The sequence below is a fragment of the Sturnira hondurensis genome, unplaced genomic scaffold, assembly GCF_014824575.4.
Source record: "Sturnira hondurensis isolate 20B ecotype Veracruz unplaced genomic scaffold, ASM1482457v3 Scaffold0023417, whole genome shotgun sequence".
Classification (NCBI taxonomy): domain Eukaryota; kingdom Metazoa; phylum Chordata; class Mammalia; order Chiroptera; family Phyllostomidae; genus Sturnira; species Sturnira hondurensis.
This window is the reverse complement of record NW_028096048.1, coordinates 67313-134651: the sequence shown is the minus strand read 5'-3', so window position 1 is coordinate 134651 and position 67339 is coordinate 67313. Positions and strand designations below refer to the sequence as shown.

General features: G+C 39.6%; 3 protein-coding genes and 1 pseudogene across 3 annotated transcripts; 1 reads left to right on the top strand and 3 right to left on the bottom strand.

The window, feature by feature from the left end:
* Positions 1-11524: 11524 nt before the first annotated feature.
* On the bottom strand, positions 11525-16145 carry LOC118981017 (olfactory receptor 52H1-like; annotated as a pseudogene).
* Positions 16146-17698: 1553 nt separating this feature from the next.
* Positions 17699-19012, bottom strand: LOC118981029 (olfactory receptor 52H1-like). Its single transcript, XM_037037757.1, is given in 4 exon segments — positions 17699-17850; positions 17853-17906; positions 17909-18004; positions 18355-19012. Coding segments are annotated over 4 exon segments (927 nt in total). The 5' UTR covers positions 18980-19012.
* A 5488-nt stretch (positions 19013-24500) lies between these two features.
* Positions 24501-27824, bottom strand: LOC118981016 (tripartite motif-containing protein 5-like). The gene is made up of 3 exons (XM_037037745.1): positions 27347-27824; positions 25480-25575; positions 24501-24779 (listed from the first exon to the last, which is right to left on the bottom strand). Exons 1-3 carry the CDS (start codon positions 27785-27787, stop codon positions 24501-24503), a joined length of 816 nt encoding a protein of 271 aa, XP_036893640.1. The 5' UTR covers positions 27788-27824.
* A 23525-nt stretch (positions 27825-51349) lies between these two features.
* On the top strand, positions 51350-53094 carry LOC118981031 (olfactory receptor 52B2-like). Its single transcript, XM_037037760.1, has 2 exons — positions 51350-51436; positions 52141-53094. The coding sequence occupies exons 1-2, from the start codon at positions 51350-51352 to the stop codon at positions 53092-53094; spliced, it is 1041 nt and encodes a 346-aa protein (XP_036893655.1).
* The last annotated feature ends 14245 nt before the right edge of the window (positions 53095-67339 follow it).

Below are 67339 nucleotides of genomic sequence, written 5' to 3'. Positions count from 1 at the left end.
AAAAATTTATATGGAACCATAAATGACCCCGAATAGCAGCCGCAATGTTGAGAATGAAGAACAAAGTAGGAGAGATCACAATACCTGATATCAAACTGTATTACAAGGCCACCGTAATCAAAAGAGCCAGGTACTGACATAAAAAGAGGCACATAGACCAATGGAACAGAACAGAGAGCCCAGAAATAAACCCAATTCTCCACAGTCAATTGATATTTGACAAAGGGGGCAGTAACATATAATGGAGTAAAGATAGCCTCTTCAACAAATGGTGTTGGGAGAACTGGACAGCTACGTGCAAAAAAAATGAAACTTGAGCACCAACTTACACCATACACCAAAATAAATTCAAGGTGGATAAAAGACTTAAATATAAGCCGTGACATCATTAAAGTCCTAGAGGAGAACATTGGCAGGAAAATCTCAGATATTTCATGCAGCAATATTTTTACTGATATGTCCCCTAGAGCAAGGGACATAAATAAAAGAATAAACAAATGGGATCTCATCAAAATGAAAAGCTTCTGCAAGGCTAAAGAAAACAGTATTAAGATAAAAAGAAAACCAACTGTATGGGGAAACATATTTGCCAATGATACCTCAGACAAAGGTTTAATCTCCAAAATACACAAAGAACTTACACAACTCCACTCTAAGAAGACAAGCAACCCAATCAAAAAATGGGCAAAGGACTTGAACAGACACTTCTCCAAGGAGGACATACAGAGGACCCAGAGACACATGAAAAGATGCTCGATATTGCTAGCTATCAGAGAGATGCAAATTAAAACCACAATGAGATACCACTTTGCACCAGTCAGACTGGCCATCATAAACAAAGCAACAAACAACAAATGTTGCAATCCCACCCTAGTTCACTGTTGGTGGGACTGTAGACTGGTACAACCACTATGGAAAACAGTATGGAATTTTCTAAGAAAACTAAAAATGAACATGCCTTTTGACCCAGCAATTCCACTGTTAGGAGTATATCCTAATAACCCTGAAACACCAATCCAAAAGAACCTATTCACACCAATGTACATAGCAGCACAATTTACCATAGCCAAGAGTTGGAAGCAACCTAGATGCCCAGCAGTAAATGAATGGATCAAAAAACTATGGTACATTTACACAATGGAATTTTATGCAGCAGAAAAAAAGAAGGGGCTCCTACCCTTTGCAACATCATGGATGGAACTGGAAAGCATTATGCTGAATGACATAAGCCACGCGGTGAAAGACAAATATCATATGATCTCACCTTTAACAGGAAACTAAACAACAAAATAAACAAGCAAACAAAATATGACCAAAGACACTGAAATACGGAACAGGCTGACAGGGACAAGAGGGGAGAGAATCACAGGAAAAAAGGGGAAGGATTTGCAGGAACAAGTATAAGGGACACATGGACAATAACTAAGGTGGGGAGGGGACTGGGAGGGAGGTGAGGAGCACCTGGGGGGTGGGAAGGGCTGGGAATATAAGACAGAAAACTGTACTTGAACAATAATTAAATAAATTTTTTAAAAAGATTTCTGTCCAAAAGAAAAGTCGTTTCCCTGTCAACACATTTTATTAGACAGACAATAGACCCCCAGTGTACACACACATATTTAATACTTACAACCTCAAACACATTTTGTTGGATATCTACATAATTGAGTACATTTTACCATCATATGTTTACCCTCACATTATCTTACACAAACATAAACTCCCCACCTCCCCCCCCGGCACACACACACACCAGACACACACATGCACTGCACACATACCAATGAGAATGTAAACAAAATATTCTATGATTGGATTTTGAATGTTTGCACTTCCATTTGGTTTGTGATGTCCCAAAACCTTTACTCAGAGAATTTCTCTTTTAAAGACTAGGTTATGCAATACCTTCTTCCTTCTCCAGCAATGTGTTCACATGGAATGCTACATATAATCTACAGATAACCAAACCCACAGCAAGGCCAGGGACTCCCAAGATCAGAACTAAGAGGAAGCTTGTAATGGCCATACACCACAGATTCCAAACCTAACAGGGATAAAACTCACTTTCAACCTTATTGCTACCCAAACTTTTTGTCTTACTCTTAGCCCCATCTCACCTTCTATCTCCCTGACCAATACATGTTTTCTCCATTCTTCTGCTTTTTTCAAATGAGGAACAAGATGTTCTTTTCTTTCTGATCTTCACTTATTGATAAAGAGTAACACATTTCTTATAGTTTTTCTACTTATAGAAATTATTGTGTCTTCACAATTCATATGGTCTAGGTTCTAGGAGCACAGCCCAGGGTTCAGGAGGGGCCAGGTAGTCCAGCCCCCATCTGCTGAGTGTTCTCCAATTTAGGAAGCTTCATCTTGTCTCCCTTGTTCACTGGGGGCCTAGAGCTCATCTCCTACCAACAGAGAGATCTGACTGGGCTGTTCCGCCATTACACTGAAACCTCTCTTCTGTGCTATTCATGGAATCAGCCCCTGAAACCATAGACTTTGAGTCACAGCTCTTCTAGCTTGTCCCAGGTCATCCATTGTATGTATAAACATGTGAGGAGAGGTCTTTTTTATCTTTCATATTTTCATTCATTCAGATATAACAGATGGTTATACAGTCATTCAAAAGCATCTACAAAACATACATGGGCACACACAAAGAAAGTTAACTCTGAGGCTTGTCATTCTACAAGAGATTTACAGTATGGGGCAGTCTACAAGACAGTCTTTGGTCTCTGAAAAAAACAATGACACAGCCCTGGCTGGCGTAGCTCAGTGGATTGAGCGCGGGCCTGCGAACCAGACGATCGAGGTTCGATTCCCAGTCAGGGCACATGCCTGGGTTGCAGGCCGGTTCCTTACAGGCTAACTCCCAGCAGGGGACTCACAAAAGGCAACCATACATTGATGTTTCTCTCCCTCTCTCCTTCCCCTCTAAAAATAAATAAATAAAACAATGACACAAAAAAGGGAGGGGGGCTTAAACAAGGAAAATGCCTTACATACATCAAAATAATTATAAAAGAAAGAACAGCCAAATGCAATTCTTGAGTGGATTCTGAGTAAACACACCCAAGTATAAAAATAAATAATGTAATTGGAGAAATTCAAAATGAAGTATTAGTAATTAGATGATACGATTAGTATTATTTTCATTATTTTGGTTTAGTATTATATTAGTTAGACCCACACACACATAGGTGCCCACAGTGTCTTAATAAAATATTGGCAGAAAATATCTTAGCTGGAGCAAAAAAAGTAGGCACTTTAATCCCAGTTTCATAGTTTACTAGTTGTGTGAACTTGGGCAAACTTACATGAACTATATGGTCCTTCAGCTCCTCAGTTTTGAAAAGGGCCTAATATCTCTATTTTTGTAGTTATTATTAAGATAAAATAAGGCACTCCCCAAACCACTCTTTAGAGTACTACCTGACCCCAAATAAGCATGTAAAAAGTTTTACTTCTTTTTATGAGCTTAAATCTTATATCCTCAGTATTATTACTAGTACTCAGACCACAGAGTAAAGAAGAGAACCAAGAGAAACAGATGTGTATAAAAACTAATAAGAGCACCCCTGGGCACACACAAAGCCACACATTTAATTCCATTTTTTAGGTGAGAGCTACAGGTACTTGTCAGTACAGGTACTTATCAGTATAGGTACTGGTACAGAAATTGCCTGAACACTTATAATGGCTTAAAATTTAACGCAATTTTATGATTGTCCATTCATTCTAATCTTTAGAAGTCCATTTGATAGAGCAGATGTGCAAATATTAGAGACTATGACCTTGATTTATAGTTAGGAGTTGCTCAGGAAAAAAATGTTATAGTGCTTAGTTCAAGTCTCCTAGGAAATGGAGCCCGGAGCTTGTCATTCCATTCTCCTTGTTGTCCAAATCTCAGTCCCAGAGCCACAACCCTTCAAACAAGCAGGACATACCTAAACTTGGGATAGAGCCAAATAGAGAAAGATTGTGCTAATGAGCACACAGAGAATCTGCAAGAGGGGCAGACACACCAAACAAAGAAATAAGTGGAGAAGACAGAAAGGGACTGATGAGCAGGTCGATTCCCTCCTCATTTATTTTTTTCTGGTCATTGCCCAATGTGGGGAGGAGGTAGGCAGTGAGGGCCTGAGGGACCCTGATACCCTCTCTTCTTTTCCTCAAGGGAAGAGTATAAAGAAATTTATACTGACCCTGCCCATGCCCACGAGTTACCAATGCCTCAGGATGCACTTTTGGATTTGCTTTTGCATGTGAGCTGATGTGCCTGTGGGTGTGTGGTCCTGTGTATGTGTGCCCATCACCTCATTTAGGTTTCCAGCTGATGCTCCCACTTACCAGATAAAAGACTTTGGATACGATTTCTATAAAAGGTGATCATATAGTTCCCACCTCTCAAGGCTTTATAAGGATTGACAAATTAAGTAAGATAGTGGGTATAAAAGTGGTTAAGTCAGTGGTGGACTCCTAGTGCGACCATTAAAATTATTAAATGGTTCACTTCAAGAAATTCTAATACTGGTTTTCAGAGTGGGGCCCCAGGATCTGCATTCATAAACTCTACAATGAAATTTTTATGAGGTATATGTGGATATGAGTATAAAAACTGGAAAGCAAGAAAGTGGGTTGGGCCTGTCTCTGTGTAGGCAGGAGTAGAACAGATCCTGCACACTAGTTCCTTTGAAGGTCGTCATGAGAATGTTCTTGTCGGAGAGTGGAGGGAGGCCTAAATATTCACTTTAACTTCAAGAGTATTATGTCCTACACAACGTTCACTACCCCATCAAAGAAGCTCTCTCAGTGTTCCTAGGCTCAGCAACTGTCACCTCACTGTGTATATGAATGTTTTTTTGTTGTTTTTGTGAAATTGTGCTGCTGCTTTCCCTGAAATGTCTAATGAATCCATTCTCCTCTCTGTCTTTATTGCCCAGCTACCATCGTCTCTTACCTAAGTTACTGTAATTGCCTTAAAAGTGTCCTCTTATTTCCACTTTTGTCTCCCTCAGTGCATTTTCCACACTGCAGACAGAATGCTTTTTCTAGAGTAATCCTACTTCTGGTGATGTTGTTTCCTAGCTACAATCTCATTTGGTTCTCATCTCATCTTGGTTCTCATCTTGGCACTGGCCCTGCCCCCTGCTTGTATTTATCTTCATCCAGATCTGTGTGTGGTTGTCACATTTTTAGTATTTGGGACTGTACACAAATTGAAACTTTATTATAATTCTTCTTGGTTAAAAATATACATAAATTAATAAAATTTATTTCTGTGGGAAGGCTGCTAGATCTGCCTGTGGTTACGTACCATCAGGTGTTCTGGACGCTGAGCCTAAGAGGCTCTTTTACCACTATTCTGACAAGTAGGTCAATACCTTGAGTTTGGCAAATCGTCTCACTGTCTACATGTCTGCAAAGATGTTCAACAATGACCCTAAATAGTGAACTCCAGAATGGCCAATTTGTTTTCCTTTATGTAATCTGCAGGTATATTTCCTTCTAGCTGGACCCAGAGAACAAATAATTCCATTTTCAAGGGCTATGTTTTTACATCTCACATTGCAAGACTATTGAAAATGATAGCCAAATGCACACCAGTGGTTGTTTGAGGTATTACAAGTTGAGGGGTTTTTTTACCAGTATTTATTTTATTTTATATTATTTTAATTGTTGTTCAAGTACAGTTTTCTGCCTTTTACCCACATCTCAGTTTCCAGCTCCCCTTGTTTTTGTCCATGTGTCCTTTACACTTGTTTCTGCAAAACCTTCCACCTTTCCCCTGAAATTCCCTCCCCTCTCCCATCTAGTCACTCAGCCTTGACCAGTATTTTTAAAGAAAGGCTAGATATGTTTGAGTTATGAAAATTTCCTAATCTTACCTTTGATATACTCGGTCCTTTTAGGAAGACATCCATCTTTCTGTGAAAATTAATTGTGTGGAAAATAACCCACTATGGGTAACTTGCATGACTTTTACATAAACACATGGGCCATTCATAGAATTATAGAACTTAGAGTTTAATGTTGCCTTAACCTGGGCTAATAAGAGCAGTCCTCTGGTGAAGCAGCTAATGATTTTTGCTAGACTAAAACAGTGACATACTCTGGTGCCCTACCCTTTATAGTTACTATTCACATCCTACAAATCTGAACTACACTTCCCCACCCTGTGCTACCTCCCCAACTTAAATAATAGTAGCAAACTAATTATCATTTTATACACAAATGTTATCTTTCTATTAGCATGATCCTAAAGTGATACCTTAACAGATAGCTGTCCCTGCTATCCAGCAGTGTCATAAAGTCATTCAACTATTTAAAACATAAAAGTCCACAATTCAACCACTACCATGTATATAACAATTTCTTCAAATGGAAATCATGTAACCCTTTTGAAATGACTAAGTGAAGATTACTTTATGCCTATTTTAATATTTTGTGCATTTTTATTTTGGCCACTATCAATTACTTGAATTCCCATTTAACTATTAATATTTTGCACAGTGTGGAATCAGAGTTATTTCACAAGGGATGGACTTCTTTGCCCATGGAAATGTATTATTTGGTTTGTTTCTTTTTTTATTGTTCATGTGCAGTTCTCTCCATTTTCCCACCACCACTTTCCCCTCCTCATCTCTCACCTCCCACCCTCAATCTTTCTCCCCTTTGGCTTTGCCCACAATTTGTTTCTAATTGGAGTTGACTTTGCCTTTCCTTCAGACAGCTAATGGGGTCATATTGTTTTTGGTTAAGGAGGTTGATCGCCTACTGCGGGTTAAAGTGCCCATAAATGGGTGATATAGAGTGGCTGCTGAATCCAGTGACACTCCCCCCCAACAACCACCGTTCAAAACTATTGCAAACTCCATAACAAAAATAATAAATTTATGAATATTGTTGTAAATAAAATTTAGACTTTGTTGCCCCCTTTTTTAAAACTCCTATGGCTCCCCCTTGTTCTTAGAATATTAAACTTCTTAAAATGATTTGGATTTTTTTATCTTCTGTAATTTCACCTTTTGCCATTTCCTCCACCTAAAGTCCATGCCTCTCTGTTAGTTTGCAGTGAGCGTTTTCTAAGCTCTGTTTATTTGCATGTGCTAATTCCTCTTTTTTCTTTTCTTTTCTTCAGCTTTATTGAGGCATAAGAGAAAATATAAAATCTATATATTTAATGTGTACAACATGATGATTTGCTGTAGATACACATATGACAATCAAGGTAATTATTATCTCACATAGTTACTTTTTGGTGGTAAGAACACTTAAGAACTATTCTCTCAACCACTTTCAAGTATACAACACAGTGTTATTAACTGTAGCCATCATGCTGTATACTAGATCTCCAGACATAATCATTGTATAACTAAAGGTTGGTACCCTTGAACTAAGATGTCCTCATGACCCCACCCCCAACCCAGCCCCTGAAAACAACCATTCTATTCTCTACTTCTGTGTTATTCTTGTTTTTCCCCAGATTCCACCTATAAGTGATACCACACAGTATTTGTGCTTCTCTGTCTGGCTTATTTCACTTATCCTGAAGCCCTTCATCCATGCTATCACGAATGGCAGTATTTCATTTTTTCTCATGGATGAATAATATTCCATTGTGTATATATACCCAGATCTGATTTCCTCAAGTCCATTCATTACTCTAAATGCTCTAGAATATTGACTACACCAGACTTAAGGAGATTAGCACTATATTGACTCCCCACAGAATGCTGAGCTTTTATTGAAAGAAAATTTAGGGTGTTCTACTGTTCTATACTGGAATAATGGACTGAAGATTCCCATGGAACTATATATTTTATAAGAATGTGATTAATTACATTACTTGGAGCCCTTTCTCTAAAAGTTCTCAGAACATATCTCTGTTTTTCATATTAGGAGTAACATTGCTTCTCTGAAGAATTGACTGGCTTCTAATTTGTAGACATTGTGAGTTGTATAAACAAAACATGCTTACCTCTCATATAGGGTAAAGCTGTATTCTTGACTTATGTGTAATAAAAGAATATGAATTCATGGTTAAGTGGAAAGTATATTAGCCTTTTTCTTATTTTTGTAATATTTTTATGTGTGCTTCTACTTGCCTTTACTTTCTCTTTTACTTTTGCTTCACAGCATTTTTATTTACGGTATTTAAAACATATCAAATAATTGTGAGGAAAAATATCTGGCTGCTGCCACACAATAAAAGAGTACATTCTCAAACCATAGCTTCTGAATCTAAAGAACGTAAATTTCCTATACTGAGAATTATTGTGAAAATGTTAATCACATGATATGTGAATGGGGTGGCAGTAGGAAGTGAGAAAGCAGTCTAGAAGTAGACCACACAGGAGTCTGCTGTGTGGTTACATTTAAAATGTGATGATTGTGTGAACCATTGAGTTAAGGGAGGGGTGAGCTCACTCTGGACTGCTGAATCCAAGAGGGTGTTTAGAAAGAAGCAACAGGCTTTGAAAATATATTAAAAATGGGGGGAACTCAGATATCACCTATCATCAGCACCTGGCAATCAGCAAAAATACTTATTTCTTTGGCTAATTTAGTGACTAAATGACTCACTATGACCGACCAGTTGGACATACTGAATTTGAAAAGGTAACAAATATATAGGGATACATTTTTGGCATGAAACTACATCTCTGTTGAGATACAGGAATGAAGAGATTTGGGGCCACCAATGCTTCCAATTGGTCAAGTTTTAAACCTATATCTTAGTCTGTATATGCCTTTCATTTTATTGATCATAGGGATTTAAGTTTCTCTGTCTATTTCTTCTTAAGGGACTCTATCCACCCACATCCCATTTGGTTTTCTCAACATTGATTGACACATGAGTTCGGGGTTTCATCATTGTCTTCTTTTTCTGTCCAAAATACACACCTGGGAACTTCCGCCAAGATGGAGGCATAGGTGGAAACACTGTGCCTTCTCCCACAACCAAGTTTGAATACAACAAAGGTTTGGAGAAACAAAGACACAACCAAAGGACAGAAAATTGAATTATACGGAAGTCCGACAACAACTAACCGTTCAACAGGGACAGTAACAGGGGCGGAGCCAGCAGCGAGCAGGGTGGGGCAGGACAGGTCCCCCGACCCAGGCGCGCAGGCAGACGGGAACCAGTTGGGGTGCGGGGCAGACTGACCACGGTGGGCGCACATTCGCGCACAGTGAGATGGACCACGCAGGCCCCAGGGGGCGAGGGCTGACGGCAGTGGCACACTTGCCTGCAGTGGGATGAAACAAGTGGGCCCGGTGACGGCAGCAGCTGCGGCACCGGTGAGGGCCGCCGCGGCAGACGGCAGAAGGGACCCCATAGTCCCTCTTTGACCCACATGCAGCATTACAACCCAGCCACTGAGTTGCCCTGCTCTGGTGAACACCTTAGGGCTCCGATCCTGCTATGGAACAGGCACAAACAGCCCAAAAGATGGCGCAAGAAGAACTCAAAGTCCCAGAGCCAATAACTCTCAGCAACCGAGAAATTGCCAGCCTCTCAGAAGCACAGTTCAAGACACTGTTTATCAGGATGCTAACAGAACTGGTGGATTAGAGTCACAAATTAGAGGAACGTATGAAGGCTAAACTAATTGAAATGAAGGGAGATGTCCAGGAATCCAATAGGGATGGAAAGGAAACTGGGACTCAAATCAATGGAATGGACCATAAGGAAGAACGAAACATCCAACCAGAAAGGAATGAAGAAATGAGAATTCAAAAAAATGAGGAGAGGCTTAGGAACCTCCAAAACATCTTTAAACGTTCCAACATCCATATTATAGGGGTACCAGAAGGGGGAAAGAAACAGCCACGAGTGGAAAACTTATTTGAACAAATAATAAAGGAGAACTTCCCCAGTCTGGCAAAGGAAATAGACTTCCAGGAAATCCAGGAAGCTCAGAGAGTCCCAAAGAAGTTGGACCCAAGGAGGAACACACCAAGGCACATCATAATTACATTAGCCAAGACTAAAATGAAGGAGAGAATCCTAGAAGCAGCAAGAGATAAGGGGACAGTCACCTACAAAGGAGTACCCATCAGACTGTCTGTGGATTTCTCAAAAGAGACCTTACAGGCAAGAAGGGGCTGGAAAGAAGTATTCCAAGTCATGAAATCCAAAGACCTACAGCCAAGATTGCTTTATCCAGCAAAACTTTCATTTAGAATGGAAGGACAGATAAAGTGCTTCTCAGATAAGGTCAAGTTGAAGGAGTTCATCATCACCAAGCCCTTATTCTATGAAATGCTAAAGGGACTTATATAAGAAAAGGAAGATGAAAAATATGAACAGTGAAAGGACAGCAAACTCACAGTTATTAACCACACCTAAAACAAAAGCAAACCAAGAGGACAGCTAGATCAGGAGTGGAACCATAGAAATGAAGAACACATGGAGGGTTAGAAACAGGGGAGTGGGAGGAGGAGAAGTGGGGAGAAGGTACAGAAAATAGCATAGACAGTAGGTAGAAAATAGATAGGGGGAGGGCAAGAATAGTGGGGGAAATATAGAATCTAAAGAACTTGAGACACGTGGTTATAAACTAAGGGGGGGAGAATGGTGGGGGAGGGAGTGTGCGGGTGGAGGGGAATGAAGGGGGAATAGAACAACTGTAATGGTATAATAAATAAAATATATTTAAAAAATACACACCTGCACTCTTAATTTAATAATTCCATGGTTGTTTGTCATTCATTCACTTAATAAGCATTGCTTATGCACTTAATACATGCCAGGACCAATACTTAATGTTGTCTAGAAGTGGGTTGGAGCAATTAAACTAAAAATCCAAAACCTCACAGAGTCATCACAGCAGAAATTACTTGCTCTGCCATAATATATAAACTACTAGAACATATAAATCTGAAAAAAAATAATTCTTATTCCTTAGAAACACCTTTATTATAAAAAGGAGATGTTGATCATTTTATTCTTTTTATTAAACATTTTGTAATCATCTTAGTTATAAGAAACTGCAAAATTTTAGTTTCCAGATTTTTTTAAATTATTATTTTCTAGGCCCAGAATTACTGCTTATTTACTTAATTTATTTATTAACAGCTGTAATGACTGAGTACACTTTTGCCTAATTTTTTTTAAGATTTTATTTATTTATCTTTAGAGGGGAAGGAAAGGAGAGAGGGAGAGAAATATCAATGTATGGTTGACACACTATGCATCATGTGTCCCCTGCCAGGAACTGGCCTGCAACCCAAGCATGTGCCCTGACTGGGAACTGAACTGCGATTCTCTGGTTCACAGGCCCGTGCTCAATCCACTGAGCTACCCCAGCCAGGGCTTGCCTAAAATTTTAAAAGAAGGAAAACCATGGTATGAAGTAATAAGAAATTTTTTCATCTTTCTTTTCTCTGATGCCATTGGCTACAGGGTTGGTCTTTACCTTAATGTATGCTAGGAACTTGCCCCTGCCTCTCATTTTTCAGGCGTGGATCACTGAGAACCCTTAGGAAAGAGCAGAAGAAGGACATTGTGTTAGATCTGCTTGGTCTTTCTTCCATAGATAATAGGGTTGCATGCAGGTGAAATGATTACATAGAGGTTGGCAAACCTACTGTGAAAAGTATGAAAGACATTATGTCCAAAGCAACATGCAAGCAGGGAGAAAAATGCTGGTATATAGAGCATGTGGATGACACAGACCACAGGGCTAAAGGCCTTCTTTTGGGAAACTCGAGAAGGGAGTCCAAAGGCAGCACAGAGGATGAGGATCACATCTAAAATTACTATCATAATGGGAACACAAAATTACTGTCATGATGGGAACACCAAACCCATGTCACCTACTGATGGAAACATAGCACAGGCAAGCAGGGCAACAGCTCTGGGTTCACAGCATGTATGAGGGACAATATGTGTCCTGCAGAAGGGCAGACCATCTATAAAGAAAACAAAAAAGAACAGCACAGAAACTTCTGAGGGAAATTCCCATAACAATTTTGACAGTATTGTTGAGGGGTGTAGCTCAAGGGTAAGCAAACGGCCACACGGCAAAGGCTATGGCTGGCATCATAGCTGAGTCAAAGCCAAACCTGTCGTGCAGAAAGAATAGATGGATGAGACAGCCAGGAAAACTGATTTTCTGGAGAGCAAGCCAGAAGATGGTAGTGTTTTAGGGATACATGCTGTAGACAATATGAGGTCAGTAATGACCAGCATGGAAAGGAAAAAGAACACACATGGGAGTGCATGAAGACTACACTCCCATGGCAATGAGGTAGAGAAGGATAACACTGCCCACAATGGCCACAAGGTAGATGAAGCAGAAGGGGATGCTGCCTGTCCAAACGTGGTACTGCTCAAGTCCAGGGATTCCCAAAAGGGAAAAGTCATCTGTGTTATGGATACTCAGATAGTAAATGGCTATTAACGTCTGAGAAATAGCTTTCGTATCTTAAAAAGAAATTGCATGTGGGACTTCCACCAAGATGGAGGAGTGGTGGGGGAGGGGTGTGCAGGGTGGAGGGGAGTGAAGGGGGAAATGGGACAACTGTAAAGGCATAATCAATAAAACATATTAAATATATATATTTTTATTTATTTTGCTATTACAGTTGTCCCATTTTCCCCCTTCACTCCCCTCCACCCTGCACACCTCCTCCCACCACATTCCCCACCTTTAGTTCATGTTCATGTGTCATACTTATAAGCTCTTCCGCTTCTACATCCCCTATACTATTCTTACCTCCCCCTATTTTCTACCTACTGTCTATGCTACTCATTCTCTGTACCTTTTCCTTCTCTCTGCTCTTCCCACTCCCCAGTTGATAACCCTCCATGTGATCTCCATTTCTGTGGTTCTGTTCCTGTTTTATTGTTTGCTTAGTTTATTTTTGTTTTTGTTTTAGGTGTGGTTGTTAATAATTGTGAGTTTGCAGTCATTTTACTGTACACCTTTTTTATCTTCTTTTTCCTAGATAAATCTCTTTAACATTTCAAATAAGAAGGGCTTGGTGATGATGAACTCCTTTAGCTTAACCTTATCTGAGATGCACTTTATCTGCCCTTCCATTCTAAATGAAAGCTTTGCTAGATAGAGCAATCTTGGATGGAGGTTCTTGCCTTTCATGACTTGGAATACATCTTTCCAGCCCCTTCTTGCCTGTAAAGTCTCTTGTGATAAATCAGCCAACAGTCTTATGGACACTCCTTTGTACATAACTCTCTCCTTTTGTCTTGCTTCTTTTAAGATTCTCTCCTTATCTTTAATTTTGGGTAATGTAATTATTATGTGCCTTGGTGTATTCCTCCCTGAGTCAGTTCAACGTCTCTGGGACTCTCTGAGCTTCCTGGGCTTCCTGGAAGTTAATATCCTTTGCCAAATTGGGGAAGTTCTTCTTTATTATTCGTTCAAATAACTTTTGCACTTGTTGTTCTTCATCTTCTCTATCTGGTAGCCCTATAATTCAGATATTGGAATGTTTAAATATGTCCTGGAGGTTCAGATGGCCTCTCTTCATTTTTTTGAATTCTTGTTTTTTCTTTTCTGTTTGGTTGTTTCTTTCTTTCTTCTGGTCCACTTCATTGACCTGAGCCCCAGTACCCTGCCTATCACTATTGCATTTTCCCTTATTTCACTTAGCATGGCCTTCATTTTTTTTTTCATCTAATTTGCGACCAAATTCAACAATTCTGTGAGCATCCTGATCACCACTGCTTTGAACTGTGCATCTGATAGGTTGACTACCTCTTTGTTGCTTAACTGTATCTGTTCTGGAGCTTTGATCTATTCTTTTGTTTGGGTCATTTTTGTGTGTGTCTTGACTTGCCTGTTAGGTAGTGAGGGGCAGAGCCTTAGGTGTTCACCAGGGCAGGGCAACCCAGTGGATGGGTGTGACACTGTTTGAGGGGCAGGCGTCCAGGAAGGTACAATGGCACTTGCTTTGCTCTCTAATGGATTTCAGTCACTTCCCCCACTTCCTCCAAGCAAACTGGGACCTTGTGGTGCTGATTCCCATATAGGTGGGTTTGTATACATTCTAGGACCCTTTGAGTCTCTCCAATGATCTATTCTGTGAGACTGGGAGTTTCTCTCAGCACCTCAACCCCCACAGGTGTTTTCAATCAGTGTTTTGAGGCTTTATTTCTCTGCACTGGGATCCCGGGTTGCACAATCTGCCTTGCTCCCCAGTTTCATCTGGTTTATCTTTGCACAAATGTGGGACCACCTGGTCCACTAGCCATCTTTTGTGCTGCACCCCTTCACTATCTGCCACCTCTCTGGGTCTGCCCACTGCCACCTTGTGAGCCTAGGGTCTGCCAGCCACCACCCCTCTCAGCCCTGCCACCAGACTCTGCCCCTCCTACTGGTTTGGGTGAATGTGTCTACTTTAACTCCTTGGTTGTTGGAGTTTCATGCAGTTCAATTTCCTGTCAGTACTGGTTGTTTTTGTTTCTAAATTGTTGTCCATATTTTGGTCATGGGAGGAGGCACTGTGTGTCTACCTACACCTCCATCTTGGCCAGAAGTCTCAATTCTATTTGTTTTCTTCTGCCCCATTTATCTCTCCTCATTCCAACCCCTTTAGACACTAAAATCTTGTTCCCATGTCTACAGGCTCTATTTCACAAAGAAAGTTGATCTGAGTCCATCCTGTCTTGTCTTAGCCTCAATGTGTTTCTCCTTGTAGGGCCTCTATATGTCCTTTACTGGGCATCCTCCAGGATCTGGGTCTGAGATCTGCCCTTGACTTTCTACCTTGCCTGCCTTGCCAGTTATCTAATATTCACCAAACCCAAGCCCTTGATGAGGACCAGTCTGGGCACATATGAGAAAGCCACCCCTCTCTCTTTCACTCTCTCTCAGAGCAATGAAAAAAATGCCCTCAGGTGAGGATAAAGTAATAATTATATAAAAAATATCTGTGGCAGGATCGTTAATTGAAGCTTAAATAACAATTGCCAAGCAGAAAAAAAATAAAATAGAAAGACGGCAGTAGTGGAAAAGAAAAAATCGAATTTGATTAATTTAAGAAGTTGAAACTAAGCAAATAAGGTGTCATTATTAGCTGTATCAGCCAGCCACGTAAGGTCATTTTCTCCAATTCCCCCCAAATACAAAGATAACTTTATTAAGATTCCTGGAATATTTTTAAAATTAAGTATGTAGAATAGACAATTGAGTTTAGAACAAGCTTAGTTTAGGATAAATTAGATGATGACAGAGTAATATACCATGAAATCTAAGCTGCATAGAGAAGGAATAAATAAAAAGTTAGGATTGGCATGAAGTTGGAATATGTGTGGTATGTCAGATATTTACATAAGATAGACTGTAACAATAGGATAGGACTAAGTTTCTGCCTTCAGTGAGTTCATAATATAGGTATGGATACATAAATACACAAGTGAATATAGAATTATTACAGTAGTAGCATGGTAAAGCAGTACTTGCATGTGTATCTTCTGAGCTGCCTGAAGATCATTACAGACATCAAAGAGAACGTCACACACACACACACACAGAGCATCTTATCTTATTATGCCAATTTTACTCTTTATATCTTACTGTTGGTGCCTGAAGTCTTTTTATCTCTGACTCCATGACCCTATGAACAAGTGAATAGTTTCATCAGAGGGTTTTCAAGGTGGGAAAGAGACTGAGGAAATAAAACACAGCAGTGGTTGACCACTGCTTCCTGCTGCACAGTGTGCGGGTCCAACCCACAGGTGCTTGGGTTCCTGGTATTGCAAATCGCTAAACGCCTACAAAATATAAGTGCCTTGTGGGGATTTACTTTTTACTCCCAAGTAATTGAATGCATTTATCTTGATTAAATGTATGGCTTCTTTCCAGTGGAGACTTTAGGAAATAAATGTTTTATCCTGAGACAGTTTCTTGAGAAAAAAGCAGATGGTCCTACCCAACTCCACCCAATGTATACTCTACCCACACCAAGATTTATTTTTGTAAAATAACAGGACACTTAGTAGGACAAAACAGAAAAAGAGAATATTACTACTGCAATTACATGCTCAAAGAATCGGGGGAGCGCAAATAAAGTAAAAACAAACATAAATGAAGTATAAATAAGTGCAAATTAAAGGCAAGGCTCTGAGTCTCACAGAAGTTGTCCTTTTCACTAAAGTCTTTCATTCTCTGTATTGATCCTAAAAACAATCCTTACATATAATCTTGAGGACAATAAAATTATTGAAGAGTTTCAAAGCACAAAATGACAATTCTGTAAATTGCAAAATGATCACTCTGGCTTTTACAGAGTAAATGGATTGACTGGAGAAGGGTTGCAACTCCTTTAAAAAGGTAACTTTGAGCCCTGGCTGGTGTGGCTCAGTGGATTGAGTGCAGGCCTGCAAACCAAATGGTCACCAGTTCCATTCCCAGTCAGGGCACATACCTGAGTTGGGGGCCAGGTCCCTAGTAAGGGGCATGCTAGAGGCAACCACACATTGATGTTTTTCTCCCTCTATTCACCCCTAAATAAATAAATAAATAAATAAATAAATTTTAAAAGATGACTTTGAAATGCTCTTCTAGAGATGGATAATAGATAAGGGCCCAGACAAATTAAGTGGCCATGAGAAATGTGAGAATGGGATGCATTCGTCTACTAGAATGGCTTATACGCACCTCAAAATTAAAGATTCAACTCAAATATTGAGTTAATTTTGTCAGAGGGGGATGTAGGATGAATCAAGGAGAAGCCACAGGTTTCTCCCTTTGAAATTCATGTTTGTGATGATGCCATTTACCTTAAAGGAAGATGCAAAAGGAAGAGCACTTTTTAATGGAGAAAATTAGTGAGTTTCCAGGTCAGTGTTGGAGTAATTAAATTTCAAAATTTTATGAGCCATTCAAGTGAGTAAATATCTAGGAGGCAATTGGATAGATAATTCATAATCAGATAGACTTAGTTTTAGATTCTGACGAGATCGGGCGCGATCAGGATGGTATGGCCATAGACTAGTTTTAGATTCTGAATCTAGTTATTGTCTTTCTGTAACTTTCATAAGTCTCTATTTCCTCATCTGTGAAACGAATTAATTAGTATTACCCTCTCATGATTATTTTAATCAAACGTATTTACTAATATACTTGTGAACTATAGAACAAAGGTAGTGAACCTCCCTTGGTGTATGCAATTCAAAATAAATACAGAAGATAATGAATTCTGTGTAATCAGAGATGAGTAAGAGAGAAGAAAAGCAAGTAAAGGACACAGGAAGAGGAATTAACAATGTATAGCATCAGGACTGAACTGTGAAGCAGTACATTTGATAGTTATGGTACAGAGAACTGATAGCTACTTAAAGATAAAAGATAAGAAGATTTTCCTTTAATTCAAAAAGTGAGAAACACAGGAATGAGTTCCAGGTTACAAAATATCTAACCTTCAAACATCTCAAAATCAGCAGTAGAAAAAATGTGAAATTTAGTGCTCTTCAATAACCATCATCACCTTCTTCATACGAGTGGAAAGAAAACTAAACCAAGAACGCCCATGATTTTTTAGAAGTCTTGAAGATCTTCTTTCTCCCCTGTTACTACTGCCTATATTTTGCACATGAGTGGAACTCTAAAATATCAAGTTAACAGGAGTTGCAGCTTTATTTTCATATCTTCCTGTGTTATATAAAATTTGACAAAATGAATTTTACCTAAATTTCTCATTCAGTTGCCCTCCCCATTCATGTTTTCTTCAAAGAAAAAAGGAAAATAAATTTGCCCTGAATCTGCTTGCTCTTCACTCCGTAAACAGCAAGATTTAGAGGAGGAGGAATGGCCACATAGAGATTCACAAGTACAATGAGCATGTTTCGAGGGACACAGTGCCCAAGTGATGAGCAAGGATGGAAAAGGTAGATGTGTAAAACATAAAGATAACACAGAACGAAAGCCACAGGTACTGAAGGCCTTTTGGCAGGCAGCCTGGGATGTAAGGTGAGAGACTGTATGGAGGATGAAGGTATAGGTAACAGCAATAAATATCACATACAAGCCCTGATTGATGTGGCTCAGTGGGTGAAGTATTGTCCTACAAAATGAGAGGTTACTGGTTCGATTCCTCATCAGAGCACACGCCTAAGTTGTGGGAAAGGTCCCAGGTCAGGGGTGTGTGAGAGAAAACCAATTGATATTTCTCTCCCTCTTTCTTCCTTGCCTTCCCTCTCTCTAAAAATAAATACATAAAATCTTTTTTTAAAGGCATATTTGAGGGCAGGGTTGGGAATATAAGACAGAAACCTGTACTTGAACAAGAATTAAATAAAAATTATATTTAAAAAAAAAAAGAATAAAACATTCAATTATCAAAAAATAAAAAAATAAAAAAATAAAGGCATATTTGATATAACAGCCATGTGAAGCACAACAAATCCATAGAACTTGCTGATGGAAATGTCAACAAAGGAAAGCCGAGCAACTCCTATATGTTCGCAGTATGTGTGTGGGATGATACGAGTCCTGCAGAAGGGTAAGCGTTTCAGCAGAAAAACATCTGGCAGGATAACAGAGAAGCTCCTCACAACAATGCTCACCACAAGCTTGATGATCACCTGTGGCGTCAGGATGGCAGTGTATCTCAAGGGGAAGCAGATGGCCACATAGCGATCAAAGGCCATGACCAACAGAATGGCGGAGTCCACCACAAAGCTGAAGTGGAGGAAGAACATCTGGGTGAGACAACCAGAGAAGGTTATTTCCTGGGAGCCAAGCCAGAGGTTACTGAGCAGTTTGGGTACTGTGGCAGTGGACAAGACAAGGTCTGTGGTAGCCAGCATAGACAGGAAGAACATTGGTTCATGGAGGCTGTGCTCAACTGCAATGACGCAGAGCAGGATGCAATTGCCCACAATAGCCACAACATAGATGGCACAAAAGGGAATCCCAATCCAAACGTGGAATTTCTCCAGGCCTGGTATTCCCACAAGGATAAAGGAACTGGGGTTGTAACAGCTCAGGTTATACATGATCTCTTCAGTGTAAGATCCACTGGCTTTTGATCCCTGAGGACAAATCAGACGTCAGAACGGCCTATGAAAGACAACAATTCCACTCTGTACTGGACATGGTTGGAGACTGCAACTGCCACATTCAGGGGGTCTACATGCAGAGCACCCCCTGTCCCCTAGATGACCTGGCACCTATAGAATTGAGCCGTGATTGCCCCCTTTTATTTGCCATTAGCCCTTCATTTCTGTACGTATTATGTATTTCTTATTAAACCATAGGGGATGGTTATTTTTGTAGGTAAGCAATTTCATGTGATTAAACCTAAATAACTGTGTCCCTGTCTTACAGGGACAGGGACATTATATAAAGCAGATTATATGGAATAGGCCAAGGATCAAATAAAAAAATATGTATGAAGAGAAAAAAGAGATGTTTGTGAGGGGAGGGAGGAGGAAGAGAGATTAAAATGTTAAATGGGGAGTAACTGATCTTTATAGAGAAAGTATTATGTTTCAGAAAATGGATTTTATAAAATAAGCTGAGGAGTTTCAATAAAGCCATAGAAAAAAAATTAATAAAAAGGGAAGGAAAATGAAAGGACAAATTCCAGTGCTGTGGGTGGTATGGGAACTTTTTACACATGCTATTAAAATACAGTTAAGATTAAGATACATGCTTACTGGAAATGTGAACTTCTTTCACTTATTTATTCTTAGACAAAGAGGAAGGGAGGGAGACAAACATCAATGTGTGGTTGTGTCTTGCATACCCCCTACTGGGGACCTGGCCTGCAACCCAGGCATGTGGCCTGACTGGGAATCGAACCAGCAACCCTTTGGTTCACGGGCTGGTGCTTGATCTTCTGAGCCACACCAGCCAGGGCTGGAATGTGAATTTAATAAGAGAATGCATCTACCACAAAGAGCACAGGGACAGAAGAGCAGCATTCCCCTGACTCAAGCGGAGAACAATGAGCTCAGAGGATGATTTATTTTCCTTCAAGGACAATGACCACAACTGTGGAGGATCTCTGTTTCCTAACATTATTAGGAAAGATAGCTCTACCCATAAGTCATACTGGCAAAGCCCCTATAACAGATATTAGCCAATGTGACTAGGCAAAGTCAAGCAAAGCAGATTCTTACCTCATAGAGATAAAATAAAGAATAATAAAGACATTAGGCCCCAGTGTTTTCATTTGTAGCCTGTAGGACTTGGAACCCATCTTTGGGAATCTCTTTGCACTCAACAGAAACTGCCTTTCGAGGTGACTTTTACATTGAAAAAATCCTTTGAGCCCTGGCTGGTGTAGCTCAGTAGATTGAGCATGGGCCTGTGAAGCAAAGGGTTGCAGGTTCGATTCCTAGTCAGGGCACATGCCTGGGTTGCAGGCCAGGTCCCCATTAGGGGACACATGAGAGGCAACCACATATTGATGTTTCTCTCCCACTCTTTCTCCTTCCCATTCCCTCTCTCTAAAAATAAATAAAAAATATTTTTTAAAGAGAAAAAATCCTTTGAGATTTAAATCTATTGCATGATTTTTCATAAGTATTTTTGAGAAGAGATGCTAGGTATTACCAGGAGTGAAGCAATGGAAAAGTCCAGTGTAACTTGAACCATCCTCAGACCAGTTTTGGACAGATTTAGTTCTTACCTTCCCAACAAACTTACAAAGTTATGCAAAAAGCTTTTAAGAAAAAGAAGTACATTTTATGGATAAGTTAAAACAGTTCTGTGTAATTGCTTTTGACAGGAATCTGTAGTTTTGTACACAAGGAGGGGAAGACTAGATTGAGACATAGGATTCATGATATCTTTTCCAGACCCTCAGGGGAGGGATTTAGAGGAACACATATAAAGGATACATGGACAACAACTGAGAAGGGTGGAAATGGGAGGGAGGGGGAGCATGGGAGGCGGGATGGGATGGGAGTAATAGACAGAAAACGGTACTTGAAAAATAATTAAATAAATTTAAAAAATAATAATAATAATAATAACCTTAAATGTAAATGGATTAAGTGCACCAATTAAAAGACATAGAATAGTTGAATGGGCAAGAAAGCATGACCCACACATATGCTGCCTACAAGAGACCCACCTCAGGTCAAAAGATCATCACAGACTAAAAGTGAAAGGAGGGAAACAAATTTTCCAAGCAAATGGACATGAAAAAAAAGCTAGGGTAGCAATTCTCATAACAGACAAAATAGACTTCAAAAAAAGGGCCATAAAGAAAGACCCAGAAGGTCACTTCATAATACTCAAGGGAAGAATCCACCAGGAAGATATTAACATCGTAAATATATATGCACCCAACATAGGAGCACCCAAATATATAAAGAAAATCCAAGAGGACCTCAAGAAAGATATTGACAGCAACACAATTATAGTAGGGGATTTTAACACCCCACTGTCTAAAATGGACAGATCTTCCAAACAAAATATCAACAAAGATATTGCAGCACTAAACAACACGCTAGATGAAATGGACCTAATTGATATATATAGAGCCCTCCATCCCAAAGAAGATAAATATACATTCTTTTCAAAAGCAAATGGAACATTTTCAAAGATAGACCACATGATAGGACACAAAACAAGTCTCAACAAATTCAGGAAAATAGAAATCATACCAAGCATTTTCTCTGATCAAGAGACTGAAATTGGAAACCAACCCCACAGGAAAAAACCCAAAACACCCAAAAGCATGGAGACTGAATGGTATGCTATTAAACAATGAATGGGTCAAGATTGAAATTAGAGAAGAAATCAGAGAGCCCAGAAATAAACCTAACCCTCTACAGTCAATTAATATTCGACAAAGGGAGCAGTACATAAAATGAGGTAAAGATAGCCTCTTCAACAAATGGTGTTGGGAGAATTGGACAGCTACATGCAAAAAAATGAAACTCGAGCACCAACTTACACCATACACTAAAATAAACTCAAGGTGGATAAAAGACTTAAATATAAGCCGTGAAACCATTAAAGCCCTAGAGAAGAACATTGGCAGGAAAATCTCAGATATTCCACGCAGCAATATTTTTACTGATATGTCCCCTAGAGCAAGGACTATAAAGGAAAGAATAAACAAATGGGATCTCATCAAAATTAAAAGCTTCTGCATGGCTAAGGAAAACAGTATCAAGATAAAAAGAGAAGCAACACCTTGGGAAAACATATTTGCCAATGATACCTCAGACAAAAGTTTAATCTCCAAAATATACAAAGAACTCACTTGACTCCACTCAAAGAAGACGAGCAACCCAATTAAAAAATGCGCAAAGGACTTGAACAGACATTTCTCCAAGAAGGACATACAGAGAGGATCCAGAGACACATGAAGAAATGCTCAATATTGCTTGCTATCAGAGAGATGCAAATTAAAACCACAAGGAGATACCACTTTACACCAGTCAGAATGGCTATCATAAACAAAGAAACAAACAAGTGCTGGAGAGGTTGTGGGGAAAAAGGGATCCTAGTTCACTGTTGGTGGGATTGCAGACTGGTACAACCACTATGCAAAACAGTATGGAACTTTCTAAGAAAACTAAAAATGAATGTGCCTTTTGACCCAGCAATTCCACTATTAGGAGTATATCCTAAGAACCCTGAAACACCAATCCAAAAGAACCTACACACCCCGATGTTCATAGCAGCACAATTTACGATAGCCAAGAGTTGGAAGCAACCTAGATGCCCATCGGTCAATGACTGGATCAAAAAGCTATGGTACATTTACACAATGGAATTCTATGCTGCAGGAAAGAAGAAGGAGCTCCTACCTTTTGCAACATCATGGATGGAACTAGAGAGCATTATGCTGAGTGAAATAAGCCAGGCAGTGAAAGACAAATACCATATGATCTCACCTTTAACAGGAATCTAAACAACCAAACAAACAAACAAGCAAAATATGACCAATGACACTCAAATACCGAACAGGCTGACAGGGTCCAGAGGGGAGAGGGGAGAGAATCATAGGGGAAAAGGGGATGGACTGACATGAACGAGTATAAAGGACACATGGACAATAACTAAGGTGGGGGGCAGAAATGGGAGGGAAGTGGGGGGCACTGGGGGAGGCAGAGCTGGGAATATAACACAGAAAACTGTACTTGAACAAGAATTAAATAAAATTGGCCCTGACTGGTATAGCTCCGAGGATTGAGCACGGGCCTGTGAACCAGACGATCGCGGTTCGATTCCCAGTCAGGGCACATGCCTGGGTTGCAGACAAGTTCCCAGCAGGGGCCAGTTCCCAGCAGGGGATGCATGAGAAGCAACCATACATTGATGTTTCTCTTCCTCTCTCCTTCCCTTCCCCTCTAAAAAAAGAGAAATAAATAAATATTAAAATAATAATAATAATAATAAAAGATGCACTTTAAAAAAAAAGAATTAAATAAAATTAAAAAAATAAAATAATAAAGTAATCAAAAATAAAATATGAAAATAAGTAAATTGAACTTAAAAAGTGAATAAACCAAAAATGGGGAATATAATTTTTAAATGCATTTATATATTAGAAACTATAACAGAAAAGATTACATGCACTCCAATATTCATGGCAGCACAATTTACAGTAGCCAAGGGTTGGAAGCAACCTAAGTGCTCATCAGTAAATGAGTGGATCAAAAAACTGTGGTACATTTACACAATAGAATTCTATGCAGCAGAAAGAAGGAGCTCCTACCCTTCACAACAGCACAGATGGAATGGAGAGAATTATGCTAAGTGAAATAAGCCATGTGTTAAAAGAGAAATACCATATTATCTCACCTATAATTGGAATGTAATCAACAAAACAAACAAACAAGCAAAACACAACCAGAGACATTGAAATAAAGAACAAACTGACAGTAACCAAACAGGAGTGGGGAGTGGGATAATAGGGGATAATAAGGGAAAGGCCATCAAGGAACATGTATAAAGGACACATGGACAAAGCCGAAGTGGGTAGGTTAGAGAGTGGGATGCCAGGATGGGTGGGGTGGAGGTAAAGGGCAGAAAACTGTACTTGAACAACAATTAAAATTAAAAAAATAAAAATAAAAATAAATGTCTTTAATTGCTGCATGAAACTTTTAAAAATTGACAAAAGGAATATTTTTTTAAAAAGAAAATCTAATACATGTAAAAAAAGTTAAACTTTTCCAAAAAGAAAGGCCCAGAGTAACATGGTTTCAGTGGTGAATCTATTGAATAATTAAAGAAATAATACCAATTCTTCATAATTGTTCATTCAAAAAAACACAGAAGTAGGTGAAAAATCTCAACTCATTCTAAGGAAAAAAATCTTGGATCATAAAGAGGTATCTCAAAAATATTCTATACTCTATCATAGATACAGGGCCAATAGAATATAACTAAACACAATGGACCTTTTATCCATAGTCAAATTTTTGCACTGAAATTGATACATTAATTTGAAAAAACAAGATTTTTCCTTGTTGCTCATGCACACACTTATTCCTATAACCTCTGAAATGCAGGAAAATTTCACTGCAAGCCATGGGAACCTCAGTGTCACCACCAGAAACTGCACACCCACACAGCAGTATAGGAAACTGTCTTCACTTTCTTCAAGTTCAGATGCTGAGGCCTTTTCCCTAGTCTTACCTGCAGCATCTTCATTGTTGACCTCTGCAACCGATGCTCCAGCTCAGAGATGAGATCTCTCAACAACAGGCTCTGCTGGACCTGCTCACTCTCAGACTGTTCCAGGTCATGGAGAATCTCTCTCTTTTCCTTCTCCAGTTTTTGCACTTCTTCTTGCTCCTTGCTGTACAGGATGTCTCTCTCTCTCTTTTTTTTAAACAATCCTGGGCACTCTGGATCTCACTTTTTATTTGATTCTTCAGGAATGAAAAAGACAGAGAGGAACTCAGACAATTAGGCAGAGACTGGGAGCCAGAAAAAGTATTTGATTTGGAAGTTCTCACAGGGAAGGGAGATAAAAGCAGAGGAGCAATGCTTGGGGAGGCTATATTTCCTATAAAAACTAATATTTCCTATTACTTTCTCTTAATCACATTCTAAAATATTAGCCTTTGATTTGCATTATTCAGGCCAACCCTGCACCAAAATGGGACCCTGGGTGTGGTTCAGCTTTCACATAGCTGTGCAAGACTGTCAGGTCTCCTGCATTACTCCCAACCCTCATCCTCAGCCTAACACTGAGAACCAGGAGACAGAGCCATGACACACTAGCAATTGTTTTCCCCTAGAAGAGTTAAAGGCTCAAAATAATGACAAAAATGAACAGAGAAGTCACTAGCTCTCCTTACCAGAGAGGCTCTCTATGAGAATCACTAACTTACAAAAACCTGTGTTAATTTGTGACAGGTTCACTTTCAGTCACAATTCTTCTCAGGAAAAGGATAAAGAATGATTAATCAATAACTCTGGACATACCGACTGTCAGGGAACAGAAAGAAGGGAGCTCCTTGGGACTGAGATCTACCCAGATCCTTGTCTAACTCCTTCAAGAACAGTCTCCTCCTACCTCCCAGGAAGTTCTCTCTTCTCTGATGTCAGCGCCAAACTCCTTAACTTTCTGCTGTTCAGCCCTCAGCTTGTCCAGAGCTGCCTGGAGTCTCTCCTGTGAAGAGGAACCACATCAGAGTCAAGCTATGGGCTTTTTCAGCATCAAAATAGAGGACAAAAGGGAAAAAATCAGGCCAATCTCTGAAGAAACTAAAAAAAGCAATAAAAAATGCCCTTGGGTGAGATTTTAAAAAATACTAATAAATACAGGAAAAGAATGGGGAGGAAGAGTAGCGAAAACAACACAATTCATGTCTGGCTACAGTTTGGGGCTTCTACTACTATGTCAATCTACTTTAAAGCCCTCACACTCATGTTTGTGTCAACACAGAGGAAGCATAGTGAATCATGCTTAGGACCACCTTTCATTGGCAACCTCGATCGTCACCATTATGTCTAATGTAATGTTCCCATGTAAATGCTAAAAGTGTTTCTCAAGACTTGTCAATATGAAAGACATTTGGATTTGAATTAAGAAGTACCTTGGCATGTTCCCTTTACCTCTGAGCATTTGAAGAGAATATAAATTAAACCAAAGGATGGCTTACTGGTAATCCCCAGTCTAATATAATTCTCTATTTTTAAAAATACACAAATTGGAAAGCACAGGTCCTATTGCTCAGTAGTCAAATCTGTGGGATTATGTCAGAGCAAAACAAGCATTTACTCCCCACAGTGCGGCTGTGGGAGGTTCACGGATGCCACGCTGTCCTCTGGGGCTGAGCAAGTGCCTTATTTCCTCTCTACATGTGTTCGTGTCAGAGGTTCCCTTCCTCTGGATAGTCACCAATATTGCCTGAAAATACTTGTGCTATAGATTTGGTTTTTAAAGTTAAAGTCCTTGATAGTGAGTAATTATACTCTGGTTCAAAAATTTTAAAAAAAACACAAATAAGCAATGAATAAAGTTCAAGTCACTTCCACTAAAACAGTAAAAGAACCCAATACTAATTGTGTTGTTCTTTCGAGGTCAGAACCCAGATCTCAGGGTAGTACCTCCTTTTCTGGGCATTTCAGCAGATCCTGGGTCCCTGGCTAAAGGGACAGAAAGACCCTATTCTCTGTTTTGATTAATGATGGTTGGAGTTCTCTGACACACAATTTCCCTTTTTTTCCCAGTAGCTTTTTTTTTTGTCAATAGAAACATCATTTCTACTAGTGCACAGGGAGAATGAACATGTTTTACTAAATTACTTGAAATTTCAGTTGATTTTTAAAAATGAGTAAGCATCTATTCTTTAATATTTCCCCTTAAATGTGATCATTAAATCTCTACATTTCAACATTGTAAAAAAAAAAAAAGAAGAACTATAGTATACAGTAACTATGAAACAACAATTAAGAATCTGTGACTTAAAGGAAACCTGATGTGGTGAATATTTTCTTTGAGGCTCAGGTGATAGAAATTACCATTCCCATGTCGGGAGAAGACTGATTCTCTGTGTCCTCGAAGAAGAAACCTGATCCAGTAGTAAGGAAAGAACTTAGGCATGAATCCACCCAGCGGCCCACTTACCCTTCCTGTTCAAAGGGGCAATGACAGCTTTGCTTAGACACTAAACCTCCACTTATTAGGATAAGCTATAAAAATATTGACTTCTGGTTTTGAGTCTCCACATCATTTTGTAATTGTGTGGAATGCACAGAAAAGTCCTTCTCACCTTGGAAGCTGAGCATAGGGAGAAATATGATCACACACCTCAAGAATACACTGGCAACATAATCAGAGCCAAATGCAAAGTAGAGATATCTCATCAAGTTCTATTTTCTGCCCTTTCTATTTTCAAGTTCTATTTTCTGTCTTTCCTCCAACCTGGTCTGTTAACCTTGCACTCCTGGGCAACCTCCTCTGTGAGGAGAGTGTGGTGATCTCGGTGCTCTTGAGACTTCTCACAAAGCCAGCAAATGAACTTCCGATCCTCCTTACAGAAGAGCAGGAGTTTCTCTCCATGGCGCTCATAGAGATCTCTCTTTTGCTCCTCCTCTGGGCTCAACTTGAACTTTTGAAGCCTCTCCACTATGTTGGCCACACTCGGATTAGGCCGCAGGTTCCCAGGCTGGTACCTGATTTGGCACACAGGACAGCTGCTCTCTCCTTCTTGGCTTATAGTTTCCTTGTTGTTGGCAGTGATGAAAGCTTGGCAGAAGGTATGCTGACAGTCCAGGCTCAAGAGTTCTGTCAGGAGCTCCAGGTGGATGGGGCAGGTCACCTTCTCCTTTACTTTCATCAGGATTCTGGAAGCCATCGAAGTTGCTCTCTTGTTCATTGGGACAAGTATTGGCCTTACTTGTCCTGAAGGCCAATATTCTCTTGTTAACAGATCCAGGCCTGATGGGAAAGGTTAAAAGGGGGGCAGAGTAAGAAAGGTAGGAATAAATTATGTTAATTGTTTAGAAATCAAAGTGGGCAGAAGCCAAAATTAAAGGAAAAAAATAATAGAAACAAGGAAGCAAGTTTGGAAATCTGGCATAAAGGTTTAACATAATAATTTAAAACACTCTATTTCTGGTTCATCTCAAATGACACATTCCAAGGTTATATATGAAATTCTTGTCATTTTTAATTACTTTTACTGAATGAAACAATGACCTGAGGCCTTTTCTCTTAAGATCCTTTTGTGATCCACCATCTCTCCTGCTACTTCTTTCCTAAGCCAGACACACCCTTAATGATAAAAGCACCAATCTCTTCTGTGTCTGGGCTTCTATACCAGCTGTTCTCTCAGCAGGCAGTACTGGTATGAGCATGACTCACTCTCCTCCTGACATGTGGTTTTTCAGAAAGGCCTTCTCTGATTTACTTATTTACAGTTTGACCACTGTCATCACTTGTTGCACATTTACAACTTCACTTATTATCATGACAGAATATGTGATAATGTGTTTGCATATGTGACAAGAGTAAACTTTATCACATGCGTACATAGCCATGGTAAGTGAATTACAAAAGTTATTTATCTTCAATATACACTGTTGAAATGAACCTAATAATTTGTAGGCCCCCTTCAGCAATTTGTTCCTACTCCATTGAGTCTATTAATGACAAACTGAGGTAACATAATTGACCCAATTAATACCCAAAGTAATGCGGGAAGGGTTGCTGGTAAAGGGATACAGATCAGCTAGGAGGTTTGGGGGAGTTCTGTACTTATAAAGAATGAATATTCAGCATGGCCTGGGAATATGCTAAGGAGGTTGATAGTGAACAAAAATATGTATTTGGATGGTGAGAAGAGAGATGGTATAAATATACTCACACCAGTCATAAAATATGGAAACACAGAAGAAATTAATGTCAGTCTTGAGAAAAGTCTCACAAATGTAGGAAATATTATTCAACTAATTATCACTGATAATGAATTATATGCTAACAACTGGAGTTATAGCCATAAACATAAAGATGAGTCTAAGTAGATGCTTATACCACTAGGACATTAATATTCACCTGGAAAGAGAAATAAATTAAATAATCAGGAATATAAATGCAAATGAGCTGATGTGAAATCACCACTAGAGAGATGTACATTTGTTAGGAAATCCAGTAATGGGAGAAGATAAAGGATTATCCAACAATTCCAACTTGAAAATACAAGGGCTGAATTGACTGCTTAAGAAGATGAAACTGAGGAAGATAGAAAAATGTATTAGGTATAGGGAATGACCTATTTGTGGAAGAGATATATCACCTCATCTGAGTTTGGAAGTGGCAAGGTAGCAGGTGTGGAGAAAACTGCCAGGTCTTTGATATCATACGAGCCTATAATGACCATGGAATATGGCATTTCCCCAATATGTAACATTTAGGTACTCATTTTGAGGAGCAAAAATTCCATGTTTTCCCACCAGAAAACACAGGGAACATAATTAGCTCTGAAATTTGTAGGCTGTAGAATATTAGTTGGAGCAGCTGAAAGAGGGGTTCTATTGATACTTACCTCATGGGGTGATCTGATCATAAATTCCTAATTGGACAACTCATCCTCCAGGCATATAACTTCTTTATTCAAAGGATTATCTTTGCCTTAAGTGAGCCCTGTCCACTGTGTTTGTGCATTTAAGTTTAACATACTTTTGAAATGACCCATTTTCAGACCTCTCAGACGAGTGATTACCCTCAAAAGAACACATAATCTTTACTATCCTGTAATTCAATTTCTGCCTTTTTTTCCACTTTCATGTAATCTTTCTTACTATCTCTCCTCATTCTACATGCATAAAAGAAAGTGCAAACTGCTTTTCTAGGAAGCATTTTCAAAGTCTATTGATATCTGGCTTCTAGGAGTATCCTCTGTTTGGCTGAAATAAATTTTTATAAAAATTCTCTACAAGTTTTTAATATTTTATTCATTTATTTTTAGAGGGGAAGGGAAGAAGAGAGGGAGAGAAATATCAATGTATGGTTGCCTCTCATGAGTCCCCTGCTGGGAACTGGCCTGCAACCCAGGCATGTGCCCTGACTGGGAATCAAACCTTGATCGTGTGGTTCGCAGGCCCGCGCTCAATCCACTGAGCTACTCCAGCCAGGGCTAAAATTCTCCACAAGTTTTAACATTTATACTTTAACAGTAGAATCTGGAAGATGAATAGGATGCATGCACCATTGCCCAGGGGAGAGATGATGATTGATAGCTTTTAGGACATGGAGATGAAAAAAAAAAAAAGAAGAGCAGGGGATGAGAGTGAGACATACCATGAGGTAAAAGAACAGGAAGGAAGTTAGATATATGGGAACAAAGGGTCAACATCAGGTCTGATCTCATATAAGGTGTATGTGACTCTTATATACAACTGTGCATTATTTGGCCCATAGAAGTTGTGCTCACAGGCTTTTACAAGATAATCAGTCCTTTGTAATTACTAGGCTTACGTAAACAATGTTTGTTTGGTTAACAGCAAAAAGAGTACCGGTTGTTAACCAGTGGAGTCAAACAGGACCTTGGTTCAGCAAATTTGGTACTTGAGTTCTAGCAGAGAATTCAGAATGAAAACTCAAATTATAAGGACAAGTTTGCTTAGAAAATCACAGAGGTAGAAGAAGTGATCCATATAATGGGGCTCAGAAAACAAGTTACAGAGGCAAAAGTAGGGCCCTTGGAGCTCAGGCGGCGGGAGGGAGAGAGAAAGAGAGAGAATATGTGCCTTGTGAAATGAAAGAAGGGAAAAGAACAAAAGGTTCAGGCATTCTTGGGGGAGAGGGGGAGAGAGCTCTAGAAAACAAGGGGGGTGAGGAAATCTTCAGTCTGGCTCCATAGAGAGTGAGCCTCACTGGATCCTCAGTTCTGAAAGCATATATTTAAGGCTTTTTTTTTTCTGAATTCTCAGGGGAGGATCTCAACAGAATATTCATCATCTTTTCCAGTGTGCCCTCATGTTTTCCACACATTGGTCAGCACTAGAGGAGAGGGGTCAGTAGTCATTGCAGCTAGTCTTAATGTCAGCCATGATGTCACTCCACCTGTACTTCCTGCCAATCTGGGTCTGGAGATGAAACATACCTGAGGCCTACCTTTCCTGTAGTACCCCTTTTGATTTCTTATTGCTGTTCTTTCTTCATTTTACATTTATAACACAGTAATTTTTATTGTGTTGTATAACACTCTTCTCTTTCTGCATGTTTACTTTCTCTTTTGTGTCTGGACATATAATTTTTGTAGGTACTTAATATTTATTGTAGGTTCAATAGAAGTTAATACAGTTCATACCACAGGTATATGCACTTGTTCTTGTGATTTTAATAAAATATGTTCAATATTTATAAACATTTATTTTCTCCTGTATTTGGGACTTCTGATAACCCCTAAGGAGCCAATTAATGTAGATCAGATATGGACATGGTACATGTATAGGGCACAGACTCCCAAGTTCTAAAAAGGAGGAGAAAAAGAAAATACACATCAAAACATGTGTAAAAGAAATATCAAGGTACAAAATGATCAAAGGGGAAATTAACATGGAGTTCTTTCCACTTTTAGTCCAGATGGCAGTGAAGGCATACATGGTGCTCACACCTCCCACAGTGGCATAAAAATTAAAACTAAACTACAGAACTAGCATCATTCAGAATTGCCTGAAATCTAAGTGAACAGAAGTTCAATAACTAAGACTATAAAGAAGCAGCCACACAGAGACTGGTATTAGGGGTGGAGATGCAGAATGGGCTGGTCCCACACCCACATGTGGCAGATAAAAATTTAGAGGAAATCTCAGTTTCAGAGGTCCCTTCTGAGGAACTGGGGGTGTTAGTCCTACACCAGAACCTTCAGCCCAGACTTCCAGTACCAGGAATTCCCCATAACTTCTGGCTGTGAATAGCAGAGGAGATATCGGCTGATTGAGATGGAGGTTCCTGAAGTCCCAGGCTCCTCCTCTTAAAAGGGCCCATGCACAAACTTATTTGAACTCACTACCTCTGAGCACTAGTGTGGGGACAGCAGCTCCAAAGGTGCCAGGGACAGATGAGGAGGAAATGAATTGCCTTTCTTTCAGGACAAGGGGAGAAGGAGCAGATTTTTCCCAAACAGAAGTGCTGGCAGAAGCTGCTGTTACTTTGCTGTGCCCTTACCTCACAGAGCTGGCAGATGGGTATCATATCTGAGTATCCACAAATGTGGCTAACACTGTTCATCCAGCCCCAGCGATTCCCTGAAACCCCACCCAAAACAACTTTTGGCCCCACCCAACCTGAGAGGCATTTCCATAGAAACAATCTGTATGGCTCATGCCACAGACTTTCCTGAAACTGCTCCAATGAGCAACATCTGACTTCTGTGTACCCTGTACCACTTGCAAAGATGACACAGTCCTGGCCAAAGCATCACCTGACCTTGGTTCACCATTTGGACTCTCTCAGGTACCTCCAGTCCAGCACAAGTACCAGTCATCTGCAGATCTCCTTGTAGCTCATGCCAGATGGCCCACTGCAGGGCACAGGTGGCAGTTGATCTTGGCCAGTACCTGCCAAGAGGCCCCAGAGACAGTATACCCAGTGGACAGCTTCAGATCATGCTGAAGTACCAACCAACCACCTCCACAAGCAACACATTCAAGGATGCACTCGGTGGGTACCTGAGCCCTGCTGAAAAATGTCTTGCTAATGGGATGTCCCCAGCATAGCAAATTCTTCACAGTAGTCACAGCCAGTCCTCCCATCCTATGGGCCTGGTACTAATCCCACCCACTGATGTTCCAACATCATTAAGGCTCAACCACAACAGGAGGAATCCTACAACTCACATGGAGGGTGCACCTGGAGTACTCAGCTCAGGTGACAGAAGAGGCTAAACCAATGGGCCCTACAGGACTCCTACTCTATGAGGTCACTCTACCAAGCCAGGGAGATGTAGCAGCTCTGTCTAATACATAGAAACACACACATAGAGGTAACTGTAATGAGAAGACAAGAAAACATATTACAGATAAAAGAACAGAACAAAACTCCATAAAAAAAGAGCTAAACAAAATGGAAACAAGGAATCTACTAGATGCAAAATTCAAAACACTGGTTATAAGGTGGCTCAATGAACTTAGGGGAAGAATATATGGTCTCAATAGGAACTTAAACAAAGAGGTAAGATACACAAAAGAGGAAACAGAAAACATAAAAAAAGACACAGTGAGAAATGAAGAATACGCTAAATAAAATAAGGAATACATTACAGGAAATCAATGGTAGAGTAGATGAAGCAGAGGATGAAATCAGTGATGTTGAAGTTAAAAAAAAGGCAGAAACACCCAATCAAAATAGCAAAAAAGAAAAAAATCCAAAAAATAAGAATAGTGCAATATAAGGAGCCTCTGGGACAACCTCAAGCATAACAACATTTGCAATATTGAAGAGCCAGAAAAGAAGAGAGAAAGAAATTGAAAACCCATTTGAAAAAATAATGACTGAAAACTTTCCTAACCTGGTGAAGAAATTAGATGTACAAGTCTGGGAGCTCAGTGTCCCAATCAAGATGAACTCAAAGAGACCCACACCAAAATGTATCATAATTAAAATGCCAAATGTTAAAGACAAATAGAGAATCTTAAAGGTACAAGAGAAATGCAGTTAGTTAACTACAGGGGTGCATTTTCCCATAAGCATTTTCTCAATGCTTATTTCAGCTGATTTTTCAACAGAAACTTTGCGAGCCAGAAGAGATTGGCATGGAATATTCATGCTGATAAAAAGCAAAAACCTACATCCATTCTTACTCAACCCAGCAGAAATATTTTTTAGAATTGAAGGTCAGGTAAAGAGCTTCCTATTTAAAAAAAAAGCTAAGGAAGTTCATCACAACCCAATCAATATCACAAGAAGTGACAAAATTGTCTCCTTCAAGGAGAAGAATAAAAAGAGATAAAAATTAGGAATAGTAAAATGGTAATAAATACATATCTATCAATAATTACTTTGAATGCAAATGGATTAATTGCTCCAATCAAAAGATATATGGTGAATGACTCTTACATATACTGTTTTCAAGGGACTCACTTCAGCTCAAAAGACATATAAAGACGGAAAGGAAAATAAAAACAAACAAAAAGCTGTGGTAGCATTACTTCTTCCAGACAAAATAGATTTAAATAAAAAGCCTATAAGAACTGACAAAGAAGGATCCAGTAATTCCACTTCTGTGTATTTATTTGAAGAAACCCAAAAGACATACATCCATAAGTTTATTGCAGAATTATTTACAAGAGCCAAGATATGGAAGCAAACAAAGTGTCCATCAAAACATGAATGGATAAAGACATGGTGCATATATACAAGGAAATATGATTCAGCCATAAAAAAAGTGAAATCTTTCCTTCTGCAGCAATATAAATGGACCATACATCCATATATCCACGGACCAATACAGGATATTTTACTGAGTGAAATAAGTCAGACAGATAAAGACAGATGCAAATGATTTCACTTGTATGTGGAATCTAAAAAAACAAAAACAATAACAAAATAAATGAACAAGAAAAACAGCAACAGACTCAGAGATACAGAGAGCATTTTGATGGTTGCCAGATTGGAGGGAGGATGATAGGAAAAAAATCTGAAGGGATTTAGAAGTACAAACTGGTAGTTACAGAATAGTCAAGGGGATATAAAGTACAGCGTAGAGAATATAGTCAATAATTGTATTAACTATATATGGTATCAGATGGGTACTAGAATTATCAGAGTAATCTCTTTTTTAGGTTATATAAATGTGTAATCATGAGATTGTACCTTTGAAACTAAGTATCAACTCTAAAATTTAAAAAAAATATTTTAAGAAAAAGAATGGAGGGTTTTTGTTTCTCCCCCAGAAAAGTGACCAAATCCATCTTACTGCAAGGGGAAATTGAGTTAGGGGCTGAAGTAAGAAAGAATGGAATAGTATGTCTAGATGATGAAGAAAAAGATCAAAAGCAGAAAAGAGCACCAGAGGGTGATAGGGTGCACTGTGGTAAGAGAAAGCCATGGCACTCAGGGGACAACAAATTCCCTGTGCCTGGTTTCCAAAGACACAAGTGACCACATGAGAGCTACAGAGATTGGCAGCAATATTATCATTCAGGCTCTCTCTTCAGGCTTGCCAAAGCGCTGGGCATTTATCACAGGGAGATTGTGCACAGCTTCCCAAAAGTTACCAGGACAAGAGTACAATAGCAACAAAAGGGGTGATTCCTGGCAAGTCCCTGAGACCCTGTCTCTCACACATGCATTCAGATAGGGGCTCGCATTTCAGCTGGCCCTACCAAGAGCTTTTGCTTTATGAAGAAGGAAAACAGGGCTCCATCTCACAGACATCACTGGAGAAAAAGATAAAGGGATTATCTGGCTGGTGGAAAATTGAGTATACTATTTCACATTGGAAAGGTAGAAAGTCAAAACTACAGGACAGGAAGATGAGGATAACACAGCCTGGAGAAATAATGGTCTCTCCAAGAAACAAATAAATCTCTGCTCTTTTAAACCTCACTTCTTTAAAGGTCAATCTTCCCCAGACTAGATGTTCCTCTTCTGCCACTTCAGCAAAAACATGCAAAAGCAGAGAAGCTCAGAACTACAACTATAGACACCAAATACATTCAATCTGTGCCCCCAAAGACTCCTCCTTCTTCCCTCAGAAACTGGCCCACTTACCTTCAGAAGAAGTACAGGAGTCTAAACTTAGTGGAGAAGATCATGTGTAGGCCTGGTCAAAATTCACTCACAAAAAAAAAAATATTCACTCACCAAGCCACAGTTCAGCTCTCCACCAACCGAGGAGTTCTTCACAGGAAAAGTGTGAGAAACGAAAGTTAAATTCAAAGGAGAGGCAATGAAACAAAAAACCAAAAAAGCAGAATAAACTTGAGAACAATGCCACCTACTGGTACGCTTGGGAAGTTAATGCCTCAGTTTGTTCTAGCACCTACATCAGCTGGGCACTCAATCGCTGTGTTTTATTCCTTTGCAAATTACTCTAGTGAGAATATTTGATAATAAGAGTGTGAATTCTAGTGATACATTCTACAGCTCGCCTGAATATTCGGAACTTTAATTTAATTCTTTAACTATTAGTTAAACTTACCTTTTGTTCATGTCCTAACTATTTAGTAAGAATAAAATCATGATTCGTGATTTCTGCTTCTGCTGTTTCATTGTTGGTATACAAAAATGCCTGTGATTTCTGGATACTGACTTTGTATCCCACTGTTTTTCCAAATTCATTTATTAGTTTGAGCAGTTTTTTGGTACAGGCTATAGGATTTTCCATGTACACTATCATGTCATCTGCAAACAATGACAGTTTTGTTTCCTCCTTTCCAATTTGGATGCTTTTTATTTCCTTTTCTTGTCTGATCGCTGTGGCTAGAACTTCTAATACTATATTGAATAGAAGTGGTGAAAGTGGGCAACCTTGTCTTGTTCCTGATCTTAGTGGAAAAGATTTTAGTTTTTGCCCATTGAGTATGATGTTGGCTGTAGGTCTTTCATATATGGCCTTTATTATATTGAGGAATGTTCCCTCTATTCCCACTTTGATGAGTAGCTTTAGCATAAATGGGTGTTGTACCTTATCAAAAGCTTTTTCCACATCTATTGATATGATCATGTGGTTTTTGTCTTTGCTTTTGTTTATGTGATGTATTACATTTACTGATTTATGAATATTGACCATCCTTGCATCCCTGGGATGAATCCCACTTGGTCGTGGTGTATGATCTTTTTAATGTATTGTTGGATGTGATTTGCCAATATTTTGTTGAGGATTTTAGTGTCTATGTTCATCAGTGATATTGGCCTGAAGTTTTCTTTCTTTGTTTTGTCTTTATCTGGATTTGAGATTAGGATGGTGCTGGCTTCATAAAAAGTTTGGGAGTCTTCCATCATTTTGGATTTTTTGGAATAGTCTGTGAAGAGTAGGGGTTAACTCTTCCTTAAATGCTTTGTAGAATTCTCCTATGAAACCATCTGGTCTGGGGCTTTTCTATGTTGGGAGTTTTTTAATTACTGTTTTAATTTCACCAGCTATTATTGGTCTGTTCAGGCTTTCTGCTTCTTCTTCATTGAGTTTTGGATGATTATATTCTTCTAGAAATTTGTCCATTTCACCTAGGTTTTCAAATTTCTTGGCATACAGTTCTGTATAGTAAGATTCTTACAAAGAACTTGAACAGACACTTCTCCAAGGAGGACATACAGAGGATCCAGAGACACATGAAAAGATGCTCAATATCACTAGCTATCAGAGAGATGCAAATTAAAACCACAGTGAGATACCATTTTATACCAGTCAGAATAGCTATCATAAACAAAGAAACAAACAAGTGCTGGAGAGGTTGTGGGGAAAAGGGGACCCTAGTTCACTGTTGGTGGGATTGCAGACTGGTACAACCACTATGCAAAACAGTATGGAATTTTCTAAGAAAACTAAAAATAAACATGCCTTTTGACCCAGCAATTCCACTATTAGGAGTATATCCTAAGAACCCTGAATCACCAATCCAAAAGAACCTACGCACCCCGAACTTCATAGCAACACAATTTACGATAGCTAAGAGTTGGAAGCAACCTAGATGCCCATCGGTCAATGACTGGATCAAAAAGCTATGGTACATTTACACAATGGAATTCTATGCTGCAGAAAGGAAGAAGGAGCTCTTACCCTTTGCAACATCATGGATAGAACTGGAAAGCATTATGCTGAGCGAAATAAGCCAGGCAGTGAAAGACAAATACCATATGATCTCACCTTTAACAGGAATCTAAACAACAAAACAAACAAGCAAGCAAAATATGACCAATGACACTCAAATACGGAACAGGCTGACAGGGTCCAGAAGGGAGAGGGCAGAGAATCATAGGGGAAAAGGGGATGGACTGACATGAACAAGTATAAAGGACACATGGACAATAACCAAGGTGGGGGGTGGAAATGGGAGGGAGGTGGGGAACACTGGGGGTGGGGGCAGAGCTGGGAATATAAGACAGAAAACTGTACTTGAACAAGAATTAAATAAAAAATAAAATTTAAAAAAAATAAAATCATGATTCAGAAAACTTGGGTACCTGCCCTTTATCATACAGAGTGTGATCAGTGCTACAGCTCTGTTAAATTCAGCTGAGTGGTAGCAGCTGTCATTGTGAAAAGTAAAAATGACCTTTTAGAAAATACTTTTTTCTGAATAGAAGCTACAAAGAGCTATTTAGAAAAATTCTGAGCCTATTTAAAAATGTTTCTACAATTGACTATTTTTATTTTTCACTGATTGATTTTAGTGAGAGAGAAAGAGGGATAGAGAGGAGAGAGAGAAGCATTGATTTGTTGTTCCACATAGTTATGCATTCATGGATTGTTTCATTTTCGTGCCCTGACCAGAGATGGAACCCACAAACTTGGTGTATTGGGACAACATTCTAACCAACTGAACTACCTGGTCAGGGCAATAGCACTGAATCTTAGAGGTCCACCGGTTAATTACTAGTTTTTGTTCCTGACCTAGGCAGGCCAGATGAGGAAACCTTCCTGACATAACGGTAGTACAACTATATCCACATGTTATCAGCAACTAGGAGGCAGGAAGAACACGGAGGTTAACAGACGGTGCTCTTCAATTACAGTCTTTTGCTGGATAACACCCACACCTCCATGATTGTTTAATTTCTCCATTTCCTGTGGGAAATGTTTATTCCTTTTTAAACCATTCACCAGAACCAGAACTGATAAAAGTGAATAAAAGGAAGGTACAACTAATGAATTTCATAGTACTACCTTTATAAGTCACCTCCAAGCTCAGCACAGGTAACCACCAACCCCATATCTCTTTGTAGCCTCTACCTAGTGGTGCTGGGCAAGACACGGGCAGTGGTAGACCTTGGCATACATCAGAGTCCCTCCCAAGAGGCCCGAGAACCAGCAAACATGGTAGCCAGATTCAAACCTCAGTAGAGCACCAACCAATAAGCACCACAATTGACACAGCCAAAGGGTGGACTCAGCAGGCACTAGAGCCCACTAAAGTGAATCCCACCATGGAGTCACCTTCACTGTAGTAAATGCTATTCCTCATAGCCACTCATTCTAAGGATCAATTCCATCGAACAACTTACCAACAGCAATGCAACAGAATAGGCAGACAACCCACACAAGTGACACCCCTGGAGCACCCTACTGAGGTAAACGGGAATATTAAAGAACACCTACTACATAAGGCCACTCTGTCAAAATGGGGAGACTTGGCAAATATACATAATACGTAGATATAAACATCTACTAAACATCTGCCTCTGCTAAAATGGAGAGGCAGCCAAAATAAAGACACAAAGAAACATGGCCCAAATAAAATATCACAACAAAACTTCAAAAAGATAACTATACAAAATGGAAGCAAGCAATCTACCAGATGAAGAATTCTAAACACTTGTTATATAGAGGCTCACTGAACTTAGGGAAAAACAGATGATCTCAGTGAGAACTTCAACAAGGAGATAGGAAATGTAAAAATAAAAAGATAGAAAGCATAAAAAAGACCCAGTGAGAAGTGAAAAATACTCAGAGAGAATCTGAAAAGCAGCAAGCAAAAATCAGTTAGTTACTTATAAGGGGAATCCTGTAAGACTATCAGCTAATTTCTCAGTGGAAATTTTTCAGGCAAGAAGAGTGTTTCATTGAAATGAAACACTCGAGTGATGAAAAGCAAAGACCTACAACCTAGATTAGCCTAGCCAGCAAGACTATCATTTAGAATAGAAGGAGACAAAAAGAGCTTCCCAGATAAGAAAAAGATAGAGTTCATCAACACCAAACCAGTATTATAAAACATGTTAAAGGGACTTAAGAAGAAGAAGAGGAGGAAGATGGTGGAAGTGTAGGTGGAAACTGAGCCCACTTGCTTGTGCCCGCAGCACAGATTTTGGCTGATCCTCTGACAAGTGACCTGAACAATTGATGGAGTCTCAGCTGACAATGAATTTTGGAAGCCAAGGAGTACAGAGGATGCTTTGCACCATCCAATATATAATTTTATAAGTTGAAGGAGAAATACCCTAGGTGAGGTGCCTGTAGTCAGGGAGACCAGATGGAAAATGCAGCTTTGTTTCTCCCTCCATTCCTGGAGCAGGAGGCCCAAGTCCTACACAGGGAAACCCCGTAAGTAATCGGGAAGAGACTTGGGAAGGTGCACAGAGTCTGAGAAACTCAAGCTGCACATACACAGCAAGCCGCACGACCATAGTTGCAGCATCAACCAAGAGAGTTCCAGAGATAAATTCTATCTTCTAAAACTGTCAGAGGCACTGGCAGGCTGGCTCAGCAAGGGGTATTTAGGGTCCTGTCCAGCCTCTTATACAGAGGTGCCATCAGCGTCAAGAAGGAAAAAGCTAATCTGTTTACAAAGAGATTTGTTTACAAATCTCTTTACAAAGAAATTTTCCATCAAGTGCTATTTTCTGCCCTGTTTTTCCTCTATCCTGTCACCTTGTACCTGGGCAACCTCTTCCATGAAGAACGTGTGACCACCTTGGTGTTCTCACAAAGCCAGCAAATGAACTTTCCATCCTCCTTACAGAAGAGCAGGAGTTTCTCTCCATGGTGCACACAGAGATCTGTCTTTTGTTCCTCCTCTGGGCTCAACTTGACCTCCCTGAGCACCTGCACTGTTTGGTCACATGCTGATTAGGCTGCAGGTTCCCAGACTGGTAACTGATTTAGCACATATAGGTCAGCTGCTCTCTCCTTGGCTGACCATGGATTCCTTATTGTTTGCCGTGATGCAGGCTTGGCAAAATGTGTGCCCACAGTCCAGGCTCAGGGGTTCCATTAGGAGCTCCAGGAAGATGGGGCAGGTCACCTCCTCATTTGTATTATACAGGATTTCTAAAGCTATTGCAGTTGTTCCTCTGCTCCTATCTGTCTTGACATCCAAGGTTCCTCTTGATGGCAGATTTCAACTTGAGGGAAAAGTTAAAGGAAGCAAGTAAGAAAGGGAGATGTAAAATTATAGTTACTGCAGAAATCAAGGACAGGGCAAGAACATATATTGAAGGAGAAAAAAGAAAAGGTAGAGAGACAAGTAAAAGAGCTTGGTGACCTGCTAAAAAGGACAATTCATAATAATTTTAAATGTTTTAGTTCATCTAACATAAGAAATTTCATTTTTATCTGTGTGATGGCTGTTATTGTCCTTTACTTTTACTGAATGGAAGGATGACCTGAGGCCTTTCTATCAAGATCCTTGTGAGACTCAACATCTCGCTCACTTCTTTCCCATGTGCAAACACAGCTTAGATGATAAAAGCACCAAATCTCTTATGCGTCTGGACTTTATTACCTGCTCTTCTCTCAGCACGTAATGCTACCCCTGGTGTCAGTAGGAATCATTCTCATCCTTCAGTTAATTCTCTCCTTACATATTTGTTTGCTTGTTTTTTGAGAAATACCTGTTCTGCCTTGCTTATTTACAGTGTAACCAATTGCTATCATTTGCTGAATGTTTGGAATGATTTCTCTTATTATGAAATGTGTTTGTGTATGTAACAAGAACAAACCCTTTATCAGATGTGTATATAGAGTATATAAGTGACTTAAAAACATCATTTATTTTCAATACACAGGATGGGGATGAACCTAGTGTATTCCAAGTTGCCCTTCAGAGATTTGTTCCTACCCCACTAAATTTATCCTTGACAAATAGAGGTAACTTCACAGACTCAAGATAACTAGATAATGGGAGCTGTGGAACTGAGGAGGTCTAGACCAGCGAGGAGTTCCTGGAGAGTCTTGTGTTTGTAAATGATAAGACTTCAACTTGACCTAGAAATATGCCAAGGGCATTGATAAGAGCCTAAAAGAGTGCATGTGTGTTAACGGTGGAGAAGGAGATAAATATAACTAGACTCAGAGGAACATGGAAATCACATACCTGAAAAAAATGAAACATGAGATAAAATTAATGCCAGTCTTGAGAAAGAAGTACCAACATATTAAGCAAGATCACTCAACTAATTATCTTACTAACAACCGAACTAACATCCATAAACACAAATATGAGTCTAAGTCGAGGGTTTAAATCACTATGATCTTGACCTGAAAAGTAATATAAAATTACATAATCAGCCATATATATACAATTGAGCTGATATGAAAAACACTGCTACAGAAGTGTGCATGTTGATGGGAAATCATATGATTGCAGCAGATAAAGGGTTGTCCAGAAATTCCATCTTGAAAACATAAGGGCTGACCTTAAAGCTAAAGAAGATGAAGGAAATGGGAAAGGGGAGAAAAATGCATTCTGTTAAGAAAATGCACCACCTTGTCTGAGTTTGAAAATGCCAGTATGTTTGGAGTGGAAAAAACTGTTAGGCCATTGGTATCACATGAATCTTCGGTGACCATGATAGATGGCAGTTCCCCAGTTATGTAACATTTAGTGACCCTTTTCTAAAGCAAAAATATTATCAAGTGTTAGGCTGTGGAATATTAGATGTATTCAGTGTGTAATTGGGAAGATGAGTCGGATGCATGCATGCACAGTAGCCCAGTGGAGAGGTGATGATACTTTCAGGACAAGCAGATGAAGGAAATGGAGAGCAGGTAATGAGAGAGTGAGACATACCATGAGGTAAAAGGAAAAGATTGACATTAAATTAGTTACATGAGAACAAATTGTTAACACCAGGCCTGGGCTCCTTCTTTCCTGTAAATGTAACGTTGGCTTACTTTTCTCTTACTACATTTTTAAATTTAATTTTATTTATTTTGAGCAACCTACAAAGCAAATATAGCCTCAAGCAGAAAGTTCATTTGGACTAGAAAGACTTTACACAGACCTCAAATGCTAGTTAATAAACCCACACCCCACTTTTATAAGGAGATGGTAACTTTGATAACCAAGTATGCCACTTTTGGTCAACAAATTTGTAAAATAAAATTTCAACAAAGAATTAGAGTCAGAGGAAATCCAAAAATGTTAGTTCATGACCTCAGGAGTTCCCTGAATAAAATTCAAAACTGGTCCCTGTACAAGGGGAACAAGGAGAGATTAAAGAAAGAGACAGATAACTCCAGATTGATAAGTGGCAGGTTTAGCAAACAAGGGGTCTTACATACAAGACTTGTCTTAGGTGGCTGCAAGACAAATAGATCTCTTTACCCACCTGCCAGCATCTTAAAAGTTTTAATAGAGGTTTCAGCAGGATCCAGTTTTGTATACCATCCAGATGGTGTCAACAACACAGTGCTTTTGTAAGGCTGTGTTCTTGAAAAATGGCTCCATCTATGGAAACAGTGGGTGGAATGTGTACTTCAAAAACAATAACAGGGGTCAGGAGTCTTAGATTGCCCAGGCCCATCTAGTGGGTCAACTGGTGATCACATGCTCTCAATGACTTGCACCAACAAAGATATCCATGGAAGATGAGTGAAGGGCTAATATCACCACCTAGGGATTAGGGAACATCTTGAGGAATTGGTTAACTGAATAAGTCTTGGGGATAAATAAAGGCTAGAGGAAGACACAGAAAACACATTTCAGGTTCAAAAAAATTAGCATGTACAAAGGCTGAGAGGTCTAAGAGGATATGATGTGTTGCAGGGAATGTGTGCTGCTTAGTAGACCCAGGTACATTTAATTAAGTGCTAAGAAGTGAAACCACTGAGGTGAGCGGACAATTGATCATCCATTCATGTATTTTCACATTCAATCATTCGGTACAGACACACTGAACAGCTGTCAGAAGCAAGGCACTGACTAAACATCAGAACATAGTAAAGAACAAAAGAGATAGAATTCCTGTTATCATACAGTATTCACTCAGTTGTGAAATGACGTGGACACCGGCCCTCAGTGTCTGCAGTGTTATGGATAAGATACGAGACAAATTCCAAGTCCTGTGGAGGAAAAGGGATGGCCTCTTCTCTCTCAAGGAGAGAGCAAGCCTTGGAGAGCCTTGGCCACTCTCTCAAGAGGAATGTGCCCTGACCCTTGCCTTGACAAGCTTTTACTGGATTCAATTTGCATAGGAATACAGGGTGTGTGTGTAAAGCTCATCAATCATTGTCAGGCAGAAATGAGTAAACACTAGATAACATTCAGAGAACTCTGAGGGCTTATTCTGAGTCGGGGTCAGATAGTTAAATAGCCATAAAACTTCAGGGAACAAACTCATTTCCTCCTTGAACCCTTATAATTTAAATTGAGGGTATTAGCAAAGTAGGTTTCATAGGATTTTATACATTCTTTCTTAGGCCTGATCGCCCTGGGGAACCTGCCCTTTCCAGCACAGGGTGGCACCCACCTCCAGCATTGTTTCAGGCTCAAGTCATTGTTTCAGGCTTAAGTCAGGCAGGGGAAGTAAGGCAGCCAAGAGATTAAGAGACTTCTTGAAGACAGAATGAGGACTCAGGCAATGTCAAAGCCAAGGGGCGAGGGTCGATCACCCCCTTTTGCTATAGCCCCCCCAAGTCCTTCCCTTGGGTCTCCACGTGATCATGCCTGTCTTAGGTCATTCCTCCCTTGAGGAATCTTACCTGTCACTGGCTAATGAATCAAGCCTTGGGGGTCAGACAGGGTAAAGTAAAAGGAGCAGAGGTAGCGTCCCTGCCGGGGAGATGAGCTTTGTATCCTTATTGGCTTATGGTCCCAAGGTCGCTCACTCAGCCTTAGCCATGGCAGGGTTCCAGCTTCTGAAACCAGGCAGGGCAGTTCCCAACAGGGAAAGATATATATTATTCAGATAATTAACAGATAATGTGTGTAAAAATAATCACTACCTTTGATAGTTGTTATGGAAAACTACAGTGTGTCAAGAAACTAAATAACAAAGCTATCTCAGTCAGGCCTGGGGAGATAGGAAAAGATTCTTTGAGGAAGATATTTGAAAGACAAGGTTAGTTAGCCCTGGCTGGTATAGCTCAGTAGATTGAGTGAGGGCCTATGAAACAAGGGATCGTGATTCGATTCCCAGTCAGGGCACATGCCTGGGTTGCTGGCCAGTTCCCAGTGGGGGACACACAAGAGGCAACCATAGATTGATATTTCTCTCCCTCTTTCCTTCCCTTCCCCTCTAAAAATAAATGAGTAAAAACTCTTTTAAAAAAAGACAGACAAGGTTAATTTTAACTAAGAGCTAACATAACAGGTAATATTAATTGGACTCTTGCTGTTTGCCAATTACAAGGCCAAGCTCTTTAGAAACATTATCAGATCTGGTCCTTAATCCCTCCCAGTGAGGTAGATCCCCTTATTATTTCTATATTACAGGTGAGAAAAATGACAGGTAGAAAGTTTATCTAAATTATTCAGCTGTTACAGATGATGCCTAGTCTGGTATGAAAGCTCCAGAATTGACAGATGAACTAAAAAAGGATCTCAAAGCACTGAAGATGAGAGTTGGCATGGACCCAGAAATATTTTATAACAAAAATGATAGAGATGACATCCCTAAGTACTTCTAAAGGGGAGCCATTTTTGACAATCCAGCTGACTTCTACTATTCACAAATTCCCAAGAAACAAAGGAAGAAAACTATTGTGGAAGAACTGCTGGCTGACTCTGAGTTCAGAAGATATAACCAAAGAAAGTACCCAGAGATTATGGCTGAAAAATTAGCAAGTGCAGCAGGAAAAAAATTTGAAAGAATAAATTTTTTGCAATTAAGATTCACCAAGCAAACTGCAGTATTTCATATTTCCCCTTTATTTACTAAAGATGTTTTTGGAAACTAACACCATCACCAAAAATTAACATAGACTGGCCCTATTAATTTATATGAATTTCTGTTTAGAAAAAGTTGGTTTGAGAGAGAATTGATCATGTTCCCCTTGGACTCAAAGCAGGTATATCTGTAAAAGACCCAGCCATTCTTAGGAAAAAAGGAAAAGAACCCTAACGAACTTAATTGGCAGTTTTGTAAAGTTTTCAATATTTGGTTATTTAAAGAAAAATGAATTAAACAACATTCAGAGCGTATAAAATATAAAAATGTTAAGCAGAGAATTTTCTAACTTAGCTGGTCTGGCTCCTAAAACTTTACTTGTGTTTCATTTTATGGTATCTTATCTCAAGTAGGCTAAAGGAAAGAGGAGAACATTCCAGACACAGACAAAAGTATGTGCAAAGGCCCTTAGGGAAAATGAAAGAAGATATGAGTATCAACTCCTTAGAAGCAGGTATTTTGTTTTTCATTTGTGCTCCATATACTTTTTAAAAATGTATGAAAAGTTATGGACAATAAAAGTTTTTTTTAGTATGTAAATTGCCTGTTTAAGGACCTATCTTGAAAGATTATATTGAGTTAACAGCATGTTCCCTGCCCCAGCTTGTCATTCATTTCTTTACGCCTTCATCCTACCACCATGTGCTGAGGCAATCTGCAGGCCAGCATAGCAGAGGTGGTTAAAGGCATAGTGCTTGAGGCAAAACACTGGCTGCATTTTCCAACTCCACCAGCCCTCACCTGTGGGTGTGTACAAGGAGACCTGACCTAAATCCTAAATGTGAGGATTGGCTCTGATGTATGTAAGGTACTTTGTACATTGTTAGGAAAATTACATAACAGTCAGTTATTTTAAATGTTATCTTATTCTAATTACTGTGTAACATGCTGTGGATGCTAATATGGTAAGGCAATTTTTTACTGTCCTCCAGGAGAACACTGATTAGTGGGAAAAGGCACACACGAAGTAGGCAATTTCAGTAGAGTAACAAGAGCAGGAGAAAAAACATAGGGATCTGTTAGGAGAAAGAGCAGAATGGTTCAGAATTTAATATTGGAGCTGTGTTTTGTTTTTAATTTTATCGTTGATGCTATTACACGTCCCCATTTTCTTCCCCCTTGCCCACCTCCACCCAGCACCTGCCCCGCCCTCCCCTCTGACCATCACCACACTGTTGTCTGTGTCTATGGGCCATGTATATACATTCTTGGCTACTCCCTTCACTTTCTTTCATCCAGTCACCCTCTCCTACCTTCCCTCTGGGAGCTGTCAGTATGTTCAGTGTATCTATGCCTCTGTTTCTATTTTATTCATTGGTTAATTTTTTTCATTAGATTCCACATATAAGTGAGATCATATGGTATTTGTCTTTCTCTCACTGGCTTATTTCTCTTAGCATAGAAAAATAGGAGTTTTCAAGACAAACTATGGCAATATAAACATGCTAGGCAGAGAGACCATTATTGCAAATGAGAAGAAGCAAATAAGAACATAGTGAGCATTGAGGACTCTGTGTACCCTGATGTGGGCACTCCCTGCAAGCGGATGAGGCTGAGGAGAGAGGAGAGGGAAATTAGAAGGGTTTGGGGAGGTGAGCAGGAACGTGTTCCTTGTGCTTTGGAGCTTGGGTCTTATTCTAAAGTCTAAGGGATACAGGGGACTGATGGAGAGTTTCATTTGGGAGTAAGACAACATGAAATTGACATATTGCAAAGAGTATTCTGGCTGTAATGTGGACTTACTACTGGAATGAAGTGAGACGCACTTGGAGCGAATCTTCAGATACAGCAAAACTAGTTTGAAAACTCACTGTAGTCCAGGTAGACTTGTGGAGCTGTGGATGCTGAATTGAATAATGCTCCCTCCATATCTGGGAATAAAGCAAGGCTAATGAGATGCCTAGGATGCAAATTTAAGGGGGCATTGACTTTCTGGATCTTATGTGAGGCTATAGATTTTATGCCCTAAACACCTCTGTGGAGCTTACCACTCAGTACACAAACAATCAGGGAATTATTACCGATGCAGCAGAAAAGGAATTAAGTGTTTTCTTGAATCATTTGTCCCTGTCTGCTGTTTAGCTGGAGGCAGGACCAGGGGCCAAGTCCCAGAGGTCACTCCCCTGGGACTTTCCAGGAGCAGTAAGTGTTCCTAGGCTCAGTCTGTGCAGTGGGGAGTTTGCCTTCTGCGATTGAGGGAATGATTGCAGGTATGTGACTTCCATTGCACATATAGCAAGTGCAACATTTCCAGGGAACTCAGACACCAGACAGGTAGCAGTTACTGTAACCACATAGACTGCAAAGGGGCATTCCTGTGTCTGAGGACTGACCTCAGAAGGTAAAAGAGGTCAAGAGGTAAAATGTAGTTTTGAATACTTTTCTCCATGCTTCTCATTGTCTGGACCTAAATTTCACCCCTGTTTTCCCAGCAGTAATTCTTCCCTATTTCTGGGCTCAGCTTTCTTGTGGTCTTCCCCAGGAATAATTTCCACTCCTCTACCTTGCTTTCTGAGCCTTCCTTGGTGATATTTTACGGCTGTGATAACTTCATTTCTACTTTTCATTCACGGAAACACATATGAGGAGATTGCCAGCAGCCTGAGGCCCCTGGATGAAACAGGCTTTAAACAGGGTCTATTTCAAGAGACGCTCTAACCTTTTAACTCAAGGTAGAACTCCAGATCTGAAATGTGCCTGGGTGGGTGGTCTGGGGAAAGGGAGTTCTTGATAGGTTAGGGAAGTTAGGGATGCTATGTGTGCTTCTCAAATCGTATCTTTATGGTTTGGCTAAATCCTGACTTTGACTTCCTAGTTACTCATGAAGTCTGGGCTCACCCATACAACATTTTCTATCTGAAAATCTTGAGACACCCTATCAGAGATGTTATTTTTTTTTCCAGCAAGGTAATGTTTGTAAGTGGAGAAATTGCCCTAGTTTTTAACATTAGGTAACATTAGGAATATATCTTAATACAAAGTAAAGACAAGTATATATTGTTCCATACACATTTCTGCTCTTTAGTAAATGTAACTCCCTTTTCTCTGTCATGGTAACAGTCAATTCCAGAGTTCACAAAGGACCAGAGTTAACTGAACAGAAAATTAGAGTACTGTGGATTAGAGGAAATATTGGGTAAATTTCTTTAAGGTTTGAATATATGAATTTCTGTATTTTTAAGACTATAAGATGCACCGACAATAAGACACACCTAGGTTTTAGAGAAGTAAAATAGGAAAAAGAATTTGAAGCAAAAAATGTAAAATATTGAATAACCTGTGACCCCACTCTACCTCTGCCCCCCACAGCGAGCCAGGTAAGGTACATTTGGACTATAAGATGCACCCCCGTTTTCCTCCCAAATTTGGGGGGTGCATCTTATAGTCTGAAAAATTATATTTACTTATTTATTGAATAATCTTGGTAAACTTCAGTATAGAATCTCAAGCTGAATTTCAGAAAAAGCACTCATCAAATGCTATAACTGTAGCTCCACTCATTCCCAAGTACTATTGTCCCTAATTTTAGTGATAGCACTTTATAATTCATTAAAACCTTCCACTACTGAAGCTTCAAAAACATCTGTACCCATGGATAAACATTTATTAAACGGGCAAACAGAAAACATCTATATCAACACCTTTGTTCAGATAGGTCACAACCCTAGGTGCAGGATTTTTTTTTAAATATATTTTATTGATTATACCATTACAGTTGTTCTATTCCCCCTTCATTCCCCTCCACCCGCACCCTCCCTTCCCCACCATTCTGCCCCCCTTAGTTTATAACCACGTGTCTCAAGTTCTTTGGATTCTATATTTCCCCCACTATTCTCGCCCTCCCCCCTATCTATTTTCTACCTACCATCTATGCTATTTTCTGTGCCTTCTCCCCCTCCCACCACCCTGTTTCTAACCCTCCATGTGTTCTTCATTTCTATGGTTCCACTCCTGATCTAGCTGTCCTCTTGGTTTGCTTTTGTTTTAGGTGTGGTTGTTAATAGCTGTGTGTTTGCTGTCCTTTCACTGTTAATATTTTTCATCTTCTTTTTCCTATATAAGTCCCTTTAGCATTTCATATAATAAGGGCTTGGTAATGATGAAGTCCTTGAACTTGACCTTATCTGAGAAGCACTTTATCTGTCCTTCCATTCTAAATGAAAGCTTTGCTGGATAAAGCAATCTTGGCTGTAGGTCTTTGGATTTCATGACTTGGAATACTTCTTTCCAGCCCCTTCTTGCCTGGAAGGTCTCTTTTGAGAAATCCGCTGACAGTCTGATGGGTACTCCTTTGTAGGTGACTGTCCCCTTATCCCTTGCTGCTTCTAGGATTCTCTCCTTCATTTTGGTCTTGGCTAATGTAATTATGATGTGCCTTGGTGTGTTCCTTCTTGGGTCCAACTTCTTTGGCACTCTCTGAGCTTCCTGGATTTCCTGGAAGTCTATTTCCTTTGCCAGACTGGGGAAGTTCTCCTTTATTATTTGTTCAAATATGTTTTCCACTCGTGGCTGTTTCTTTCCCCCTTCTGGTACCCCTATAATTCGGATGTTGGAACGTTTAAAGATGTCCTGGAGGTTCCTAAGCCTCTCCTCATTTTTTTGAATTCTCATTTCTTCATTCCTTTCTGGTGGGATGTTTTGTTCTTCCTTCTGGTCCATTCCATTGATTTGAGTCCCCGTTTCCTTTCCATCACTATTGGTTTCCTGTGCATCTCCCTTCATTTCAATTAGTTTAGCCTTCATATATTCCTCTAATTTGTGACTTTGTTCCTCTAATTTGTGACTATAATCTACCAGTTCTGTGAGCATCCTGATAAATAGTGTCCTGAATTGTGCTTCTGAGAGGCTGGCAATTTCTTGGTCGCTGAGAGTTATTGGCTCTGGGACTTTGAGTTCTTCTTGTGCCATCTTTCTGGTTGTTCGTGCCTGTTCCATAGCAGGATCAGAGCCCTAAAGTGTTCACTAGAACAGGGCAACTAAGTCGCTGGGTTGTGACGTTGTATGTGGGGGCGGGGTCAAAGAGCGACAATGGCTCTCACCGGTATTGCAGGGCAACTAAGTCGCTGGGTTGTGAAGCTGTATGTGGGGGCGGGGTCAAAGAGGGACTATGGCGTCCTGTCCTCCGCCTGCCGCCACGGCCCTCACCGGTGCCGCAGTTGCTGCCGTCACCTGGCCCACGCGTTTTGTCCCACTGCTCGCGAGTGTGCCACCGCCATCAGCCCTCACCCCCTGGGGCCTGCGTGGTCTGTCTCACTGTGTGCGAATATGCGCCTGAGGTTTGCCCCGCACCTCAACTGGTTACCGTCTGCCTGCACGCCTGGGTCGGGGGCCCTGTCCTGCCTGACCCTGCTCAGTGCTGGCTCCGCCCCTCTTACCGTCCCCGTTGAACGGTTGGATGTAGTCGGACTTCCGTATAATTCAATTTTCTGTCCTTTGGTTGTGTCTTTGTTTCTCCAAACCTTTGTTTTATTCAAACTTGGTTGTGGGAGAAGGCACAGTGTTTCCACCTATGCCTCCATCTTGGCGGAAGTCTCCCAGGATTTTTATTGAATAGGTTGTGAACTCCTTTTCCTCTCTGTGCACATGTTGACGTCTCTGTCCGCATGGAAGGTGATCAGTAGATGCTTAGGTAATCAATAGATCCATAGCTGATTAGGCAATCATGAAAAATAAGATGGGGAAATTTCTAGAATTGGAGCGAGATCCACGTTTGGCATGGCGTCTGAGTTTTCACAGTCATGAAATATCGGTAGCAGGTTGCAGTGAGGTTCCCATGAAATTTGAATGAAAGTACCTTGTAAATGGTAAGACATTGAAAGTATCATTTATTATTACTTAAATTACTATTGTTGACTTTTCACTCAAAAAGACACCTCTGAAAAAATTTCTATTTATGACCTATATACATATTTAAGTTTAGCAAACTCAAGGCATCAGTTCTTTGAATATATTAAATGCCTAAAGATAAAAGAATACCAACCAAAAAGAAAATAAGAAACAAGAACAATTAAAAAGTAGTTGTTAGATAAATGTGTGTGCTAGATAACAAGCCTGTTGTTTATTTCAACAAGAATAAAACTTTGTTTTTATTTTTACATTCTTTATAAATAGGCTTAAAATGCTTAATCAGATAATAAGATTAATTATTATAGATTTTTAAAAAATGTGTGGACCATCATGTTAAGTTTATATCAATTGTGTAAGAAAACAGTACCTACTGCAGGGTTTTCCCTGGGAGCATCTTTTAAAATTTCTTTGATCCCACTTAGAATCTTTCTCTGCAAAACAGATTACTGCATATACTTAGGACCATAATTAAAACCTCTGAGTGGGTGGAAATTCATTAACTGAGATTTTCTATAGCAGATGTGAGCCTACTGAGAGTTATTAGTAAGTATACATATCCCAGTTGATTGTGACAGACTCACTCTCTAACTCTCTTTCTCCTTATAGGTAAGTGATGAAAATTTAACTTCACACCGTAATTCAGGCGTGGCAGCTCCCATATATTCCACTGTCAACTATATGTTTGTCCTCATTGGCATCCCTGGCCTGAGAGACTTACCCATGTTGATCTCCGTCCCCTTCTGCCTGATGTACCTGGTGGCTGTGGCGGGAAATGCTATCCTGATCTGTGTGGTGGCAGTGGAGCGCAGCCTTCACGAACCCATGTACTTCATGTACTTCTTCCTCGCCTTGCTGGCACTTTGGGATCTGATTCTATCCTCATCCACAGTACCCAAAGCCCTGAGGATCTTCTGGCTCCATGATGTGGACATCTCCTTTGGCAGTTGTGTAACCCAGCTCTTCTTTACGCATTTTGCCTTTGTAGTGGAGTCAGGCATTCTTCTGGCCATGGCTTTTGACCACTATGTGGCCATCTGCTACCCACTGATGTATACCACCACTCTTAACCACGATGCCACTGGAAAAATTGGGGGTGCTGTAGTGATCAGGAGTTTTGCAACTGTTTTCTCCATTGTCTTTCTTGTGAAACGCCTACCTTTCTGCCGGACAGACATTACCCACACATTCTGTGAACACATAGGGCTAGCAAAGCAGGCTTGTGCTGATATCACCAACAATATCTGGTATGGAATCTCTGTGCCATTACTCAGTGTTATGCTAGATATGGTGACAATAGTCATCTCCTATGGGCTCATTCTGTGGGCAGTCTTCAAGCTGCCTTCCCGTGATGCTCGGATGAAAGCACTCAGCACCTGTGGTTCCCATGTCTGTGTCATCCTCATGTTCTACCTTCCAGGGATTTTCACTGTCATCGCTCAGTGCTTTGGCCGAAAAATCCCCAAGCATGTCCACATCCTGCTGGCTGATCTCTTTGTTCTTGTTCCCCCGATGATGAACCCAATTATCTATGGAGTAAAGACCAAACAGATTCATGAATGAGTGGCTCTTTTGTTTTCTACAAAAGGGAAGTATTGCTGAGGTTGACTGGATCACATTGTGGTTATTTATAGGCAAGAAGGAAGAGTCCTATTAGAAAAGAAGAGACAGTTGCCACTTAAAATATCTGCTATGAAATCAGTCTTTTTTTGTTAAATAGGGATGATCCAAATTATATGAATCCTGTATTTCAGAGGTACTGTAGTAAGTTCTTAAAAATCAGTGTACTCATGAAATGCTATTTTTGTATCTCCATAGGGTTCTATTGTATTTAATAATATAACACCTCTATTTCTATCAAACAAAAAATTTTATGAAATATAAGTACTTCTTCATCTACTACTTAAATTTTAGATCTCTAAGTGCTCTCCCCACCTATGATGAATACAACTTAGAAAGAGTGAACACAAACACTGCATACAAATATGGGAAACATAAGAGTCTCCTCCCACCCCAACTTCTAGCTCATTTTATTCACAAAAGACCTTAACAATATTGTAACACAAATAGGAATACCCAATGATACTAGATAATACCATTCTCGCAAATGAAATGAAAGGATATTTACTGCTGTAAGTATATGATTTGTGGGGATTTTTAAAAAAGAACAAGATAATTAAGTGTTTGGAGATAAAACTTGCCTTGGCAGAGATGGGAGGGAGGTGAGGAGCACTGGGGGAGGACAGGGCTGGGAATACAGGACAGAAAACTGTACTTGAACAAGAGTTAAATAAATTTAAAAAAAAACTTGCCTTGGATGCTGGGTGTCCTATGCAACCTTCCTAATTTGCATTTGAACAACCCTCTTTTTAAACTTCTTAGTCTCTATCTCACAGGGTTGTTGTATGAGGACCCAATTAGAATGAATGCTAAAACACTTTAGGCACTATAAAATTTTGCACAAATGTGTTGTGGCACTGTAGCAAATGTTATTATGTTCCCTGGTGTGAGCTTTTACCCTTTTTATGGTCAAAGGTTAAAAATACAACAGAGGAAAAGCCCTGTCCTTTGTCTACAGCAAAGTCTCTTCTCCTTTCTTTCCCCACCAGAATTCATCTACCTACAGTGAAGCAGCCCCCCACAGCTTTTCCCTATCTGATGGCATCACCCACTTTAAACAGATGACATTAAGCTGCAATTCTGGCTTCTGCACTACCCACACTCCAGGTAGTGTGGGCCGGCCCTGTCCTTCCAGCCTTTAGAAGTCCCTACGGGAATTTCAAAGGAAATTTTACCTTGGTCTATAACCATAGAACTTTTTTCTTCCAACTTATCTGCTCAGATTTCTGGCATATTATGGGATGTAGAGAAAATATGTGTGTGTGTTTTCTGAGTGGGGTTTTTGAATACATTTTGTCAAAATCTTGGGATTCTGGGCTAAGACCACGTCTTGGGAAATTAATTTAGAACTACAGTTAGTGAGATAATTATAGATAGTGAGGGTACTCCAAAGAGATCAACCTAACTCCAGAAGTATGGAAACGTGGCTGAGATAAAGACAATGATCTTATCTTTTCCTCAAAGGGCATTATTTCCCAGCAGTCTCCAAAGAAACTCTCTCAGAGGAAGGGAAAAGAGAGAGAGGAGAAATAGTCTCTCCAGATTTTATAAGCAGAAAAAACGTATTTTTCTTTATTTTTTGACTTTATATACATAGGCCATTTGTATAGCCCTAGGGCTAAGAATTGGGTGTGGAGGCCCACACAATAATTATTTGTTTTTTATGTCAATAATGATAAACTGTCCCTGATCAAGAACACTTGTGTGTGTTCAGGACAAAATTGATAGTATTAATATTTAAGAACCAACATGTGATCTGTACAAACTTCTAGTATAAATGGTCTTTTCAAGCCTTTAAGTCCCGGATGGTTGCAGTCCCCATGTCTACCCTTGTCTCTCCTTCCCATTCTATTACTTGTAGCCACAAAAATCCACATACCTAAAGGAACCTATCTAAATCACAGTAAAATAATGTGTCCCTCTCCCATCCCAACCATACTACCAAATTTAGAATGTAAAGGTTCATTGGGGAAAACATGACCAACGGACATAAATTCGGAGGTCGGAAGAAAAGAGCCCAATAGTGGCTGAAGCTCAGGCTTTAAGTTAAGAAGTGAGCGCTAGGGCCACACCAGGGCCTGTGAGTGGTTCAAAATGACTGTAGTCGATGGTGTACTGGTGAATGCACAATAACTGACTTTATTGTGCAGGAGTTTGACTCGTAGATGAGCTGATTCACAAAGTGTAGATACTTCCACTATGGCAAATGTTAAGTGACTTCCTGGCCAAATTTCAAAAAATTTAAGACCTGCACTCACGGTACATGTGAGGGATGATATTTATCCTGCAGAAGGCAAATGCTTCACCAGGAAAACAATTAGCAAAATGACACTAAAACTCTGTCCAGCAGTGCCCACCATGACCTTGACAATTGTTCTAGGTGTCAAGACACTGCTGTATCTCAAGAGGGAGCAAATGGCCACATAGTGATCAAATGCCATACCCAACAAGACAGCTGAGTCCAGAAAAAAACTGAAGTGAAGAAAGAATGACTGGGTGAGGTAGCTAGGAAATGCAATTTCCTGAAATTTCAACCATAATACACCAAGACTTTTGTGTACATATGTGGTGCACAATATGAGTTCTGCAGAGGCCAACCTTGAGAGGAAGAAAATCATGGGTTCATGGAGGTTGTGGTGCATAGTGACGAGGTAGAGAAGGATGCCATTACCTGCAAGGGCCCTAAGGAATTCTGATCTAGATAAGAAACTGCTCCAGTGCTGGGGCCCCAAGTGAAATGATTAAAAGTTGTCAAATTCAACATGGCCATTGTGTTGATTGTCTTTCCGTAAAGACAAAATGTCATATTTGATTCCTAAGACTAACTGTCCACAAATTCCTTTTAAGTGTTTTCTGCAAGTAGGATTCCTCCCTTCTTATCACCTAACAAACACTAGGCGAAAAAAATGCAATCTATCTCTTCTCACAACCTCCACAGCATTTTCCAAAAGAAACCTCAATTATTCCAATCTATAGACATTACCTTACCATAACTGTATTGTTACTATGTTGAGACCATGTCCCAACAGATCTATGACCTAGGAGCATATCGGTCTTTTGTTGTCAATTAAAATTCCAAATTGTCTTGTTTTCACCAAATAACTCAGTCTGTGATTTTTCAAAGATGTCAATATTAAATATCCTATCTGACACAAGTCTTAAGAAATAACAGGGGCCATGTGTGAATTAACAAATCGGCATTTAAAAAAATGCCAGTGTATCACTAGGGCTCAGGTGAATTAATATACTACACTCCAGAATTTACCCCCACCTCTTCAATATCTGGAAGACAATCTGTAATTATTCTTCTATCAACTCATCAACAATGTTCCTAGGCTCATTATCTTCTTCCAGCCTGCCGACTTCCTGATCAGCTGCCCTACTATGTCATCACATGGTTCTCACACGGCTGGAACACAGTGAGCTGAGGGTTGACAGCAACCTTGCTTCTTCCTTCAGCCCCTATCTCTTACCTGCCAGCTCTATGATCCTTTTTTTAAATCCCTATTTGATGTGCCTACTCCTTTTCTTTCCTACTTCCTCATCTACTCAAGTCATCTTAGTCACTAATTGAAACCCCAGAAAAAGAATTTTGGTCCTTTCAATACATTATAAAGCCTTTTCCTTCTGATGCTGCCATAGTGCTCTTTTTAAAATATGAAGTTATCAACAGATTATTTTTATTTTCAGTTTTGCACTCAGTACTTTCCTTGTATAGAGTGGTTCTACCTGTGTGAATGAGTCTCAAATTCTTCCCTAAAATGTATGCTCAGAGGCCTCTCCATATTTCTCCATCATTCCTACACCTCATTGCTTGTGTTATTGCCTTTTCTCAATATGTCTAAATTCCACTCATTTCTCCTGATCCTTACAAGTGCTGACACCTTCTCCAGGAAACCTCCAATTTTGTTCAGCTCTGCAGTCTGCTGCTCTGCTTGTGCAATCAGTTTTAATCATTTTATCATACAATCAGATGGCTGTATTGAGTGTTTCATTACATTTTTTTTACTTATTTTCTTGAATTTTCTTTCCTATATATGTGGCCAATCCTGTGTTAATGATTGAGTGTTTATTCCTCCTGAGGAAAAAAAAAAGCTCTGTCTTCATGTGTTTCTTTCAGAATAGAAGAAGGCAGGATTTCACATAGTCAACTATTAATACAGTATCAATAAAATTGATATTTCTAAAAGACCTGTATGCAGAAAACTACACAACACTGAAGAAAGAAATCAAGGAAGACACAAACAAATGGAAACATATACCATGTTCATGGAGTGGAAGAATTAACATCATCAAAATGTCCATACTACCCAAAGCAATTTACAGATTTAATGCAATACCTATTAAAGTACCAATGGCATATTTCACATACATAGAACAAACACTTCAAAAATTTACATGGAAACATAAACGACCCCAAATAGCAGCTGCAATGTTGAGAAAGAAGAACAAAGTAAGAGGGATCACAATACTTGATATCAAACTGTATTACAAGGCCACTGTAATGGCATAAAAACAGGCACATAGACCAATGGAACAGAACAGGGAGCCCAGAAATAAACCCAACTCTCTATAACCAATTAATATTCGACAAAGGGGGCAGTAACATAAAATGGGGTAAAGATAGCCTCTTCAACAAATGGTGTTGGGAGAATGGACAGCTATGTGCAAAAACATGAAACTTGAGCACCAACTTACACCATACACCAAAATAAATTCAAGGTGGATAAAAGACTTAAATATAAGCCGTGAAACCATTAAAGTCCTAGAGGAGAACATTGGCAGGAAAATATCAGATATTTCACGCAGCAACATTTTTACTGGTATGTCCCCTAGAGCAAGAAATATAAAAGAAATAATAAACAAACGGGATCTCATCAAAACAAAAAGCTTCTGCATGGCTAAAGAAAACAGCGTTAAAATAAAAAGACAACCAACTGTATGGGAAAACATATTTGCCAATGATATCTCCGACAAAGGTTTAATTTCTAAAACATACAAAGAACTCACACGACTTCACTCTAAGAAGACAACTAACCCAATTAAAAAATGGGGAAAGGACTTGAACAGACACTTTACCAGGAGGACATACAGAAGATCCAGAGACACATGAAAAGATGCTCAATATCGCTTGCTATCAGAGAGATGCAAATTAAAACCACAAGGAGATACCACTTTACTCCAGTGAGAATGGCTATCATAAACAAAGCAATAAACAACAAATGTTGGAGAGGGTGTGGGGAAAAGGGGTCTATAGTCCACTGTTGGTGGGATTGCAGACTGGTACAACCACTGTGGAAAGCAGTATGGAATTTTCTCAGAAAACTAAAAATGGACCTGCCTTTTGACCCAGCAATTCCACTGCTAGGATTGTATCCTAAGAACCCTAAAACACCAATCCTAAAGAAAATGTGTACCCCAATGTTCATAGCAGCACAATTTACAATAGCCAAGAGCTGGAAGCAACCTAGGTGCCCATCAGTAAATGAATGGATTGAAAAACTATGGTACATTTACACAATGGAATTCTATGCAGCAGAAAGAAAGAAAGAGCTACTACCCTTTGTGACAGAATGGGTAGAACTGGAGAACATTATGCTAATAAGCCAGGCAGTGGGGGACAAATACCATATGATCTCACCTTTAACAGGAAAACAACAAAACAAACAAGCAAGCAAAATATAACCAAAGACACTGAAATAGAGAACAGGGGGACAGTGACCAGAGCGGGGAGGGGAGGGAATTTCAGGGGAAATAGGGGAAGGATTTAGAGGAACAAATATAAAAGATACATGGACAACAACTAAAGGGGGTGGAAATGGGAGGGTGGGGGGACCATAGGGGGGTGGGCTGGGATAGGAGTAATAGACAGAAAACTGTACTTGAAAAATAATTAAGTAAATAAAAAAATTGATATTTCAAGTCTACCATTATTTACTTATTTTTTTATAGTTTGCAAATAAACCCTTCTACTGTGTCCCATTTGAATCGAAGAAAAAAAAACATATTTTTAGGAATATAAGACACATTAGACCATAGGATGCACCTAGGTTTTAGAGGAAGAAAATAAGAAAAAAAATTTTGGAGCAAAAAATGTAAAATATTTAATAACCTGTGGCCCTGTTCCACCACTGCCTTCCCCCTCATAGCAAACCAGGTAAGCTACATTCAGACTATAAGACGCACCCCCATTTTCTCCCAAATTGGGGCAAGGGGTGAGTTTTATAGTCCAAAAATATGGTATACGTATATTTCCTTGGCTTAGTGACTCTTCCTCCATCTTCGAAGCTAATAACAATAAGCTTAGTCTTTCTCATATCTCGTTCTGACCTCTAAACATTTTAGAAAATGTGACTTCCTATCTCTCTCTGACTCTGAACTTTTCTCTCTCCCTCTTCTGCCTTTAAAAATCATTGTGATTACACTGAAATTCAGTATAATCCCCTTATTTTAAAGTCAGCTGATTATCAAGCATAAATTTTCTTTGACATATAATGACATGCACAGTTTCCAGGGATTAGGTTGTACATACCTTTGAGGGGCCATTCATTATTCTTCCTACCACAAGGTCTTTTTACACTGCCTGGTCTTTCTCATTCTGCCTCTCCAAGACCCTTCCACCCTCACCTTACCAGATAATACTCACTGGCAACTAATTCTGAGGTTGGCGATTGGTTAGAAAGCCAATAAGGGCCTTGAAGAGGATACCTGCAGGATGAGAAGAGAAGCATAGGAGGGAATACAGCACAGTTGAGGAGAACATATGAAAAGAAGGAAGGGAAGGGTACCCAGATAAGAAAGTGAGGAATGGGGAGAAGCAAATTTAATTTCAGGCAGAAAAGATAGACACACCTAAATAGCATAACCTTTTACCTCTTGGTCTTTTCAGGGTATGGGGAGATCGAAAAGTGAGGGACCTAAAACCTAGCAGAATTCCAGTACTCCAGGCCCCAGTCAATAACGTTAGTATTTTAATAAATGATTACATTAACATTTCCTTGATCTAGAAATGGAATCACATATACATGGGATACAATTCAGGGTTTTAGACAGAGGAGAGAACCAGGAAGTGCTGGGATTCTCAGAGCATGGATTGCATAAACAAGTAATTTATAGAAACTTGCGTAAACAAGTAACTTATAGAAACTCAAAAAATACCTTTTAAAAGAGTAAATGAATTAAAGTAGGTAGTCGCCAGGTTCTGACTTGGAAGAATAGTGAGATCATGGTCCTTTAAATTTTGGGTCCCAGGAGACGTTTATGTGACTATTTGGAGAAAAGACAGTTGATTGGTTAGAGACACTGGTGAGTTCCATGTGATATGGCTGTTGGACTGACATGAGTATCAGGCCTTCAATGCCCTCCAATTGTGATGCATTCAGTTCCCCAGCCCCAGCTCCTCCATCAAGTGAGGTTTTTGTCTGGATTATTCTATTCTATTTCACTGAATGCAACTTTCTAGTCTTTTCTTGTAATTGTATTGAGATACTTCTTGAACAGAAGAAACTCAGTGACTTCTGAAAAAGATGAGTTAAATTAAACCTTTACATAAGCCACTCCCCTTAGGCCACTGTGTATTATGCTTAGTATGTGATTGGAAATGTATCATTAATATCCAGCTGCTTATGGCAGAAACCTAAGTTATTCTTGATACCACTTTTTCCTCACTTCCCATATTCTCTTTTCGTTTTATTGATTCTGTTTATGTATTCCCCCCACAAAAAAATAGCATAAACCTCAGTGTTTTCCATTAGCCTTTCATTTGTGAATTGTCTTTCTAACCATGTAACAAATACATGGTGCAAAATAAGCTTTATATCTGCAGAAAGAGCTGAAGGTACATTGTAATTTTGTGGTGTTAACTACTCTTTCCATTTTATTGAATCAGATATAAATATCAAGTCCAGAACACCTCAAAAGAAAATAGACAAAATGTTTAAAATTTTTTTAAAATTTTGTTTATAGCCCCAGTTGGTGTGTCTCAGTGGTTTGAGCACTGGCCTGCAAACTAAAGGGTTACCTGTTTGATTCCCAGTCTGGGCACCTGCCTCGGTTGCAGGTCAGGTCCCCAGTTGGGGGGCATGTGGGAGGCAACCACACATTGATGTTTCTTTTCCTCTCTTTCTCCCTCCTTTCCCCTCTCTCTAAAAATAAATACACAACATATTTTTTTAAAGATTTCTTCCCATTTTCCCTTTTTTATAAAAAAAAGATGTTGTATATTTATTTTTAGAGAGAGTGGACGGGAGGGAGAAAGAGAAGGGCAAAACATCAATCTGCTGCTTCTTTGTACAACCCCAACCAGGGACGGGCCCACAACCCAAGCATGTGCCCTGACCAGTAATTGAACCAGTTGACCTTTCAGTTTGCAGGATGATGCTCAACTCACTGAATCACACCAGTGAGGGCAACAGCCCAGAGTTTTAAAAATGGTTGTATGCTGACTAACTTGGTAGAACGACTGTCACATAAAAATGAGTAAAATAAAGCTTCCGTTTCCCTAAAATTATATTTATTCTTTTGACTCTGGCTGTGTGAGTTCTTGCTGATCTCTGAGATCCTTACAAGAAACTGACTTTCTCTCATTTCAACAAGTCAGAGTTGGAATTTCATGGCAAATAAAATTCAGAATGAGCAAACAATGACACCAAACCCACCCGTTTAGATGATATGAAAGAAATCATTTAACATTTTAAAATAAGAACACATGACACACAAAAAGCCATTTTTTAAAAATCAAAGTTAAATAGCAATAGACTTAAAACATTTAAAAACTAAACTGTCATAACCAAGAACAACCTAGACATTGTGACTAAATATACTGAGATTTCCTGGGACAGAAAAAGCACATTCATTGGGTAGTGACCATGGTTGAACAACCTAGCGCATATACTGAAAGCTACTGAATTGTATACTGCAAAAAAAATAACTTGTCTCAATTAATAAACAAATCAATCAACAAAATTAAATAAAGCCTGGCCCAGAAAGGGGAGACTGACCTATGCTATTTCCTATCTTTTGAATACTAGTCTTTAGTTTGTGCTCTGGTTCTTGTAGTCTAGTTTCCATCTTACCCCTCAACTCAAATTATCCAGAGCATCACCATCACTATTTATGTCACATTCATTCTCTCAGTTGGCCCTCATGATAACTTCCTACACACACACACACACACACACACACACAGCATTTTTTTAGTCTCTACTGCAGTGTGACTCTCTGTGAAGCCTGCCCTTATCATACCAAGCAGAATTATTCTCCTGGCTTCTGGACTCCACAGCACTCTGTACCCACTGCTGTGTTGTAATTACTGGTAAGTAACTGCTTGTGGTAAGGGAACATGATTCCCGTAACCATTGACCTGAAATGCTGACCCAAACAACAGATATATCAAGGCCCGTCAAATTTTTTGAATGAATACATTCTTTCCTTTAGGATGATAATACAGACCCCAGCCCACAGGGTCTGTGTGTTGTGGCTATGATAAACAAATTCACATGGACTGCAGAAGTCCTGTGGAGAAAACGGATGGCTCGGCCATTCTCTCAGTGAGAGAGAGGGCCCCAACCCCTGACTGGACAGGCTTTTACTGCTTTTCTGGGAACATTACATCGAGGATGGTCCTCATTTACTATGCTGTAGGTGATTACTTTTTGCAGATAACAAAGGAGAGGAAGTTGGTAGTTACTACAAAGAAAAAAGGATATTTGCAAATGCAAAAGAAAAAGTGGTTGAACTGGTTACACTCATCCTTGGGAGGTTTAGCATAGATTTTAGGTAGTTACTTTAAAGATATGCAGTAAACATTTGCTGCCTCAATTCAGGGCAAGGGATTTCTAGCTAAAGCAAGCCCCATAGTAGCTTAGGTACAATGTAGGCCTGATTCCCCAGGGGAGAGCCTATCTGTGGGCTTGGGTCCTATGTGCCAACTGGCTCCCCACTGGATTTTCCAACTCAGGAGCTGGGCTACATTCCCCATGCCAGATAGAATGTTTCCCTATAGGATGACATACACATACAATAGATTTTAGGGGCAGTGAAAGGGTAAAGAGAAAGCACTGAGGTAAAAAGGAAATAGGGGTTTGAAAACAGATACTAGATTGGTAATGAATGAAAGAAGCCTGAAAGGAAAATGGGATGAAAGAAGAAAGAGTAGGATTGAATGTGTGGAGGAGAGCTACTATTGGAATAGAAAATGCGAAAGCAAATTCAAAGGAAACTTTCACGCTAAGAGCCTCTGAGTTGGTGCTGACCACCTCCTTTAGATGCCTGGAATATCAAACATTCGATCTCTTCTATCTGGCTCCACGCCAAAGCATATCCCTAAGTGAACAGGGGCATATTGGCCCAAGTGGTGGTGGGGGAATTTGCAGCTGAGGAGAGTAAAGAAAAAAAGAGGGAGGGAAATCTCTGCTCCCAAAAGAGAGGAGGGAATAAACACCATATAAAGTAAGACCTGGGATTCAATTTTATATATTAAGGAAGTTACGCCGTGTGTGAAATACTTACCAGAGAAACTGTGAGCCTGAGAAGGTGGCATTGAGGAGGTAAGTCTGGGTCAGATATTTTCAGGATGGAGTGGAGGTTATAAATTTGGAGGAACACGTGGGAAATGAGTAAGCGATAAATAGCTCTATAGCAGTCTTCAAAGAGGGGCAGAATGCTGAAGAGTAAAAATTATGTGGAGTGGCTCGTGTGAACAGTTTTCCTGGCAAGTAGGATGAGAGAAGGGCAGTTTGGAGGGTCACTTCCCAGATGAGGAGGAAGAGATCAGTAAGTAGGGATCCGTGGCTCCTAAGGAGGAGACAAGAATTATACATGACACAAAGCTTCTATCCTCAGACCCTGAGTAACAATAGAAAAAAAAGTTATTCTACTGTATCTGGGGGGCAACCTAGCAAGGACAAAGTTTCTGGATGGTGCATCAGGTGAAGGATTCAAAAACAGGTAGGAAAATTAATTCACTGGAATAGAAGAAACAGTTTTTCTAGTAATTTTTCTAAAGATGACAGAAGCATGAACCAGTGAGCAAGGAAAATGGGCATATAAGGAGTGGAAGATCTGAACATGGGGGCTGCCAGAGAGACAAAAAGCTCTTGGGGGTGTTCACTAGTTTGGGGATATCCTGTAGTCAAAGACTGCCTTCGAGGGTGATTATTTCGGAGAACTGAAATTGGGAACGATAGGTGCATGCAGGCACTGGCGTGACCAACAAAGGAAGGAAGGTGCAGCGGAGGGTGAACATGATGAGTGATGATGTGGGAAGAGTGAGCACAAGTGGCACACGTGAGAATGAGAGGATGGTCTACGATTATAAACCTGTCATTTTCACCATATAAGTGAGTCCTTGACTGTGCTAATTTACATGGCTGTGTGGCTGGGAATTTCACTAATCTATCATTTTTTAAAAACATTCACTACATGTCAGCTCTATCCCAGACAACAAGTGCTGACCCTTAGGGAGTTCATAATATATTGGGGCTGAAAATATTTCAGTGTGATAAATCCTACAGAGAGAAATAAATAACTGTAGAAGAATATAGACATAACCCAGCTTTGGGAACTGAGGAAAGTCTTTCTGAGTGAGAAATATAAATTGGCTAGGTTAAAGGGAAGGATGGAGATAAAGGAAGTGGACTGTATACATGACAAGAGAGGAAGAAGAACAAATTTAGAGACACACCGTTTGTNCCAGACAACAAGTGCTGACCCTTAGGGAGTTCATAATATATTGGGGCTGAAAATATTTCAGTGTGATAAATCCTACAGAGAGAAATAAATAACTGTAGAAGAATATAGACATAACCCAGCTTTGGGAACTGAGGAAAGTCTTTCTGAGTGAGAAATATAAACTGGCTAGGTTAAAGGGAAGGATGGAGATAACGGAAGTGGACTGTATACAAGACAAGAGAGGAAGAAGAACAAATTTAGAGACACACCGTTTGTCCAGTATTGGGAGAGCAAGCGGATAACATGTGTATGTGAATCTACTAGGCAATGGGAAATTATTCTCTATCGTCTAGCAAGTAGCATTCTCAAAAATTAGCTCTTGAAAATATAATTTATATGGGGAAGGGCAAAAGTAGGTTTACAATTGTGAGTAGGTGAAACACAGAGTTTATTATTGTATTATTATTTACTAATTATTATAACCTACTTTCTACCCACCCCAGGTATGGAGACAGGTTTAGAGATTAGAAGGACTACAGGTCAGGAAATCAGTTGGGAGGTCTTTGGATTAGTGAATCTGAAGCTTGAAAGGCAATATACTGTAGATGGCAAATACAGATTTGGGAGGTATTAGTACAGATGGGCTAAATGAAGCCAAGGCAGGTTACCTACCAGATTGGCCAGGCAGAATGAAGAGTGAGGAGGACCTAGGGACAGAGCAGTAGGAAGCACCACAGGAAGCCACTCAGCAGGGACAGGAGTCCTTGATGAGGCCTGGAAAGGAAGGTCAGAGACCAGGGAAGATGTAGAGTGGAGTAGAAAAGCAAAGCCAAAACAAAAGTTTCATGAAAGGTGTGATTCTGAGGGAAAGAAGAGAGACAGGAAGTAGTAAGACAGGCTAACAGAATAGGATATTTTTTATTATAGCTGTTAACTTTGTGTTTGTTTTCAAGGTTAAAAATATTTGAATGTTCATAAGTAATAAAGATCTAGGAAATTAGAAAACACTGAAAATAAAGAAGAGGGGGAAAGTTGATGGAACAGAGTCCCCGAGGAGGTAGAAAAGAAAAAAGGACTCAGAGAATAGGTAGGGAAATTACTTTTGAAGATATAGACACATACAAACTCATACACATATGTATGCATATACATGTGTACATGTGCATGTGTTTATGTGTGCATTGCATTTGCATGTATGTGTGCCCAGCTTGTTTTAAAAACAATTTAAAGAAGGAAATCTTATGTTTTGTGACAGTATGGATGGACCGGAAGAACATTTTGCTAAGTAAAAAAAGCCTGTCAGAGAAAGACAAATACCATATCATTTCACTTATATGTGGAATCTAACGAATAAAATGAAAACAAGCAAAATAGAGACAGGTTCCTAGATAGAGAACAAGCTGGCAACTGGGGGGTTGTGGGGGAGGCTGGGCCGTTAGAGGAATTGGGCAAAAAAGAAAAAACAAGAGAAAAAAGTCATGAACATGGATAACAGTGTAGCAATTGCTGGGAGAGAGTGGGTGGCGGGAGGTAAAGGAGGGTCTAAAGGTGTTCGAAGGAGGCTTGAGTTGGGGTGGTAAACACACAATACAGTGTACAGATGATGTATCTTAAAATGGTGCACCCGAAAACTCTATCATTTTGTTAACCAGTTTCAAGTCAATTAAAAGAAAAATAAGTAAGTGAAATAATTAATTTAAGGCCACAAAAAATGTTAACTATGTGACATGATGGATGTGTTAATTAAATTGAAGGTGGTCATCATTCTGCAAGGTATTCATATATTATCATATTGTACACTTTGTAGAGACATAATTTTTATATATCAATTTTGCCTCAATAAAGCTCTGATATTTTAAATTAAATTTAAAAAACTAACTACAAATTTATTCTGAGAAAATTGATGTTAACAATCAATGGGTCTTCCACTTTGTGTGCATGGTATATGTCTCCATTTATTCACACTTTTAAAAAAATCTCTCCTGGCAATATTTATAATTCTCAGTGTAGAGGCTTTGCAAATTTGAGTTTAATTTATTTTTAAGTATGTTATGTTTTTAACACATATTTTGTATGCTTGTACCTTTGTATTGCAATTGGAATTTTTAAACTGATGTGTAGCTGTTTGCTGCTAGGAAAGAAAAATACGATTGATTCATATTGTCTTTGTACTATCTAAATAAACAACTCAATAAATAACTTCAGGAAGCTTCCTCGTTTCTAGGTAAAGTAAAATGTAACTATAACAAAGGAGACATTGAAAGGCGTAATGACATTAGTAGTAATAACACTACTTTCTCTGAGAGTGGAGGCAATGAGGGAAAGACGGGTTCAGAGATAAGATAAATCTACAAGAGTGGAATAATAATACTTACAGTTGTCTCCTGATAGTCTGGAAGTCTCAGTTATGTATAAGAAAAATTCTGTTGCAAGGGAGGAGCACGAACTTGGGCAGTGACAAAGTTGTATACTCATTTTGAGAATAATTTAATAGGGCTGAGGAAGCGTCAACGAGCCT

Coding starts and splice junctions, on each gene's coding strand:
- LOC118981016 (XM_037037745.1), bottom strand. CDS start 27,787: ATGAACAAGAGAGCAACTTCGATGGCTTCCAGAATCCTGATGAAAGTA. Junction 25,576..27,346: donor AGGTTGCCCAGGAGTGCAAG/GTTAACAGACCA, acceptor TCCTCTTCACAG/GAGAGACTCCAGGCAGCTCT. Junction 24,780..25,479: donor AAGAGAGAACTTCCTGGGAG/GTAGGAGGAGAC, acceptor TTTAAAAAAAAG/AGAGAGAGAGACATCCTGTA.
- LOC118981031 (XM_037037760.1), top strand. CDS start 51,350: ATGAAAAATAAGATGGGGAAATTTCTAGAATTGGAGCGAGATCCACGT. Junction 51,437..52,140: donor TTCACAGTCATGAAATATCG/GTAGCAGGTTGC, acceptor TTCTCCTTATAG/GTAAGTGATGAAAATTTAAC.